At 29.8% G+C, this 61,462-nt stretch overlaps 4 protein-coding genes across 5 annotated transcripts; 2 read left to right on the plus strand and 2 right to left on the minus strand.

The window, feature by feature from the left end:
* The first annotated feature begins 5,284 nt into the window (after positions 1-5,284).
* LOC141528599 (uncharacterized) lies at positions 5,285-10,833 on the plus strand. Its single transcript, XM_074244739.1, has 3 exons — positions 5,285-5,484; positions 7,854-8,179; positions 10,486-10,833. The coding sequence occupies exons 1-3, from the start codon at positions 5,449-5,451 to the stop codon at positions 10,697-10,699; spliced, it is 576 nt and encodes a 191-aa protein (XP_074100840.1). The 5' UTR covers positions 5,285-5,448; the 3' UTR covers positions 10,700-10,833.
* LOC141528600 (5-hydroxyisourate hydrolase-like) lies at positions 10,598-11,422 on the minus strand. 2 transcript variants are annotated; one of them, XM_074244741.1, is made up of 3 exons: positions 11,161-11,422; positions 10,840-11,072; positions 10,598-10,737 (listed from the first exon to the last, which is right to left on the minus strand). In XM_074244741.1, the coding sequence occupies exons 1-2, from the start codon at positions 11,277-11,279 to the stop codon at positions 10,841-10,843; spliced, it is 351 nt and encodes a 116-aa protein (XP_074100842.1). In that variant the 5' UTR covers positions 11,280-11,422; the 3' UTR covers positions 10,598-10,737; position 10,840. The 2 variants fall into 2 exon arrangements, with proteins under 2 accessions (XP_074100842.1, XP_074100841.1); XM_074244740.1 differs by lacking the exon at positions 10,598-10,737 and having other exon boundaries at positions 10,791-11,072.
* Positions 11,423-11,457: 35 nt separating this feature from the next.
* On the minus strand, positions 11,458-16,159 carry LOC141528597 (uncharacterized). The gene is made up of 4 exons (XM_074244736.1): positions 15,898-16,159; positions 15,595-15,817; positions 12,631-13,864; positions 11,458-12,055 (listed from the first exon to the last, which is right to left on the minus strand). The coding sequence occupies exons 2-4, from the start codon at positions 15,773-15,775 to the stop codon at positions 11,794-11,796; spliced, it is 1,677 nt and encodes a 558-aa protein (XP_074100837.1). The 5' UTR covers positions 15,776-15,817; positions 15,898-16,159; the 3' UTR covers positions 11,458-11,793.
* Positions 16,160-16,943: 784 nt separating this feature from the next.
* Positions 16,944-50,516, plus strand: LOC141528598 (methylmalonic aciduria and homocystinuria type D homolog, mitochondrial). The gene is made up of 4 exons (XM_074244738.1): positions 16,944-17,198; positions 17,333-17,923; positions 35,641-35,857; positions 50,225-50,516. Exons 2-4 carry the CDS (start codon positions 17,333-17,335, stop codon positions 50,296-50,298), a joined length of 882 nt encoding a protein of 293 aa, XP_074100839.1. The 5' UTR covers positions 16,944-17,198; the 3' UTR covers positions 50,299-50,516.
* The last annotated feature ends 10,946 nt before the right edge of the window (positions 50,517-61,462 follow it).

Here is a 61,462-nt window from a genome sequence, read left to right on the forward strand (position 1 = left end):
ATATTTCATAATTAAATGAGCATGATGAGTCGTGCATTTTTGGATTTTCCAAATTTTTTTTTTCAATTACTTTTTGAAAAAATTGTCACATAAACTATTATTAAGCTTCCGAAATAGCTAGTCATATATTATTTTTCGGAAACTTCATTTTACTTAATTGAAAATTTATTTAAGGCGTAGTTAGAAAAATGAAATTCCTGAAAATACGTTTACTACGGCCTACCTTCAACCTTTCGTCAATAGTAAATGCTCTGACTTCACTATACACCACAATAGAACTACTTTAATTGGAAGAAAAATATTTAGTGTAATTGTATGGATAGTATCTGTTCAAATTGTACAATTGATTATATTCTTAATTGTGTTGATCCTGGTCAGCGTACTAGAATAATGTTATTAAATTATGGTATTATTCTCATCGGTTCTTGATATTTATGTCAATTTTCAAATTAATCGGACGCCTTGAAGTTTGTGAAAATTAAGTTAAAAGATTCCGTTTCATAGATACATAGTTATAGGTGAAGCTAATATAATAATAATAACACCGGCACACAAAAAAACAGTGGTATGTACTTTGGACCGGGTCACCCTCTAGTTTTGGGCAAAATGCAATGAACCCCAAAAATGGTAAAAAATTGCCAAAAACTGCAAATACAGCAATGAAAAAATTCTTGTGAACCCGGATCAAGTATGATTTTTATGTATTTCAATTTACTGAATCTAAATCTAAATTTTAATTAGCTCAGTGAACCGTCCAAATTTGAAAAAAAAAAAAAAAAAAAAAAAAAAACAAAAAAAGAAACCCAAAAAATTACAACAAATCATGAAAAATTGAAGTTATAGAGATAAAAATTTTTTTGAACTTAGATTGAGTATTTTCATGTATTTTGTTCCACTGAATTAGCATTTGAAGTTTCCTTGCCCCGTTAGCGTTTTAAAATTAGTAAAAATTTCAAAAAACCAAAAAAATCGGAAAAGTTGCAGTCACAACTATGAAAAAAAAAAAAAAAATTGTAAAACATGATTAAATACTTTTCTTGTATTTTTTCTCTCATAAAATACAAGGTAAGAATTTGAAAATCTAAAAAATTGTAATATCTATAAAAATGACGTATAACTAGAATAAAGAGAACGATTTTCTTCCAAAGTACAAACCACTTCTTTTTTTGTGTGCCGATGTAATAAAAGCGTGTAAAAAATAATCAATTTTTTTGCGTTACCCTATAATACATTATCTTGAAATTGAGAGGCCAATGATTGAATTGCCCGGTAATTAATGACTTTTGAATGATAAAATAGTTGTAGAATCGTGAGATGTTTTAAATGATGTCATCATTTATAACTAAACGGAGATTTCAATTAACGGAATGCAACATTATAAAATTACATGACTAATGAAAAACTATTGAGTAAGGTATTACATTATTATTACGAGAATGAAATTTATGTGAATTCAATTGGTATCTATCACCAACGACTCTTTACCTAGATGCTTTCCCTGATGTGAGAGACAACAAGTCATTGTTACTGATCAAACCGCTCCCGTGATCTCTTCAGCAGCCCTATAGGCTACCGTTGTAGATATCAAGGAATGTGGGTTTGGTGATGTACTTTTTATAACTACCTGTGCCAACTGAACGTGTACTGTATATACATTATGCATTATACATGTGAAATGTCAACTTAGTTCTCTCCCCCTTACCAATCCTATATTCTCTATCCCTTCAATAAAACTCAAAGAGCGCCAATAACGCATCCTATTACAGGTTCAGAGATCATATGTGTGCCCTCTAATGCATCCGATCCGATCACTCGTGACGACGATGGCCTTTGACGATCGAGAACTTGTACTGACTATAAATTTTAACTGTCTCAAGATCTTTTCACATAGGTGCTGCTTACTATCTTACTATCACAATAAGAGTATCATTTACTATTCTTCTTTAATGATTAGAATAATCTCAATTGTTATCAGTCAATTGGACAGTGACTACGGTCCATCTAAATTAATAAAAATTCACAAAAAGCATTTATGGGCTTTCAGCAATAAAGTTATAATGGTCATTATATCATTTTTGAGATAATGAATCTGACATACTGGATGACTTCACTAGATTATTTTCTAAAAAATCACAAATTTAAAACTGTTCTCATTGTTACAAAAATAACAACTTCGCTAAGGTCCATAAAGAAAAGGGTAATGATTTTTTCATGATTAAATCTAGTTTCAAAGAAAAAGAAATTAAAAAAAAACTACTTGGTGTAATTATCACTTGTACTTTTTCTCAAAACTATTTTCTGTAGCATTTGATTAGGCCGATTTTAATTATTTACCAAACTCATAAATTTAAATACCATGTTAAAGCTTACGCTTTCTACTTTGACAAAAAATATGCATAAAAGTGAGAAAAAATTTCTTGTTCAAAAGTTCTTGAAAAAAACTTTTGATAAAAAACGCAGTGCTGTCTGTTAACAATATATTTAATTTCGTAGAGAGGCTATAGAAGGTGTCACTTGTTAATAGTCTGTTTAATTATAACATGACAGCTTTTAGATTGCTTTGAATTTGTTGGCGCAACGAGTTAGTGAGTACTTCAACACACGAGTGCTGAAAGCTTTATCTACTTAGTTCATGCGTTGCCATCTCTGCAACTTCCCGGTAATTCCATACCTAGGCGCTTAAAATTGCACTTATGATGTTATTGAGCTCTTCGAGCTCAAGCATACAATTCTTGGGTTGTTTTGAGGTCTCCGAGCTCAAAGAGATAGCTGTTCTATGCTTTTGAGCTCTTCAAGCTCAAAAGTCTGATAGAAGTTTCATAGAAAAATATTTTTTGAATTTTCAAATCGTAATAACTTTCGAATGAATCAACCGATTTCCTCGTGGTTTATAGCATTCAACGCAGTTTTTGAGCTCTTTAATGGATTTTAGAGCGCGAACTATTTAGACCAAAAATTTCATAGAAATTTTGAAAAAAAAATTTTTTTCAATTTTTTTCGACAACGATATCGAACGAACGAATCAATCGATTTTGATCGGACTGGTGGCGATTGACACGGCTTTTCAGGGTTAAAAGTTGAATAGTTTTTGGAATCGATCGGTTGAGCCATTCAGAAGATATTAAAAAAAAAAAACCATTTTTTGAACATTTTATTATTGAGATTTCTTAAAATCTAGTGAACCGAATCGATTCAAATTTTCACGAAATTTAATTCCAACTAAAACCAACAACTTCCCAATTTTTGAAAATGTTCAATTCCCTTAGCGGGAGGTAAAAAAAATTTTTCTTTTTAAAAAACGCTCTTTTAAGTTTTTAAAAAATAAACAAAATCTATATTTTTTTTGGAGAGTGTTTGCAGGCTTATTATGGGACTTCAAAATAGCAAAATATAAAATGTTATTGCTTCGTAAGATTTTAATGAAATTTCAAGTTATAAATACAGTATAAAGTCTTAATAAAATAGTCATACGCATGATTCATCATAAGGTCCTCATAAAATCTTCAGGAATTTAATGTGTTTTTTATGTGATTTTGAAAGATTTGCATTAAATTCTTAAAAAAAAAAAAAAAAAAAAAATTATCAGATCTATAAATCTTTAAAAATTCAGCGTAAATTTTAAATACTTCTAGAATTTTGAATAATTTTATTACTTTATTAATAATAACTGCATGAAAATAATGATAAATTCTTAATGACAAAATTATTTTTTCTTACGATTTTCAACAATAATCGGCCATTACGAATATTATTTAATGAACAGAATAGTCTAAAATTATTTTGTTGGCATTGAAATGGCTTGATGTTTATTTCAGCAATAACGTAAGCAGTAATAATAAATTTTAGTAAGTATCTGGCTGGTAAAAAATTGACCACTGAATATTTATCATGCATGTAAAAATTTTTAGGCATATGTTGAAAAAAAGAGTTACATTAAGGCAACTTAAGCCCCAAATTTTATAAAATACATTTTCGCTTACTTATTTATATGATAATTTAACTTAACCCGTTGAATATTCCGTTACATCGAATATTTTATTTTTATGCTGAATGATACTTAAATAAAAAAAATTTTATTCTTTTTTTTTTTAAGTTTAAAAAACGATGTTTTATGAAAACTTTCATTTAAGACAGCAGTTTTAAAAATTAAATGCAGCCCTTTTTTCCTCGTATATACAATGAAATGAAGAGAAAAAAATATTAAACCTTAAAAATCATTTTGAAGTTGTCAAATTAAGTAAAATTATTCTGAAGAATTTATTTTTTTTGTGACAACCAAAAAATTTTTTTATTTAAATAAAAGACATTTGAAAAATACTTGTCTTGATTCAAGAAAATCAAAAAGTGTAATTTGTCAATTTTCTATTGAAATTTTTCAAGTATCAATTTTCAGAATATCATTTTGGTATTTTTTTTCTACAAATAATTTAATTTTTTAATTTTTTATATTTAAAAAACCAGGTGACCGTGAAAATAAACAATTTCCGTAACTAGTTTGAAACTAAATAAATCCATAGTCAATACTGCAACCGTCAACTTTTCTGTACAATTTTTCAGATCTACGCTGACGCAGGACAGGTCAAAGTAGAATGTGGGATTTAGGTCCGTTGATTTTTCTCAGATAAACTTTGAATTAATCATTTTTAGCTTCTTTTTGATATTCAAAAACATTTTTGTTACACATAAGTGACTAATTAAAAATTATAATTATAATAAACTATAAAAGTGTTATTAAAATTTTGTAAAACCATTTGACTACAAGAAAAAAAAAATGATTTGATTCTCAGAAAATTTATAGCTGCCAATACTTTAATTTTTTAAAAAATTAACACGATCAAATGAATAAATGTCATTAAATAAATGGAGTTGCTTTACGTTTTTAAGATCTTCAGAGCCTTGACAATAATTATTGGATTACGGCAAAGTATTGAATTATCTGAAGTTGTTATTAATGTAAGAGTTTGTGTATTTATTAATGGCATTGAGAAACTCCTTAAGTGTCTTCAAAAAATAAAAACCGTTAAATGTTATGATAAAATAAAAATAAAAGGAGATGATCCGGATCGAATAAAAGAATGGTGACACTTGTAAATCTCAACTCGAGTTGCTATATTGTAAAGAAAAATAAAAAGAACCTTTTATTGGCAAGATGCATCAAGGCTTTACTTGTATTGTACAAGTATCTAATCACCTAGAGTGGGATACTGCAGTCTGCAGTTTAATGTTTAGCATTATATCCACCGTACTAAGTAAAACTTTAGTAAATCTGCATCGGTGAATTCTATATAAAGACGCAGGATCATCATCAGTGCATGTTACTCTTATAATTCCACTCGCGAGGCTTGGTATAACAAAGCGTTCTCCCTAGTAGACGATGTCATTTCGTACAATAATTCTATAATAAAAGTATTATTTAAAATATTGTTCATTAAACTTGTTATCATTATCATGAAGAGTCTCGATATCGCTAAAGGAAGTACGTTGGTATGTGACTGTTGATTGTCATAAAAAATAATTAAGAGCACTAAGTAGTTTGTTTTTTATTTTTTTTGTTACTTTTAAGCATTTTATTATGTCGATGATTGATCAAGTGTAAATAGCTTATTTATATATTACATTATTTTACTCTTAGGAGCTTCAAATCATTTATATTGGCAAATATGCGGCATTATCGCGTTAGGCTATCAGTGAAAGTGCATGTATTGGAATCGATTAATTGGCTAAAAATTTTTTATTAAAATGATTTTATTATGAAGATAATTAGATTTTTACTGCGCATACTTATAAAAAATTTGAAGTTTATTTATAGTTTTATTGATTTACTGTCAATTAACCGTAAAAATTTTGATTTTATAACTTTAAAAATTATTTTTTGTATTTATTTATTTACTTATTTATTTTTTGTGTGATCAATTCATTTTCTGGCCTGTAAAGCGGTCAAATATGTCAATTGGAACTTAGATTTCAAAATCATTTTTTTCTCTGTGATCAAATTTTACAAATTAAAGAATAAATTGCAAACTTGTGATTGTTAAAATAATATATTCAAAACAGTAACTAAGAGATAAGAAAAATTCTAATTTTTATGGTGATTAAAGAAAAAATAATTGTTATTTAGAGAAGAATGGTTGTAAAAAACTTTTTTTGATGATTTTTAGTCGTGTCACTTCAAAAATTTGTTGTCTTGAACATTGTCTCCTTGGTCCAAGAGATCAATCAACATAATCAAATTCTTCTACTTTAACATATTCTGAAACGTACTTAAAACTTTTTTATTTTGGAAAAAGAAGCAAACTTTCAAGAATTTTTAATTTTAACGGCATTCTTGAGAAAGTCAGAAATATCTTGAACCAATTTTACCGCGTATCTAAATAAAAAAGGAATAAATGTTCGATAAAGTACATTTATATGTATAATTCTATTTCGAAGGGATGAAGTGCTTCGTCGAATTGATAAAATTCCTAAATCGAGAAAATTCCGCTTTTTATTTAAGACTTTTACGTTATTTATTCGCGAGTCTTTTCAACGTATGATCTCTGATCCGCGGACAATTGATTCGCTAAAAATAAATAAATTCGCTTAGAATAAATAATTGAAGTATATTTATTACCTATGACAATAACTTAGTAGTTGTCATGAATTTTCTCTATCCTCTGATAAAAAATTTTCTCTTTATTTCGGCAAATTAATCAATTTGTAACCAGAAATCAATTTATTCAGAGTTTTTTTTTTTTTTTTTTTTTTTTCCCTAAAAATGTTTTTTGTTTTACAATTTTAATTCTACAAAGTTTTTTATGATTTCTATAGACTTCGAAAAATGTAAAAATTTGAAAATTTAAGAGTTACCTCAAGTACACTGATAGCAGAATTTATTACCTGCTTATTAATTCATTCTTTGAACAAATATTTTTTTTAAACGAAAATTACATTTATTAAATGTTAAAAAGTATTTATTAACAGCTAACAAATATTTAATGGAAATAAATAAATTTCTTTTGATAGAATGTTTCTTGTCTAAGCTGTGATGTGAAAACCATTCATATATTAACAATGTTTTAACCTTTTATAGTAAAGATACAAAGATACAATACACTTATAATTTTTAACATAAATACAAATTCTGTAATTTCTGACTACCATTGTTTTATGATTTCTTTTATTTCCTCTATTTTTTAATAAGATGACTATGAATATGCCTGATCTAATGGGAATCTATTATCTATTAAAGTATCGGTCATAAAAAACGTCTAAGGAGAATTTTTCCACTCACTTTTTATTGAAGGGTCTAAGTAAATGCTCATTGATATTCGATAAATATTAATTTATAAATAACATTTAAAAAATATTTAATCGCTATAAATGAAAATTTATTAATTATTGATAAAGTTTATTAAATAAACAATTTGTTAGCTATTAATTAAAATTTTTTAACTGTTAATAAATAGTTATTGAGTCATCTATGGATAAAAAATCATTTATAAAAAATCGATAAAGCTTATTAACTAATCTCTGATTAAAAAAAAAGTATTGAAAAGAATTGGATTGACTAGAAAACCAATTCTTTTCAATACTTTTTTTTTAATCAGGGATAACAAAATCTTATATGAGTGAATGGAACTTTTTTCTCAAAATTATTGATAACATTCTGTACTGATATTTCTTTGATTTTATTTTCTTCGATTTTGTTTCTGTTAAAAGTCATCTTTTATCTTTTTAAGACGTTATGTTCCATTTATTATTACCCTTTTAATTCAAATTAATTCAATTTTTTAGTGAAAATCACTACTAATAAAAAAATATTCTCAATATTAGCTTAAAAAATAAATTTTTAACCAGGAAATATTGAATTAAAGGTACTGTGTTTGTTGATTGGAAGTCTTCTCTGCAATGCAGATAAGTTATCACCAGGTCAAAAAGCGCCTCCACATGCTACCAAATCTGGCGGAGGATCATTACAAGCTCCTCCTCCAGGTAGCCGTGCCGCTGACGTTGGTTCCAGGCCGGACGTCGGCAGAAGTGGTGGTTCACGGGTTCCAGCATCTTCACCACAAGCTCCTAAAGAAGATGGAGTAATCAGGGAAGAAACTGAAGATCTTAAAGAAGTTAATGGCCAACTAGTACGTGTAGTTAAGGGTAATTTTGGTTATGATAGTCCTGAAGGGCTTCCAATCGCTGTTAAGTAAGTAGTGATTCTTTTAATAATATTTATGACTCAAAAACGTGAGATTAAAATAATTACTTATCACAGGTTAAGAAATTTTATAACTCATTTCGTTGTATGTAAGAAACATTGTTTATATTATTTACTTGATAATTTTATAAATAATTCATCTACGATTTATTGAACACACTGATGTTAGGCATTCTAAAAGACTAGCAGTAATGAAACTAATACAAATTTTAAAATGTTATTGTTATATTAAGATTTCAATAGATGGGAGTTAAAAATAAAGGCACTATTATCATAGACTAGTGAGATTTAGTAAAATGTACATTATCTCATATTATTAAATTGAGTCATACTAATTTTTTTTTTAATTTATATATTTAAAATTGGAAATTATATTGTATACACAATTATTATTTATACAATTTTAAACTTTGTATTATTTACCAAGGGGCTATCTGAATTGGACAAAATTATTTAAGTAGTAAAAAAAAGTTATATTTTTTTAATTTAGGCCAATTTAAATTTAAGAACAAGTAAAAAATTAATGATAATTATATTTAATTTAACAATATCTTACAAAAAAAAAATTTGCGCCGCTTCAGTGATGTTATCTATCTATTTATCTATCTATCTAGCTATCTATCTATCATTTTGATAAATTTTGCTTTTCATCAACCCCTCTCTATCGACAACTCAATTCTTATTTGAAATTTGTAATCTAATTATCCTCTTAGTAATGATGTACTTGTCTTATTTTTATTTAGAGAATAAATTATTTTTAAAAATTTATTTTGACAATAATTATCCACAAAAGTTGAAGCATAAAAGCAGTATGGAGATAATATTATGTTTTGTATTCGGTAACATGATTAAATATCCACGAATATATAATATTACCGGTAATATATCATTTTCACGATCATAATTCCCAAGAGGCATAATATTTATTTGAGACTATTGTATATGATTACATAATGTTCACAATTCACAGGCTTACCGAAAATCTAATTAAAAATAAAAATGTTTAAAATTTTTGATTGAAAATATTACGATATTGAACTCTGAATTATCTGCATTTTTTTTTTATAGATAAATTATAAATTAAGTATTAACCGAAGTGGTATTTAATTGTGACTGTGTAATTATGAGTTCTAGTATTTGTTAAATACAGTCGATAAACATTTCATAGTTTGATAAAAGTTTGTATTTATTAGATGTTTTGCCACTTATTATTTATCTGATTATTAGATACTATAATTCATTAATATTTCGCTGTCCAACCTTAAATATATAAATAATTCTTGAGTTTCTATGTGATTTCACAATTGTAAATTGTAATAAGCGTGTAAAGAAACAGACCGTGCACAACGCTAAAAATATTTCTGTTAAGTTCATCATCAAGGATTTTCAAGTAGTAATTATTAAAATAGTGTTCACTACATTTCTTATGATGAACTTATGCTATCAGGAATCTTTTTAGCGTGAAGCACGTTTCTATTTTTTTGGTATTCACCAGTGATAAATATTAAACAATAGTTTATAATTTTTTTTCGTCTACTGAATCTAGGTGAGATTCGAATCAGCGATGGCAATTGTTTTTCATTTGTTCATTTGATCATTAATCAGCTATGAAAAATTTTTAGGAATATTCATGTCCATTATTTTTTTTTGTTTAATTTTTGACCAAGGCATATTCCAAATTTGTCTTTGCATATTCAATTCATTCTTTTTTTTTAATGTCTCTATTCTTACCCGACTAATAAACTAATTTTTACCTATAATATTATTGTATCAATAAAAGAAAATTTTTCATCAAATTTTTTTTATAGAAGTATCTTAAATAATCATTGTAACAAGTTGCAAAAATTAATTTTATACTAATTAAACGTTTTAATATTGTTCAAAGACGCATAATTGAATAATAATTATTGTCTATTAAAAAACTATTAATTTTATAACTTTAATCACTAATTATTACTTTTGATTTATAATTTACAATTTTTTAATTATTTAAAATTTATGTTAAAAAAACTATGAAAAATATTTTCTTATGAAATGTTCTAATATTGGTAACAAAATATAGTTGATGAGACGGATAAAATTTGAGGCAATAGACTGTTAAGTACTCCGTTTTTTTTTTTTTCAATTTTCATTTTTTAATCAAAGTATAGATTAAAACTTAAAAAACATATTTGAAAAGAACCAGATTTCCCATTAATAATAAAAAAAAAGTAACAACTGACCAAGTTCCCTTTGAAATTTTAGCTTCTTATTTGACACCTTTAAAATTGTTATTGTTGTTGTTATTTATTAAGATATGAAGCAGATGAAAATGGCAACAGAGCAAGTTTCACCATCGGGAAACCCGGAGGAGCAGGTGGAGGTGGTAGACCTGGTGGTGGCAGACCTAGCGGAAATGCTGGAGCTGGAGATGGTAGCAAAGGTCGCCCAAGCTCTGGTGGTGGCAAACCCCCAGCAGGCGGCCGAGGGTCATCCAGTTCCGACAAAACTTATCTTCCTCCAAGTTAATTTATTTAATAACGATAAATATTTTCAACAACTATTTACTGTAGAAATATCAAAAGTAGGATTAATGCAGTTTTTATCAGTTTAACTAATGCTTTGTTAGTAACTTGTATAATTTTATTTTTTAAATAATTTATACACACATCAAATTCCACGATATGTACTATATCCGAAAGGATTTACGAGAAGTGGCAAATGATAGTTTTGATTAGCATTTTTTATGTCAAATATCACTTCAATAATTGGATACAACGACAATCTTTCTGTTGTAGTAAAATAATTTTCTACGTTGAATACAAGTTTATAACGCCCTTCCATTAATGATTGACCAGCTATTTCTAATAAATCAGAGCATCTTCCATTCGATGTTGTTTTACTATTTAAAATAATAAATATTTGTATTTATTTTAATTACATTAGAATATTGAAAATTTGATATGTTAAAAAATAAACAAACAACTTACCTTTCACTTATCAAAACCCAGATAGTACTTTCGTTTTTGTAAAGACTCACCGGTAGATTCGGCACTGGGATTCCACAACTTGTATCTAGTACGTGAGTAGATATGTGTGATTTATCCATTATTTATCAGTTTAATAATATAATTTAATTATTTTCTTGTCTAAATGTTGTACTATTATACAGCATCAACTGAGCTCAGTAATTAATAAAAAAATTTATCTCTATCTGCTGAGTGATACTATAGGTCGAAGAATTTAAAAACAATATAAGATAACATGATAAGAAGTAAAACAACATGTTTATTTTTTCTGAATTTTACTTCTGAAGAAGTAAAACATGTAAGTTTATTTGTAACTTAATTTTTACCAAAATACAAAAATATTTTTTTGACGTAATTTTTATAAATTTAAAGTCAGATGACAAAAATTAATGATTTATGAAGGATTTGAAAACTCCAGAGCGTATTTAAATTTATTATTGCAATAGAATTAAATAATATTTTTTTTGCAATATTAATGAATGATATACATATTTTTTTATTTATATATTTTTTAGTTATTATATATTTGTAATAATGTGATTTCTAGTGGTTAAAAACAAATTTTTTTTGACAAACAATAATTTTTTTTATGTCTTAATGACTATCATCCCAACTCGGCCATCCGCCAGAATCACGATAAGTTGTGTAGCTATGTGGACTCAATAAAACTGGTATATGATAATTTCCTGTTGGATTCTTAACGTCAAATACTATTTCAATGAATGGATACATTGTTTCAATTTTTCGGACTGTGAAATATTTATCAACGTCGAAATGAATCTTATAGCGGCCGGCTGTTAAATTTATTTTTGAATCATCAACAAGATCTGTACAACGTCCGTCCGATAATGTTGAGCTGAAAGAAAAAATTAATATATTATCCACATAGATATATTTTTTTTTTTTAATTTTCGTAAACAAGTTATTATAAAAAGTAAAATTATTAAAATGTTTTTATTTTAATAATTGAAGAATTCAAATTGACAGATTATTTCAATCAATTTAGACTATAAAGTTAGAAAATTAATCATAACTGTGTCAATTATGAAATACAAGTAATTATTCTAATAAATTAAAGTGATCGATTTAAGTATTATATTGGTACTACTTGAGTTTTCCAAATTTTTCACTACTTTTGTTTTTTTTCGAACAACAAATTTCGAAACCAAATCAATTGAAATTTAACAAAAAAAAATATGTTCTAATAATGATCAATTAATTGACCAATAACGAAATCTTATAACATTTTGTTTCAATTTTTTAAGTACAATATTCGAGTCAAATTACAATATGAGGAGTCAAGCGTAAATATATTTTAGCCACTAAACTACGAACAGTGTTAAGTTAGAGACAAAACCTTAAATAATATTGTTTGATAAAGAAATGATAACAAATAAATAAAATTTATTGTAAAAAATTATTGTGAAATACCTTTCGTTCAAGAAGGTCCATCGTCCATCCATAAGTTTGTACAAACTTACTTGAAGTCCAGATACAGGAATTCCTTTGCTAGTATCCATGACATGAGTGGAAATAGGTGGTGGCTTAAATTTGATATTTCTAACTACATTACTTGGTTTTTTAGTTTTCTCACTCGGACCAGCGTTAACAGTAGATCTTTTTGAGTAATTTTGAGTATTAATGGTAGAATTACTATTATTATTAATATTAGTATCATTGTTATTAGATATTTTTGATACAGAAGAATGTTGAGTTAGTGTTTTTGGATCTGACAACACCAAAGATAAATTATTACTACCTTTGAGTTTATCAAGGACTAATTTAGAATTCAATTTTGATGGAGTGAATGTCAAAGTTTTACCAGGAAATAGCGTTGTTTTCGTTCCCTTTGATACAATAGCAACCAATTTTTTTATTTCATGGGGTGCAGCGTTCAAAAGACGTGATGAATTTAATTGACAAGTAGTGTAAGCCTTTGTTTCAATTTCATCAGTATCATTATTTGTATTTAAATCATCTATAATTTTCTTATTATGTAATTTAATAACAACGCCACTTTGCTGATTTTTCAAGATTTTAGTTATTGACACTTGATTAATTTCTCTCTCTTCTTCTGTAATATTGTCTTCATCATGCACAATATTTTCACTATCATCTTCCTCGTATTGATTGTCATTATCATCTGAATATTCTCCATGTACATGCGCCATTGCCTCAGCCAATGTATCTCTACGCTCACCAGGATCTAGCTTAATCTTTTTACCACACGGTTCATTTTTATCTATTTTTAAAGAAAAATCTTGTGAATCACAATCTTCCAGCTCAACAATCTGCTGGGTTTTTTCGTCAATTTGTTCCTCATGGTCCATATCTATACTCTGTTCTTCAATATATTCTATATCTTGATCATACTCGATTTCATGCTCATTATCATTATTACCTTCATCATTATCATTATCATTGCCATCGTTCTCTTCATCGTCATTCTGTTTTACAGTTTCGAAAGTTATTGTTTCAAATGGAGGTGAATACTTTATATCACCTTCTCCCGTTTTTTGCATATGTGTTTGATGCATCAGTGCTGCTCTTTGATGTTTCATTGTACAGGTATGTTTTAATAGTGACAACCGATGTGCATGAAGATTTTTCTTACAATATGTACAGTACGCACGTGTAGGTTGCCTTTCTACTGATGTCAGCCATCCTGAAAATTCGTTTAATTATTTTAATTACAATTTCATTGAATTATATATATATATATATATATATATATATATATATATATATATATATATATATATATATATATATATATATATATACACGCATTGGAATGTGCTAAAATTCAATTTAGGTGAAGAACCTTTTAAAATTTTAATTTTGAGTTCCGCTTTTAACAGGAGCTGTGTTCAGGCATTTCCTGAGATATTTTGGGTTGAGACATTTGTAGAATTTTTAACAGGAGCTTTTTTTGTACTTTTCAACTGTGGAGATATCTCACGGCTGGAAGTACTTCTTAATATTAATATTAAGAGGTACCTATTTGTAATATTTTATTTACCATTTAAATAATACCGGGAAAAAAATTAGTCAAACTGTTGACCCTACAGACCATTCCTGCAACTTCTCGCTAATTTCAAATGCAAAGCGTTCTAAATTTAACTTGTTACGACGTTTCTGAGCTCAAAGAGTTTTACCAAAATTCTCGGCAAGAAATCCGTTTTGATAAATAATTAAAAAATTATACTTAAAAAACACGTTTTGTTGACTTTTAAGAAATTAGATATTTCGTGAAAAAATCAATTGATTTCGATGCGGCTTGAAGCAATCCACGTTATTTTGTTATTAGAACAGCTGATTATATCATAGAATTGATTAAAACCGAAGTTTTGAAGTACAGTACAACTTGGTTGTAAGTTACATCAAATGATTTACTCACTCTCACGGTAGTTATATCTATATGTGAAATATATCATGCGAGTAGAAGAGAGAAAGAAATATAATTTATAACCAGGTTGTACTGTAATTAAAAAAAAAAAACCATTTTTTGAAAAGTTTAACAAAATTGAATTTTTGAGGTTTTCTCAGAATCTATCGTGCCAATTCGGTCTTAATTTACAGAAAATTTAAATTCAGTGAGATCTTTTCAGATGCCGCAAATCGCTTTTTGATCAGATATTCCGTTACAAAGTTATAAGATGTTCACACAAACAAACACACACACACACACACACATAAATCCATAAATAAATAAATACATACATACATACGGACATCATTACCAAACTAGCTAGAATAGCTTCCCAGGACCTCAAAACATCGAGATCTGATAAAAACTAGATTTTCGAAAATCCGGGTGAAAACAATAACTTCCTGATTTTATTTTAAATCGTTAATTTTCTTAGCGGGAAGATAAAAATGTTATTACATTTTAATGAATTGGCACATCGTAAAACTCACAACATATTTTTATAAGAAGTTTAATGATTTTTAAAAAAAATTTGAAATGATTTTTTGTCAAGTCGACTGGTTTAAATGTTATTTAACGTTAAAGTTCTTAAAAAATTTCTATGTTTTACCAAAGAACACAAGATAAACTTCGTGGAGTAGATGATTTTTCTTATTTTTAAATTATTATTCCGTAATAAGCTTAAAAAATTTTTTTTAATTGATCATATATTATTAGGGGTTGAACTTTGACGTAGATTAATTTTTAAACCAGTCGACTTGGCAAAAAATCGTCCAAGTCCTTTTCTGTAAATCGTTAAATTTTCTATAAAAATATGTATTGAGTTCTACGATACTCTTACTCGTTAAAACGTAATAACATTATGGAAAAAAAATATTTTTTTCCTATCTTATTTGAATGAGAAATAGAAAATTATATACTTTTATTAGTTGGTGATAAAAATAATAATAGAGTAAAAAAATCACCTTTGAAATCAGGCATGAGTTCCCACTCTTTGCGATAACGTTGTGTATAAACTCTCGTTTTCGCGTGACTTATTTTTCCAGTTGGTGTTAGACGTGGTGGCTGCTCTTGAGTGTATTCAGTAGCACATACTACTGTGTGACCATCAATAATGATTTTTGGAGATACTTTACTTTTTTCCATTCCTTATGGTATATATTCAAAATTGAATATTAGAAATAATATCTAGAGAGATATTTTAATTTTTCAATATCGAAAAAAAACCCTATATGTCTTTTAGAACAAAATCACTAAATACACTTTACCATTTTACGCTTTCAACAATTTAAAAAAATAGAGACCTAGAAAACTAGGTGCCTAGTTATTGATGATAACTCCTAGCAATGGCGACTAAAGTGGTCTAAAGAGCCTCTTCTCTTTCTATACGAACAATCACCACTGAATTTCATTCTACAGTAACGTCGTGCTGTAATATGGATCCACTTCTTTCCTGAAATTCAACAATTATATGATATTATATTGTTCATTTTAAAAACGTTGACAAGCCGATTATGACTGTTCAATCAGTTTGATACTATTATGTTAAGTAGATAAAATAATTATTTAGCTTCACCTAATTTATATTTGTCATAATATTGATGTTGTTATCTTAAAATAATTTTACTTTCATGGCAACAATAAATACGAGCCTGAGTTTCCCCAGAGTGTTAAAAAATAGCTGGTTATTGGTAAAGACATGCGTGCGCATCTCTCATAATCAAATTAAAATTAGCGGGAAATTAAAAGACTTAAAAAATAAAAAAACTAGTTTTTTTTTCTCCATTCAAAATAAACATAATTTTTTTTTCGTTAAGTATACTTTTTTGGATGTGTTACGAGTAGTTTTAAAGAATAGCAAAATTTCATGGGCTACAACTGCTGGTAGCGCATTTACGAATGTACGCTAAATCATCAGATCACTTTTGTGTCCTCAGCGTGGTTAAAACTTTTTCAAATAAAGGGAAACTGAAAAAAATAGATTATTAAAATTGTTTTATATTTTTTTCATGTTTTTAATTTAAAAAATTACTTAGGTAGTGTTTAGTTTTAATTTCTTGGTGGTCAGAAATTCGAATTTTAATAAAATACTTAAAGATTTTCAGTTCAACTGATTTATGAACGCCATCTGTAGTCTATTTGGAGAACATCGAAGTCGCATGTGTTTTGTGTCCGTTCGCAGCTTATGCTCTGTATTCTGTAATTGAAAAGCAACCTTTAACTACTTGTAAGTTCAGTAGTACACCTACTGAACTTACAAGTAGGTGTATTATATTCCAGTACTTTAGTACTATAAACTATAGAATAAATCTTGCATCAGATGATTGTGTAAAAGCCTGCGCCTACGTGCATTTTTACACGTGGAGAGTATAGTAAACATATGAGAGAGATAAAACTAGTCGAATGACATTTGCCAATTGGTATATGTAACAATAACAATAGTTTATAATAACTATAATAATAATGTCTACATAATAGAAGGATTTAAATAAACAATTACACTCGAACACTCGAAAGGGGTGTTTTGAAAACATTAATTTTAAATCAGCATGCTAAGTCGGATCTCGAGGTAAGTTTATTTTATTTGAATATGCTTCATAAATATAAGTTATTGGAAACATGGATATCTAACCTTGAAGTGTATTTTTATAAATTATGTTTTATTTATTAATTTTATGATGATTATATTTTTTATTCTTTTAGATGTATTGTGGTAAAATCATTCAAAAAAATTATTCTAAATCAATAAATTTAATATTTGCGGCTAAATATTCGCGTAGAAGTGCGAAAAATACGACAACATACAAATTAATTAAATCGAATGGTATTGACGCAGATATTGAAAATGGAGAACTGGTCAACAACCCGAATTGGGAATTATTTGGACCTAGAGGATTTAGATTTTATTTGCCAGGGAGTATAGGACCTGGCTGGTTAGATCAATCGACTACTGCTCAAGTTGAAACTCGGTCCATTTTGATACCGAGAAACAAAGAAGAGCTTGACGATGGAGATGATTTTAATAGTCTTGAAATTAACGATATGAAAAATGTTGGTAAATCTAAAGATAATAAACTCAAACGAGTGAGACGGAAAAGTCATCAAAATCAGCCTATTTTACACTGCATTGCACAAGAATGCCCCATGTTACTGAGAAAAGGTATTCAAGAACTTTTTCCAAGTTGCATTGAAGCTGCCTCACCACACCTTACTATTGTTACTATCACACAGAAGTTGAATCCTAGGATGATGCGATGGAGCAAAGAAATTGAGACTGAAAAATTAGCTAAATTCGTAAGTAATTTATTATTAATTATTATCATTATTAATTTGAAATATATTATTTATAGGTATCATCAATCGCTTTTGAGAATCATTTAGTAGTAACGTATAATTAAAATATGTTAGATCATTTAACATCTTTCAATTAAAACAATTGTTTCGAGTTTATAACAAGCTTTGACGCGTTTTGATATTATAGTAGAGTAAGTAAATTATTTTATGGTGATTAATATTTTTCAAAGATATAAATATGACGACAGAAGGAATATAATGGGTATTAATAAAATGCATAGTTTGAAAAATTCTTTAACATTAACGTAAAAATAATACGAAGAATGCGATGAAAGGAAACAAAATTGAGACACTGAAATCAAACGACATTGACAATTTTTAGAATTTTTTGCCATCACAAATGAATTGATGGGAAGAAACTGCTTTTTCTAAATTTCACTTGTAAAAATTAAAAAAATCTATGAATATTATTTTTAAAAAGGATCTTAGTAAAAAAGTTTGGAAAATTCAAATGTGCATGCCTCAAGCACTCATGTTATTTATAAATTTTTTAAATTCCCGGGGATAGAATGGAAACTTTGGTAACGCCATCTAGCATGCTCCGATAAAAGAAGCAGGTTTTCACTATAGTCCACTGATTTTACTCTTAACCGTTGTGGGAAGTAATTTGCTAGTGGAATTTTATTGTTTCATTTTATGCAAAAAAATTCGTAGATTAAATAAATGAAAAAATAACACTCGGGTCGCTGAGACACGGTATATTTTCTTCAAATATCTTATTTGTATTAATGTAAAGCCCTATTAATATTATAACTGAATTAAAGGGCGAAAAATTCTGAATCTGAATGAATAAAAATGAACCCCCTGCAGTTTATTATATTCGCGTAAAAAATTAATGAAATAAAAAAAAATTATTTGTTTACGTTTTATTACACGGTCGGTAAAAAAACTATGGAAACGGAGGTGGTGGCGCGCGCAAGCCCGGGCACAGTGATTTTTTATCCACTGCAATTTAGAATATTCTCAACATTGAGTAACATTGAAATTTAATTGATTATAAAATAATTTGTCATAATAATAATAATATTAATGATAATTATTATAATTATCATAATTATTATTTTAACAAATAAGGCATTAATGATGGCGATTGTACGGCAGCCTGAGATGTAAATATTTTAGCTTCGACAGTACACATTTTATTATTTCATAATCAAACGAATAGTAATAGAGTTGTGGTTTTCTAATCCGTTTGTCACAATGAATTTACGGACATATTGAAATAAAATTTAAAAGAATTAGTTTTGTTTTTCAAAAGTTATGGAGATTACAAAAAGAGTGTTACATGAATTTTACAGGATTTTTTCTGAAAAATTCATTTTTATCTGAATTGTGGGTTTGACCAGTTGTTTATTGTTCATAAAATCCGAACAAAAACAGTTTCACTGTTAAAAATTGCGCCAAGTCCACGTTCATAAAACTCATCTCAATAACATCTGCATTTTGCAAAAAAAAATAAGACTCGTTACAATAATTTTCATTCTATACAAAAAAAAGTTAAATACAAAAAAATACCAAGAAATATAAAAGGTTATTTGTTCGTTAATTTTGAAAATCAAATCCTAACAAAAAAATTAAAATTCTGTTTCTCTCATAGTAGCTAGTAGCATTAAAAAACTTAACGTGACTGACCCGTGTAAACTCTTCGGTTTCAATCAATTAACTAGCTTATCAATGGGGATTTTAAATTTTTTATTTATATATAGTTAAAGTTTAACATTTTTTTGAATTAAAAAAGTTGTTAATCTAGATTTAATGCTCTACTACACATTAATTTAACAATAACAATAATTATTTTGGTAATGATAAACAATGATAATGATACTTTTAACATCAATTTATCATTACCGATATAATAAATTTCATTTTTATAATGATTATTATTGTTATTGTTACAATGAAATTATTGTTAATAAAGGGGACAATGCATCATACGCATAATTGTAATACCTATGGCCTAAAAATTACAATTATTTGAAATCCGCTCGATTGAATAACAATGCCACCTACAGGCAACGACTACAAAGTCGTAGAATGTGTACACTATCCAATGAGAATTGCCTAAATCTTGAATTGCTGGCCTGAAGGAAGAAAGTAAAACTCAAACAATCTTTAGCCTGTTGTGTATTTAGTCTAGTTAATAAATGAATTTCAATAGAAAGAATAGGTTTGAAAACCATCCACATATGAAGTTGTTTGATAGTTTGTTCTAGAAATTTTGTATTTATAAAGTATTTTAACATTCTTAATTTCAAAATTAAATTTTTCCCGCGGAAAATTGAAAATTCATAAATGAATAAATTAATGCAGGCAAAGCTATTCTAATATGATAGGTTGTTTATTCGTTAATTTTGATAATCAAATCCTAATAAAAAAATTGAAATTCTGTTTCTCTCATAGTAGCTAGTAGCATTAAAAAACTTAACGTGACTGATTTGCGTAAACTCCGCGGTTAAAAGCGATTAACTATCTTATTAATAGGGATTTTACATTTTTATTTATATACAGTAAAAATTTTAACATTTTTTTGAATTAAAAAAGTTGTTGATTTGGATTTAATACACTAATACACATTATTTTAATTACTATAATATAAAATTCATGACTGAGTTGAAGTTGGTTAGTATCGAAATATCGAAAAAATATGGTCCCCGATTCCTTATTGGTCGAAATTAAGGCGCGCGTATGCGCGCAATTTGAATTTCTAGTAATAACAATAATTCATTCAGTAATAATAATGATAATGATATTTTTAACCTCAACTTGGTATTACCGATATAATTAATTTCAGTCTCACAATTTTTATTATTAGTGTTATTGTTATTATGACATTGTTGTAAATAAATGACACAATACACCATGCGCATAATTGTAAGACTTTTCACCTAAAGATTACAATTATTTGAAATCCACTTGATTGGATAACAATGCAACCTATCGGCAACGACCACAAAATCATAGAATGGTACACTATCCAATGGGAATAACCTCTGATTATGATTGTTCAAGTACAAAAACCTTTGTTCCAACTTCAAATTGTTTATTTCTTGTTTAATTAACATTTTTAATAAGCTGAATATTTGTATTCTAAATATTTGCACTGCGCATGCGTCAACTTTACGTTTAGACTTTCAGCGCGGACTTTTGAAAATTATATTGACCAGCACAGTGATTAGAGTAAGTGTATTTTTCTTGTAATTTCAATTATAGAGGTCACAGGAGAAAAGGGCAACGTGTAGTTTTTAATAATTTTATAATAAGTTTTATTTTAATAAAGTATTGAAATTTTTGTTAATTGTTATGGATTTTTTTTTTTTTTTTTTTTTTTTTAATAGTTCGTAGTATTCATGAAAATAGAATTGATGAAAATAAAAAAAAAATGTACATGCATTGATTAACAATTCTCTCGATATTTTTAAAAAATTTAGAATGAAATGAATATTTATTAGTTATTTATTTATTTACTTAATGACATTGATATTGGCTGACGTCTAACAATTTTTTTAATTATTTGAATTAATTAAATAGTAATTCCTAAAAAATTACACTCGTAAATTTTTTAATTTTTTACACATGAGATGTGCTTGTCACTATAATTTTCAAAAGACCGCGCTAAAAGTCTATATACGTAAAGTTGACGCATGCGCAGTGCAAATATTTAGAATGCATACATACAGCTAATTAAAAATGTTAATGAAACAGCAAATAAAAAATGTGAAGTAGGAACAAATGTTAAATATACATGAACAATCAAAAATAGAGGCTTAATGACCCAAATTGCTACCAAAATATTAAAGGATGCGACAGGGGGGCTAACTTAAAGGTACATTATTAATAAATTCTTTTTAAAATAAATAAATGGAGAACGATCAAATGTTGAGAGTGAATAATAAAGAACAAACGAAAAGCTGAAAACGTGATAGAAAAAAAAAATCAAAAATTAAAAGAAAAAATTTGGAGTTCTAACTTCAGTGAGCTATCCCGTTGAATCTACAGTTTATGTAGAAATAATTCCAGTGCACTCTGGTGGTTGTAGATGCAAGCTGTGAATTAACTTTTTTCAGTGTAGTTGCGTATCTATAGTAAGATTACTACATATTTTTATTTTATCTAGTCTGTGGCCGTGACTTTTCTCTATGAAAAAAAAGTCAGGATCGAAATTTCTGGGCTTACTATAGTTTGTGCTGATAAAATTTAATAATTTTATGTGAATTAAATGTTATAATTGATTATAATTAATTAATATCAGTAAAATAGAGTATGACTTACTTTTATGATATATCATTTTGGAAAAAGGAGTACCATATAATTAAATAAAATTTTGCAACCTCGAAATACCATTCTGCTTACAGTAAACACAGTCGGTAGTCTGGCGCTCCGCTTACAACGGAATTTTTGAACGGAACTTGGCGCCAGATTCTACCGAATCTGTGGATTGACCATCGATGTTTTTTTTATTGTGGTATGAAGGCCGCCCGACTTTAACCACTATATTATTATTTATTTAAATTAAACTCTGACGAAACCCATTTTTTTCATTTTTAGGCGAGAGTAGAGCATACCTACGCTCGCGCTTAACCCGTTAGCACTCACGTGAAATTTCCGGTAATCTTTACTCTTGTGATGAGAAATTTGCTCACGCTTAATCTGTACGGGAAGACTTCGATCATATGTATTTCAATGAGCTAGATTGCCAGTGACTTAGATCCCGATTACCTAGATTCTGATAACCCAGAATCCGATTACCCAAAGTATCAATGATATTGAATTCCTCTGAGGTGGAGTTCCGATTACCTAGAATCCCGATTACATGGAATTTTATTGCCTCGAAATTTTATTAGATATAATTCCGATTAAACTGAAATCCGATTGCCTATAATTCTGATAACTTATAATCCCTATAGCATATATTTCTTTTACCGTGATAAAAAAAATTTTTTTTGATAGATGGCGCGAAATGCAACACAACTTGCATTTTATTTTAAAATTTAAGATTGTTTTCATAAAGCGACAATATAACCAGATATATGTTCAATCAATTTATATTTATGATGATTAGTAGTGTAATGTTATGATAGGTTATAAACATCTGGTAAGGTTACAAATGTAATTAAAATAATTAAAAAATAAATAATTAACTCTGAGAAAATAATTTACTGTTGTAAATTGATGACTAATGAATGGGTAAGAGTTAATTTTAAATACGTAATTGAAAAAATTATTAATAAACAGTATTTGCAGAAGCTGGATTGTTCTCTGGTAAAGATTTACTCTTAACATAAAATCAACAGTAAATTATGTGTCTCTGAGATCTAACTTCAAGATTGAATTTCGTTGATGTGGATATTGGATCCCTGGATCAAGATGTTTCAGTTGCTACTTGTATAGTTATCATCATTGACAGTAAAAAGTCATCAGTAAATAGTAATACTTGACGGGTTTAATATTTAAAATTTAATCCTAAGGAGCTAAATTGTATGATATATCTGACGGGTACAATTTATAGGAGATATTTTCAAGGATTTAGTTATACGTAAATTGGAGTTGTGAATTTAAAAGTAAAATTGAAAATGATAGAGACATAATTTACTGTTGATTTTATGTTAAGAGTAAATCTTTACCAGAGAACAATCCAGCTTCTGCAAATACTGTTTATTAATAATTTATCAATTACGTATTTAAAATTAACTCTTACCCATTCATTAGTCATCAATTTACAACAGTAAATTATTTTCTCAGAGTTAATTATTTATTTTTTAATTATTTTAATTACATTTGTAACCTTACCAGATGTTTATAACCTGTCATAACATTACACTACTAATCATCATAAATATAAATTGATTGAACATATATCTGGTTATATTGTCGCTTTATGAAAACAATCTTAAATTTTAAAATAAAATGCAAGTTGTGTTGCATTTCGCGCCATCTATCAAAAAAAATTTTTTTTATCACGGTAAAAGAAATATATGCTATAGGGATTATAAGTTATCAGAATTATAGGCAATCGGATTTCAGTTTAATCGGAATTATATCTAATAAAATTTCGAGGCAATAAAATTCCATGTAATCGGGATTCTAGGTAATCGGAACTCCACCTCAGAGGAATTCAATATCATTGATACTTTGGGTAATCGGATTCTGGGTTATCAGAATCTGGGTAATCGGGATCTAAGTCACTGGCAATCAAGCTCATTGAAATACATATGATCGAAGTCTTCCCATCTGTACGCACCTGAACAGCTGTATACTTATAAAAACACACGAATTGGCCTGAACTTTACCGAAAGTAAATTTTTTTTGTTTATATATATATATATATATATATATATATATATATATATATATATATATATATATATATATATATATATATATATATATATATATATATTAGGTGGGTAAAAAAATCGAATAATTTATTTTTGTCTTTATACTCTGAAAAATAGGTTCGTAGACACCTAAAAAGAATTCTCTCCAAGTATAAGCTCTTAATTATAACGGGAAGGTCCTCCGCTTTGCGGGTTTCTAATTTTTTCGAATAATCAGATAAAAAAATTTATATCTCGCTTCCAACTGCTTGGAAAAATATTCCGTGGCATAGATTTTGTGAGAAATTGAATGCTTTACAAAAAGGTCTCTTATGACTTTTTCAAAAACTCAACCGATTAAAAGATATTCATAGTTGAAGTTTGGCTATTTTAAGGAAAATATTCGTTTTTATTATGAATTTTATAAGTCGATGAAAAAAATTATTTCGGATTGCGGAACTCATGATTTTGTAGGAAATTTACTGCTCTACAAAAATGGTCTCTTATGATTTTTTGATTAAGTGAAGCCGTTACGAGATATTCATCGTCAAACATTAACGAATATCAATATTTCCAGTTTTTGATCAATAATTCGATAAATTTTAATTTAAACTATGAGTTTCAGGAAAATTTACATAAATTTGAGTTTCGATCGATAAAGAAATGTTATAAACAATTTTTTTAATATTGTTTTCAGTCTTGAGCTTGTTTGATTGCATTAAAACAAGAAATTAGAGCATTTTTTTCGACATATAGCCAATGATTAGTTTAATTTGAAGTGAATGACATATTTCTTTGTCAAATTTAATATGAAAAGTATTGAATCAAGTAAGAAACAACCAGTATTTAACTTTTTTATAGATAAATTTTTTATTGAATTATCAATTGCAATATAATTGTCTATATTTTTAACATAACAGTACGCTATTACTATAAATAATTTCTTTTATTACAATTTGGGAATGTTTTTGATGTTCTTTGACAACTTGCAATAAGTACTGGAATTGTTCTTCATTTTTGTCAAGCATTGATTATATTCACTGACTAATGCAACAGCTCGCTCTGCTGAATCATTGACAACTTTTAGTTGTTGAAAGTATTCTTTATTTTCGAGATAACTCTCATTAGTAGGCCATAATTCAACATCGACATCAAGAAAGTCATACGGTAGATCGAAGATTTTGAAAAGATTTAATGACTTTTTAGACACAAAGTCACTCAGAGTTCTCTGCGCCAATGAATTCAAATCTTTTTAGCAATTACAAATCTTTTAGCTTTAGAATCTGTACCTTCACGAGTATTAACAGCTTCAACAATACTTTTTTACTTCTAATGGAACGCCATCGTCAAACAGTGATAAAATGGCAAGTTCATCGCTCAAATACCATAAGTGCGAAATCATTTTTTCACACGTAGCTGAAGAAATCAAAGGATTGATATGTTTGTACTCCAATAAATTTTTCATAAACTGCAAGTCATGATAAGCAGCAGTTGTTGCAGAAGTTGATGAAAACCAAGCTTTTAAATACAATGTGACTATAAAAATACAGAAATGACGAAGACCATGCAATTCTTTCTGAGAGAGTTTGAATTCATCTCTGAATAGATACATTTTCAAACTATAAATGGCCTTAGCCATCCATCTAGCATGATGAACAGCACCAGGACGTTTGAAAGAAATCTTTTCTTGAGGCATTTCTCCAAGGAAAATCAATGATAATTCCAATAATTCTTTATCTAACTTATTATAACATTTTTTTATCGATCGAAACTCAAATTTATGTAAATTTTCCTGAAACTCATAGTTTAAATTAAAATTTATCGAATTATTGATCAAAAACTGGAAATATTGATATTCGTTAATGTTTGACGATGAATATCTCGTAACGGCTTCACTTAATCAAAAAATCATAAGAGACCATTTTTGTAGAGCAGTAAATTTCCTACAAAATCATGAGTTCCGCAATCCGAAATAATTTTTTTCATCGACTTATAAAATTCATAATAAAAACGAATATTTTCCTTAAAATAGCCAAACTTCAACTATGAATATCTTTTAATCGGTTGAGTTTTTGAAAAAGTCATAAGAGACCTTTTTGTAAAGCATTCAATTTCTCACAAAATCTATGCCACGGAATATTTTTCCAAGCAGTTGGAAGCGAGATATAAATTTTTTTATCTGATTATTCGAAAAAATTAGAAACCCGCAAAGCGGAGGACCTTCCCGTTATAATTAAGAGCTTATACTTGGAGAGAATTCTTTTTAGGTGTCTACGAACCTATTTTTCAGAGTATAAAATCAAAAATAAATTATTCGATTTTTTTGACCCACCCTAATATATATATATATATATATATATATATATATATATATATATATATATATATATATATATGTATATACTAGCGACTCGGCAACGCGTTGCTGTGGCTGAGTGATTTAGAAAACGTGCACAACACTGAGAAAATTTGAATTAAAACGTACCGCCATCTATGATATATTTATGTCAGGCAGTACTGTTAACTGTAAGGCGTCATCTGTTTCAGGCTTATGAAACTTACAATTAATAACAATAATCAACATAAGTAATCATTTTATTGTTAATTAATAAATATTGCGACCATGAATTGATATGAAAACTATCCTATCTCTCAAGTTGGAACAAAACACACATTTAAAAGAAAAAATAACTAAAATCGGTTAATTAGTTTAGAAGTCCATCGCGGACAAACATCGAGCAACGCGTGGTCTTATCTTATATATAAAATTCTTGTGTTACAATTTTCGTTCCCATACTCCTTCAAAACGACTTGACCGATTCTCATGAAATTTTGTGAGCATATTGAGTAGGTCTGAGAATCGGCCAACATCTATTTTTCATCCCCCTAAATGTTAAGGGTAGTCCACCCCTAAATTTTTTTTTAATTTTTAGACAAAATTTTTAGTTTTTATTTTTTTATGATACAGTATACAAAAATACATACAATTCTAAATTTTCACCCCTCTACAATCAACTCTTATTTTTTATTAGTTAATTAAAAAATTTAATTTTTTTTGCAAGAATTTTTTTTTCATTTTTTCATGACTTAGAATAAATAATTTTCTATCACTCTTAATTTTTCACTCCTTTACAGTCGACCCCTATTTTTTATTTATTTATTATGAATTTTAATTTTGCTGGCAAGTAATTTATTTTTATTTTGTCATGACTTAGAATAAAAAAAATTCATATTACTCTCAATTTTCACCCTTCTACAATCAACCCCTATTTTTTAATATAATTTTATATTTTCTAACTCCGGTCAATAGCTGATCAATAGGGTTTCGTTTTGCCAATTCCGCTTGGGAGGAGCATAATAATAAGTAAACATTAAAACAAAATTATAAATTTGTTTAATAGTTATTTAAGAAAAAGAATAAAGTTTTTAAATATATAATTAATTTAATCAAATTTTTCATAAATATTAAAGGTACAGTATTACTGTGTCTTTGTTATGATCCAACATTAATAATACAGTAATACTGTATCTTTGTGATGATCGAACATTTATAATATTTAATATATTTATGATCCACATTTTTAAAATTAAAATTAAATAATTCCGTGAAGCAGGAAAGAACAGGAGTTACGGTAATTATTACGTGATGCGTTCCAACATTTACGTCGTATGATAATTGAGAGGAAGGGATTGTGAAAGAAATTGGAAAGGACCTTCTGATGAATAAGAGCCTGTAGAATATGCGATAAAAAATTCGGATAGCTTGGACTGGGACTCGAACCCAGAACCTTCCGAGATGCCCTCATTAACCTAATATTTTCCGATGTACACACACAATACATTTATCATAAGTAGTTGACAGAGAAGGCGATTTTAGCAGCAAAAAATGTGAACGTCAAGGAATTGAATCTTAAGATACAACAGTTATTGCCAGGTAACTTGGTGACATATAGATCCGTTGATGCAGTTTACGATGCCATTGAAACTGCACATTTTCCAACAGAGTTTTTAAACTCATTGGATTTACCAGGCATACCACCGTATAATTTAGGACTCATATTTGGAGCTTAGATTATTTTGCTTCGTAATTTGAACCCACTACGGCTGTGCAATGGCACGCGATTAGCCGTTAAAAAATTAGTGAACATCGAAACCATTATTTTAAATGGCAAATGCCGGGGTGAAGGTATATTACTTCGACGAATCCCTATTATACTCACAGATGTGTCAATTCAATTGAAACGCATTTAATTCCCCATTAGATTGGCATTTGCAATCACTATTAATAAGTCTCAAGGCCAAACAATGTCTGTTTGTGGCTTAGATTTGAGCACGTCATGTTTTTCACGAGGACAATCATACGTGGCATGCTCTCGAATGGGCAAACCATCCAGTTTGTTTGTTTGAGCTAAAGATGGAATGACAAAAAATATTGAATACTATATTGCATAAAAAGATTAATATTGTTGACTAATAGCTTCAGAATTCGTTGTATATACAATTTAAAAAAAAAGTTACAATAAATTAAAAAAAGACTATTCGGCAGCCAAAATGGGAGTAGATTTTTTAAATAACAAAGACAAATTTTTTACAGTATAATATTGGTCATAATATATAACTTCTGTTACAATAAAACAATGACATCAAAACAAATGCAAAAGTGAAATTTCAATAAATCTATCTGAGAGAGTAGGAAATTTTTGGTCTAGACTGATAGTGAGGTATGGAAATTAAAGTTTATTTAATGAGCTTTGAGGTGCAATTTACAAAAATTTTACAAATCATCACATTCAGAAGTCATTTCGCGATGAAACAGTGAAAGTTCCAAATTTTGAGGAATTAGAAGAATTCAAATTTCTGTCATTTATAAACTATTTAATCTAAAAAAATATGTAAATATGCAAAATAAGATTGCTTAATAAGCTTTCAGATGTAATTTACAGGAACTCGAGAGGATAACGTGTTCAATTGTTATTACACGAAAATACGGTAAGAGTGAAAATTTTTGCGATTTTCAAAAATGTCTTAATTGCTGTCATCCCTAAACTATTTAATTTAGAAAAATGAATAAGTATGCAAACTAAAGTTTATCACATAAGCTTTCAGATCCAATTTACACAAATTGAATAAATATATATATATATATATATATATATATATATATATATATATATATATATATGTATTGTAACATGGGGAATTTCATTCCCCTTGTTTAATTTTGATTAATTTTAATTTGGAAAATTTCGTTGTTGTTGTTGATTCGCCGCGACCGTGTCGCCCTCGCCGGATACTGAAACAGTATTCAGAAGTCCGCAGCTCGAGAGCGCGACAATTTGAATTTAGATTTAAGATTTAATTGTAAGTTAATTTTAAGTCTAAACTGTCCCTGACGCATGCCACGAGCTCGAGAAGATCATCGAGAGCATCGTCGAGCATCGTCACTGCCGCCATCTTTGGGCCCGAGACCGTCAATAGAGTAACGAAGAACGGGACAAAGAGAAGAAGAAGAAGCCGACCATTAGTTTGGGAAAACGGGCTTCGGGATACTGCCTTGGTCGGAATCGCACGCGTTTTGGAGCCTAGCTCAAAACACTTATTCGCTTATTGTATCGCTGATTTGTTTGTTAATTAATACGCCGAGTATTAACGCTGTTTATTGCTAATTGATTGTTTGATTGAATTTCGAATTGTTCGTTAAATTTGAAACTGTTGTGTAAACTGTGGACGCAATTATTTGTGGAAGAATTGTTATAATCGCTGACCGAGTGCTGGTCATAATTAAATTTATTCGACGCGATCTGACCAAGCCTTCGCCGAGGCACGACACGACCCGATACGACGACTGTTCGACTACCTGGACCTGGACCACCAGCCCTCGACGAGGATACCAGGGTAAGTGGCTTGCGTCAGGATAGATAACTCGTGGGACACGAGTATTGTTGATTGTGTTTGTAACTGAGAAGTTCAGTTGGTGAGTTGCTCGGTGAACAACCAGCACTACCCCGTAGACGACGTCCCACGAGGTACCTAGAGTACCGTTTTCCCTGTAAAATAGTGCAGTGTGAAAGTTTTGTTATTGAGTTTTATATTCCGTTTCGTTCTCGAGCTCGCGTTGCTATACTCGTATCGCTTGAGCGTCGCATTCTTAAGCGGATTATCGCTTCTTCTGTTTCGTCGTCGAAGATAGAATTGTTTGATCCGATTGTGAATTGTTTAATCGATGAGTCATGTCGCCGAGACATGTTTAGTTAGTTGGAATTGACGAAATATTATTTTAGAAATAATAATTCTGCTGAGCGATTATTTTAAGTACGTTTTGGTTGTTATTGATACGAATATTATTTTGATGTTGTCTACGAGTAATACGTTGATTTTGTTATTGATTATTATTTGAATTGTTAACTGATTGTTATTTGGATATTAAGTAAATATTTGATTTGATTATTATTTGAACATCATGTGAGTTGTTCACTGGATTATTATTTTTAGTATTATTTAAATAATTAACGCGATTATTATTTGAATATTGTTTGAATATTACTTGATTATTATTTGAAAGGGTTTGAATTACTAACTTGATTATTAATTGAGTATTAGTTGAATATTTCACTGGATTATTGTTGAATAGTATTTGAATTATTGATTTGATGGCTAAATTGAGTATTATTTGACTTATTCACCCGATTATTATTTTGATTGGTTTACGTTTAGTATTTTGATTTTGTTTTACGATTACTATTCGAATTGATCACGATTGTTATGTTTTTATGTCGACTTATTTTGAACTGATTATTTCGCCGATCCGATACTAATTTTTTTTAATAAATTGTTATTTGTTTCAGAATTTCTTTTTCATTTCTTTCTTTAGTAACCCGCCGCCCTGAGTAGAGCTAGTTTACCATTACGTTGTTCCTGATTTAGGTTGTCGAGGATTGGAACATCCTGAATTGTTCCTGGCGCCCAATAACCGACCACGACGAACAAATACGCCAATTATCTTGGACCTGTTGGCCCATCGACGTATCCCGAGCCAATCGGCCATTATAAATTTTGGCGCCCAACGTGGGGCACGTTAATTGAAGGAATTCCGACGCGTTCGCTGATTCGATTGTAGGATTATTTGAACGATTCGAGTAGATTCGTAGTTATTTCGTTAAAGTAGCGATAATGTCGACCGATGATTGGAGTTTGTCGTCGTCATTCGGATCGAGATTCGGATCCTCCACCGCGGAACGGGTGGAGCTGGATTCGAAGCTGCTATCACCGCGACTAGGTGTCAGTGAGAAGCACCATGCCCAAAAGCTGTGGGACGGTATCGCTGCGATCCCGCCGCTTCAAATGAAAAAGACACTTATCACGCTTAACGCCAATCCCGAGGGTACACCAGACGTCCTAAGTGACCGTCTACGCAGAGCAATCGGACGAATTGCTAATCCCTGGGTAGAATGGACCGAAGTCGACCAACTAGCGCCACGCTTGTCGTACGGAGGCGCTCCAGTTACGAGTCGCGACGTGACGCCCGTAATACCCGTGAAAATCGTGAATACAACCACGATGACGACCACGACGACCGTGACCACGATGGTAACCGGTCTGTTGACGATTAATGCCGCCCCGACGAGTACTACGACGTACTCCCCGACCGCAACGAGTCCACGAACCTCGACTGGTTTACCGCACGGACTCACGCGACCGATTCCGAGTCCATGGACACTCCGAAGTCCGCCGATTGTGCCGGCCATGCCAATTGCCGACCCGACTACGAACCACGTACCGCAAGTAACTGATGAACCGACGGCAGAGCCCGAGATACGAGAGCCTGCTGGACCGAAAGAGTTGCCGGTTAATGAAGCTCCTGAACCGACCGATCAGTACAAACGCGCACCCAGATGGAACGTGGAGTTCTCTGGACCCGATGCGCCGAAGCTAGATGCCTTGTTATGCCACCTGGATGAATGTAGGGTGACATATGGGCTCAGTGATGAAGATTTACTGGAAATATTTTCGGCATTGGCAAAGATTCGCCAATTACTACGAAAATCCGACCAAACCGAACCGCCACGTACGCCGAACCCGACCCGAAGAAGTAAGAAACGATCGCCGATGCCGAAATCACCGCCGATTGCCGTTCAAATACCGCCTGTGATCGTCACGAAGGACAAGATGATTAAAACGCCGCCCGTCATGGTTCCGGGAGCCGAAATGTTACAATATATATATATATATAAAAATACATACATATATAAACTTTTGAACCATATGCATTTTCTGAATCCGCTTGACGAGCTGAGTCGAAATATAGCAAAATTTTTCAAAAGTTCCGTCATGAGAACCAATGCAATAGTTAGATTTCTATGAAATCTACTAAAAATTTAGCTCAATCGGTCCAGCCGTTCTCAAGTGATGCGTGGACATACATGCGGCATTTTATTTTTATTTATATAGAAGATAGAAGATAGATAGGTTAAATGCATAATACATATGCTGTTAAAATTTAAAGATGATTTACCGTACCTAACTTGAGATAACTGCAATTGAAAATGACATTTTTTGTATATGTAACATAGGAGAAGCGTGGGAAAATGACAGTATTTTTAATTTTTTCATCGAAGGAATTTCACCACTCTGTCGAAAAACTAGTAGATTGAAGAATATGATATTTCGAACAATTAAAAAAAAATTAGGAATACGGTAGACCCTGAAGGCCATCCGTTCAACTTCCCGCTAATTTCATTCCTAGGTGCATAAAACTGCACTAATGATGTTTTTGAGCTCTTCGAGCTCAAAAATACAATTCATGTGTTATTTTGAGCTCTTCGAGCTTAAAAGTCTGATTGACCAATTTTGACCGGCTCGACGGCGATCGACGCAATATTTTCATGCTAATAGCTGATTAGTTTTTGAAATCGATCAGTGCAGCCGTTTAAAAGTTATTCCAAAAAATGTCGGAGTTATGTTAAAAAAACACTTGTTTTCAAATCTTTTATTGACGATGTCTTTCGAACTAATCAACCGATTTCTACGTTTTTAGCGGTGATTGACGCAATTTTTGAAGCTCTCAAAATTATTCTATATCATCAAAAACGATCCGAGAAGAAATAACGAAGTTATGTCAAAAAAACACTTTTTTCGATTTTCTTTCGTTCACGATATCTCTCGAACGAATGAACCGATTTTGACCGGATTAGTGACGATCGGCGTGGTTTTTCAAGCTTAAGGGCGGATTAGTTTTTGAAGTTGATCGATAGAGCCGTTTAAAAGATATTTCAAAAAAACCACTTTCAAAAATGATTTTTTTCTTATTTTTTTTGAGATTTTTCAAGATTTCTTAAAATCTATCGGTCCGAATCGGTTCAAATTCTCAGGAAATATAAGTTTGAGGGAACTCTTTAGAACACCGTTTAGTTCGTTCCGATCGATTCAGTCATTCAAAAGTTATAAACGAGTTGCATAGTCACACACACACACACACACACACGCGCGCGCGACATAGTGACAACATCGCGGAGGTAGTCAGGGAAGCTTCCTGTGACCTTCAAACGTCGAGATCTGATGAAAACTTGATTTTTGCAAAACGGGGTGAAAACAATAACTTCCCGATTTTTGAAAATCTGAGATTTTCAGCGGGAAGTTAAAAATGAAAATTATTTACCGCGTAATTTTCGAGATTCATTAAAATACATTTTACTTTTAGAGGATTATTTTTAGGAGGAGTACGAAAAACAGCCGCTAGTCATTGAAACCGTAGTGTGTGTGTATATGTATAGAGAATATAGTAGTTGACAAAGTTAAAAAAACTTTGTCGGGGTAAAAAAAAATATAGTAGTCGACAGTAACGTTAAAAAAACAACCTACAACTTTAGTTCCGTCAATACGTATAACATGGACAGTGAGCCAAAATTTTTTATCCGGACTGTCGCGAAGGTACTTTAATAGTCGAACCATATAAAAAACTTTAGTTTTTCTACTTAAATGAAACTGTTTGAAAAGTTATATTTCAATTAACCATAGTATTTTTTTGAACTTAAAAAATAATCTTTAAAAAATAAATCTGATAAGTTGATTTCCCAACAATATTTTTACATAGAGTAGATATATTTCTAATAATAATAAAGTAACCATATACATTTGATATTGAAATTTTTGCTTTAGTTTTGGCAGCCAAATTCGCTGATGTAGATGCTTGATAAAATTTCATCATAAGAATAGTAACAAAAATAAAAATAAATATTGGTTGTATTAGTAATACCAGTAATTTAAGCAAGTATTTGTTTTTTATTATTTTATTATTTTTTGTCATCTAATTATTTGTAAGAAAAAGCAAGAATCAATGGTTTCTTTTCTAAATTTTTTACCGATCCAAATCGAACAGATGAAAATTGCAATGTAGTTTGTCGCGTATTTATCGTTATTTATTTTGGGATATTTAATCAATCATTTAAAAATTTAGATGGCAAAATCATAACAATTTTAAAAAGTATAAATTATATATTTTTAACTATCCTGTAACAGTGGTGATAGCTGCACAATTGGCCCCTTAATCAATTATAATAAACTATAAAATGAAACAAAAACCAATTTAATCAATCAGGGCACCACCAGGGTTATTATCACGGTTTCTGGGACCGGTCCAGAGCAGAGAGCTTATCTTGGGGTTAGAGAGAGTGGAGGAAGGTGCTGTTGAATTAATAAATAATTAACTAACAAATTGGTTAATATTTATTAACAATAGCAAGTTAACAATATCGCGACTTAATATTAATAACAATATTTTCACTCACACACTCACACTGTAACAACTTAACAATAATCTCAATAGTCTCGATCTTACTGATAACTAACTCGACTGAACTAACTGAACTAACGTAACTAACTTTTACTAAACTATATACTCCCTCATACCTACTCTCTAGGCCCGAAGATCGAGACGAGCCAATGCTGCGTTGAATAATTATCGATATCCGGTGACTTATCTATTCAGGGTATATCTACCCTGATACAATCCATTTTAATATTTTTATTTTATTATCTTCCATTAAATACTACATTTTATACATTACAATAAATTGGAAGTATAAAAATAACTAATAGATTAATTAATAAAGTATATTTAACTACTTTATCAGCTTTCAATTTTCTTAATGAACATTGTAAGCCGTTATAAGCATACTTCTATTAACCATGTATCAACTTATTGATAAAAAATAAATTAAATAAAAAATAAAATTACAATAAGAATTATTTATTATGCGAATATGTTACAGATGAATTATTTAGAATGTTAATTGTTGACACCAAAATTGTTCTTCACTTTGATAATTACAATTGTTTCTATTACAGTTTCTCCTTGCTGCTTCTGATATTTGTACTAAACTGAAAATTTTTGGATACTGGGCTGATTTTATCAATCCATTCAGTGGTCAGCCTTACCTAAATCCTCATAAAACTGGTGTATTGTACAAAACAGATGAACGTTTTCGTTGCTTGGGCTTTAAGGTTCATCGGAATAATAATTGCAAAATAATTATGCATGAAAATAAAGGCTCAGAATTTATCGGTAAGTTTAATTTTATTCACAACTAGAACTTTTATTATTTAAAGTGTGCTACCCGTTTATTAATTTGCAAATTTCGTTTCAGTACTTTCTAATTTTAATCAATATACAGTTTGATGGTATTTCTTAAATAGTATTTTAGTCCAGTCGAAATAAAGATCTTACTTCGTAAAAATCGCTAAAAAGAAATTTCTTTCAGAAAATGATCCAAAATATGCTAAGACTACGACATCCAAAAAAATCCAACAAAAAAGTTCACTGCGAATATATTTTTAACTTTTCGCTAAGAAAATCAATGATTTTCGAAAAATCGGGAAGTTATTGTTTTTACCCCGTTTTGCAAAAAGCGCGCGCGTGCGTGCGTGCGTGCGTGTGTGTGTGTGTGTGTGTGTGTGTGTGTGTAAACCTCTCGTAACTTTTGAACGACTTGACCGATTTCATCGCGGTTGGTGGCATTCGAAAGAGCTTCGCTACACTTAGATTTCCTGAGAGATAGAACCAATTCGGACCGGTAGATTTTGAGAAACTGCGAAAAAAGTGAAAAAAAAAGTTGTTTTCTTTTTCATTTTTTTTTAAATATCTCCGAATTGGCTGAACCGATCGATCTCAAAAACTAATCAGTTTAACCTTGAAAACCCCCATCGATCGCCACCAAAAACGTCAGAATCGGTTGATGCGTTCGTGAGATATCGTTGTCGAAAAAAATCGAAAAAAGAGTTTTTTTGTAATAACTTCGAAATTTTTTATCAGATCAATTTTTTTGTTCTAAATTTTTTATAGAGCTTAAAAAACTACATCGATTGCCGCCAACCGCGTGAAAATCGGTTGATTCATTCGAAAATTATAACAGTTTAAAAATTCAAAAAATAGTGTTTTATTAAACTTCTATCAGACTTTTGAGCTTAGAGAGCTCAAAACTACATGAAAATTATATTCTTGAGCTCTTCGAGTTTAAAAACGTAATAAGCGCAATTTTGAGCGCTTAATTACGAAAGAAGTGGGAAGTTGCAGGTATGGCCTTCAGGATCAACCGTTTTCCTAATTTTTTTTGTAAAAAAACGGTCAAAATTGTAGTTTTAAGCAAATATATGATCAACTGCAATACACAGATGAGTAAATCCTTCGTAGTAGTATATAGTTAAGACCAATGGATAAAAAAAGTCAATCAGTAGATTCCTACGTGCTATAAATCTTTAATTATTTAAAAGTTAATTAACATTCTCCGCTAGGTAATGTTTTTATTGATCCGTCATATTGCTTGCCGTTAAAAGCTGTATTACGCATGCGCAGCACGCGCGCGCACCTACTCAAATTCAAACGCTGAGAAATAACTCTAGACTTTTTCAGTAAACTATATTTTTATTCAAAGAAAAAAATTAAATAGTTTAGAAATTTTTACATCAATAATTAAAAATTAATTAAGAAATTCTTATTTTTAATTTTATTAAGAAAAATTTCACTCAATAAAGTATATTTAAAGTAAATAATTATTTTTATAACAAAATGCTATATACTAGGGTGCTTTTTTTTAACTATTTTTTTTTTGTTTTTCGGTCTCATCGTGAAACTTTGTTGCATGTACCCAAAAAAAAATTTCCTGAAAGTTTGGGCCCTTAATATTAATTTTAAGTTGAAACGGAATGAGACTCTTTTGACAAAGTCCACTCGTTCTCTTTGGTCACCCCTTAATTTATTTAGGGCGCCACTGGATTTTTAGACACAGTATCCAGAAACTGGACCAGAGCATGGAGTATGTTCTGCAGGGTCGTGAGAGATTGCTGGGAAGGAAACAGAAATTATCAAAGAAATTCATTTTATAAGAAATTTTATTTAACCAACCCCATTACAATAATATTCCCCTTACAATTAATTAACACTTAATACTAAATCCTATTCCCGTTTGGACGACGGTTTCCTATCATAGTTATTTATTCCCGACGGTACCCTCTTATGGAGCGACCATACCGCGGTTTCTATCATAGTTACTTATTCCCGACGATACCCTCTTATGGAGCGACCATACCGCGGTTTCTAATTATTTTCCACCATTTTCCATATTTCCATAATTTTCCATATTTCACAATTTTCCATATTTCATAATTTTCCATATTTCACAGTTTGATAGTTCCTAATTTTCATAATTTTCTAATTTTCCACACGCACCCACAATGTAATTATTATCATTGAAACACACTAATTAAAATTTCCATACTTTGTTAATTACTTTTCTAAGATTATTATTTACTTTTATTTTTCAAATTAAATCTGATTAGTAAATTTTCTAAATCCAAATTAAATTTCAATTACCAAATTTTCTCTTGAATCAATTTTCCATTCATTCCCAATCCAAATTCCTAACGCGATTAATTTCCTTATTAAAATTCTTAACTAATTTACTGCCGTGGTCTTAATAATACGACAATAAATATTTAATACCAAGAAGTCTTCGTATCGTATTAATAGATTAAAATCTGACGACAGAGGTCTTTATAATCTGTCGACGAAATATTCGTTACGCCCTTGTATCTTACAAATTTATTTTCCCTTTGTCGATTTTATTTCGCCATATTTTATAATATGATTCTACTAAATTACTTTAATTAATTTCCTTAAAATTAGTTTAGCTTCATTTTATTAATTGTTTTCTTCGAATTTCATTTTGCCGAATTTTGTAATTTTATTTTATTTACTTTAATTGTTTTAATTTTGTCCAAATTATTTAGTCAGAGTTAACTAATTGATTTATTCAATTTTAATCTCCGAATTAAGAAATTGACAATTGATTTTATTTTATTTAATTTTAACGAAATTATTTTATTTGTCTCTGAATAACTGAGTTTATTTTATTTTTACTAAATTACTTTATTTTACTTTTGTGTTATTTGAATCTTAGAATTTATTTTATTTTAATTTTGGGGATTATATTTCACTTTATAACGCCTTGAGATTTTTAGTCTCGATCTTGTGTGTCCTTTACTCAGCGTTTTAGCTCGAGACAAGATGGCGGACCCTCTCCCAAACTTTTGTCGAATTTTTCTTTAAGTGAAATTTACAACTAATTTATTTTTTACTTTTATCTAAATGAATTTAACAATTAATTTTAAAATTATTTTCTGATTGTAATTTTACTTTTGTTTTATTCTACACAGTCAAAATTCGTTCCAAATTATTTATGTTGATTTTAACTAATTTTTACTTCTGATGATTTTACTAAAACATTTTACTGAAATTATTTCCATGATTTTAATTGACACAAAATTAACTGATTTTACTCAAACTCAATTACCAGAGATCAAACTTTTCACGTGACACCGAAATCATGAATTAACAAACTGAAATCATTCCTACACGGAAAGAAAACTGTATGAAAAATTACGGTAAAAACATCGTAATTTTTAGTACAGAATATTGTAATGCCGGACCTAAACTCAAACATCGTAATTTTTACGATGGAATATCGTAAATTTCTATCACTTAAATTAAAAAGAAGCTTAGGTTACCGAAAAAAAAAATTCTGCATCACCGAGGAATCGAACCCGGAGACCTCTCCGCCACAAGTCCAAGGTTTATCCCCTCACGCTATCAGAGGCATATCTAAATTTTATGTTCAGTCACATAATAAGACCCTCCATACTAGGGTGGGTCAAAAAAATCGAATAATTTATTTTTGACTTTATACTCTGAAAAATAGGTTCGTAGACACCTAAAAAGAATTCTCTCCAAGTATAAGCTCTTAATTATAACGGGAAGGTCCTCCGCTTTGCGGGTTTCTAATTTTTTCGAATAATCAGATAAAAAAATTTATATCTCGCTTCCAACTGCTTGGAAAAATATTCCGTGGCATAGATTTTGTGAGAAATTGAATGCTTTACAAAAAGGTCTCTTATGACTTTTTCAAAAACTCAACCGATTAAAAGATATTCATAGTTGAAGTTTGGCTATTTTAAGGAAAATATTCGTTTTTATTATGAATTTTATAAGTCGATGAAAAAAATTATTTCGGATTGCGGAACTCATGATTTTGTAGGAAATTTACTGCTCTACAAAAATGGTCTCTTATGATTTTTGATTAAGTGAAGCCGTTACGAGATATTCATCGTCAAACATTAACGAATATCAATATTTCCAGTTTTTGATCAATAATTCGATAAATTTTAATTTAAACTATGAGTTTCAGGAAAATTTACATAAATTTGAGTTTCGATCGATAAAAAAATGTTATAATAAGTTAGATAAAGAATTATTGGAATTATCATTGATTTTCCTTGGAGAAATGCCTCAAGAAAAGATTTCTTTCAAACGTCCTGGTGCTGTTCATCATGCTAGATGGATGGCTAAGGCCATTTATAGTTTGAAAATGTATCTATTCAGAGATGAATTCAAACTCTCTCAGAAAGAATTGCATGGTCTTCGTCATTTCTGTATTTTTATAGTCACATTGTATTTAAAAGCTTGGTTTTCATCAACTTCTGCAACAACTGCTGCTTATCATGACTTGCAGTTTATGAAAAATTTATTGGAGTACAAAAATATCAATCCTTTGATTTCTTCAGCTACGTGTGAAAAAATGATTTCGCACTTATGGTATTTGAGCGATGAACTTGCCATTTTATCACTGTTTGACGATGGCGTTCCATTAGAAGTAAAAAAAGTATTGTTGAAGCTGTTAATACTCGTGAAGGTACAGATTCTAAAGCTAAAAGATTTGTAATTGCTAAAAAGATTTGAATTCATTGGCGCAGAGAACTCTGAGTGACTTTGTGTCTAAAAAGTCATTAAATCTTTTCAAAATCTTCGATCTACCGTATGACTTTCTTGATGTCGATGTTGAATTATGGCCTACTAATGAGAGTTATCTCGAAAATAAAGAATACTTTCAACAACTAAAAGTTGTCAATGATTCAGCAGAGCGAGCTGTTGCATTAGTCAGTGAATATAATCAATGCTTGACAAAAATGAAGAACAATTCCAGTACTTATTGCAAGTTGTCAAAGAACATCAAAAACATTCCCAAATTGTAATAAAAGAAATTATTTATAGTAATAGCGTACTGTTATGTTAAAAATATAGACAATTATATTGCAATTGATAATTCAATAAAAAATTTATCTATAAAAAAGTTAAATACTGGTTGTTTCTCACTTGATTCAATACTTTTCATATTAAATTTGACAAAGAAATATGTCATTCACTTCAAATTAAACTAATCATTGGCTATATGTCGAAAAAAATGCTCTAATTTCTTGTTTTAATGCAATCAAACAAGCTCAAGACTGAAAACAATATTAAAAAAATTGTTTATAACATTTCTTTATCAATCGAAACTCAAATTTATGTAAATTTTCCTGAAACTCATAGTTTAAATTAAAATTTATCGAATTATTGATCAAAAACTGGAAATATTGATATTCGTTAATGTTTGACGATGAATATCTCGTAACGGCTTCACTTAATCAATAAACCATTTTTGTAGAGCAGTAAATTTCCTACAAAATCATGAGTTTCGCAATCCGAAATAATTTTTTTTCATCGACTTATAAAATTCATAATAAAAACGAATATTTTCCTTAAAATAGCCAAACTTCAACTATGAATATCTTTTAATCGGTTGAGTTTTTGAAAAAGTCATAAGAGACCTTTTTTGTAAAGCATTCAATTTCTCACAAAATCTATGCCACGGAATATTTTTCCAAGCAGTTGGAAGCGAGATATAAATTTTTTTATCTGATTATTCGAAAAAAATAGAAACCCGCAAAGCGGAGGACCTTCCCGTTATAATTAAGAGCTTATACTTGGAGAGAATTCTTTTTAGGTGTCTACGAACCTATTTTTCAGAGTATAAAGTCAAAAATAAATTATTCGATTTTTTTGACCCACCCTACTCCATACAGTAATTGGTCATCTTTTGGTGGTGGCGCCGCAAACTACTAGACTTTCTTTTATTAAAACATATAGTATGCGTCCTTATTCACTTGCTCTTACAGAAAAAAAAATGTACTAAATAAGATCGTAATTTTCAATAATTCAAATTGTATTCTGTAGATGGCAGCATCGTAAAAATCAAGATACTAAAAGTATAGTCCTGGATTACGATATTACTATTGTAATTTTTCATATAATTTTTTTTTCCGTGTAGTAAGATTAATCCAGATCCTGCCTACGTGTTTAATTAATAACCCGAAATAAGTCCTGGTATCATTATATAATAATTTGCATTTTATTTCTGACTTGTTCTTCAATTTGTTCTTAATTTTAACCTGACTTTTATTCGAACTTTATTCTAATTAGTTTATCAAATTTTGTTCTTAAACACTTTGTTCATTACTTCTTAATATTCGGTTAAATTAATTCTTAAACGGTTAAATAAATTACTTAAATTTTGGTTAAACTTTGGTTGAAACCTTTCTTAAATTTTGTTAAATGAATTCATCAATTTTGGTTAAACTAACGAGTACTTAAATTTTGCTTAGACCAATTACTTAAATTTTGGTAAAATTAATTAATTAAATTTTTATTATTTAATGATTGTGACCGAACGCGAAATGGCGATAACCTTCAGCATGTCATATAGATTTAAGAAGTAAAGCAATTGAAAGAAGAAAAAGCGCCATATAATTCGCCAGCTGAAATGGAAGTAGATTTCCGATCCAAATAAAATTACAGCACTGATTAAGTCAAATATTCCTATCATTTTCACCGATTCCCTTGCACCTAGATTAGTGCAATATCAAATTTTATAATAGGCTTAGTGAAATAGGGCGTAATTTTAAGTCTGCACAAACGTTATAGTACTCTAACTAAAGCTTATTTGAATAGCTTAGAGACGCAACTTACAGAAATTTGATAAATTATTGTATTTAAAAGTTATTCAGGGAAAAAACCGAAAAAATATGAAATTTCGTTAATTTAAAAATTAAAAATTGCTGTCATTTCGGAACTAATATAGACCAATTAAGCCTATCTTTGAACTTAACCTTTCTATCTATCTGCAAAAAAATTATGGTAAAGCATTGGTAAGGACCCGTTGTAGACACTATCGTCGTGACAAGCTGCGTGTATCATCCACACACATTTAACAGAAGCTTTGTTTAGACATTTCCGGCCGTGAGATATCTCCATATCAGAAATGAGTTGAGGTGAGTCAGAAAATAGCAAAATTTTTCGAAAGTTCTGTCATGAAGACAAATTTAAAAGTTAGATTTCTATGAAAGCTACCAAAAAGAAAGAAAAAGAAAAAAAAAAGAAAGCGTTAAGTTCTAAAAAGAGTGGGATTTTTGTGCTCTGTTACAGAGTGTATTTGTTTTTGAATAAAGTTGTACAAACAACTAAAATAAATTTTTTATTAAATACAAATTAGTGCCATTTATATCTTCTAAACAACATAATAAAATCAGAAATGACAAATCTTATTTATTGTTCAGGTTCGTCTACATCTCGATATGGCCAAATCAGCCCTGATCAGGCCATGTCAAGTCTGTTGTAGCCGATTTCCATATCAGGTCTAATATGAACGGTCCATATCAGGCCATATCAGGTCTAATCAGAATATTTTTCACAAGAAGTTCGTCAAAATTGATTGATTTGTTTCTGAGATATTTAATCTAAAAAAAAAAAAAAAAATCAAGAAAGCGTGGTTTTTTGATGTTTATAAATTTTTAACTCTTCTAGTCTACTCAACAAAAGCGAAAACTATGACTAAATCAAATACCGCATTCAAAATTACGATCGAAGTGTCATTGGATGCGAATTTTATGCAGATATGTTTTACGGTTTGTTTCATCTCTCGCAAACAGTTAGATAATAAGTTATAAACGAATTAGTTAAAAAAAAAAAAACGGAGTTTGTTTTTTGCAAATATCTCGGAAACATTTGCAATTATCAAAAATTTGAAAAAAAATCCAACGCGAACAGACAATTTCCGATGAAGTAGTCCTACCTCCTCAAAATGTAGTGCTAATATCAATCATTTTAATTCAGCGTGTAACGGATTGATTCCTGCTACATGGTCATCCCTTTTTTTAATTTTAAAATTTAAGTGCGCCACTGGAATTTTTATCACGGTTTCCAGAAGCGGTCCAAGTAAGAGAGATATCAAAAGGTTGAGAAAAATTATAATTAGGTTGACAAAAATAATTGCAATTCTTTTAAATATAAATTTTAAATTTATTCCACTAACTTTTAATATAATCAAATATTATCTCACACACACACTCTTATAAAATATCAAAATTTTCTTAATCCTGACAGTACCCACATATGGAGCGTCTATACTTCAGTTTCTAACAAAATCGCGCTGTCTACCGGACCCTCACGCTCTAAGACTCTAGATTTGACCTTGGGTGGTCGCCCGGACCCCCCCCCCTGCCCAAGGTTCAAACCGTCCTCTTTGAGCTCTTTCGCTGTTGCCCGAACCCTCACTACGGGACTAAGGAATCTTAACTAAGTCTTAACAATATTTTAATTTTGAAAATGGCTCTTAGGTTAATAATTGAATTTATTTTTCGTAACGGAATGGTTTGGAAATCAACGTATTTTTGAATGAAACTTGCAGAAATGTAAAAAAAAATTTTTCTTTAAACTAAAAATTTTTTTGGACTTGGAAAAAAAAACAGAATTTTTATTATACGCCCTTATGGCATCCGAGATGGGTCCCCGGAGCCATAAGGGCGTATAAAATTTTTTTTTGCATTTCTGCATATTTCGGACGAAAATACGTCGATTTCCGAAAAAAATTTTTTTATATGCCCTTATGGCATCCGGAACGCGATATGTATATAAGAGATTTTTTAAGTATATAGTGACTCATCACGATATCTGTGAAACTATAAGGTGTAGACTTGAAATTTGGTAAGAATATTATTTTTTGCCATGTAGAGGCCAGCTAAGAGCGGATTTTAAAAAATTCCTCCTCCAAACGGGTTTGCGGGGGCGTTAACAATAAGAAATTTCCGTTTTTAAACTATAACTCCTATAGACTCCAAATTTGGTATGAATCTTCTGTAAGAGATGTCGAAATAGTCTATGAACGAATTTGATGATAGATCACCCCCAGGGTATTGCGGGGGTGGGTATTAACGATGAAAATTTTTAATTTTCAAACTATAGCTTCTACAGACTCCAAATTTGGTAGGAATCTTCTACAAGTGATGGAAAAATAATTTATGAACAAATTTTATGATAACTCACGCCACAGAAGGTTGCCAGGGTGGGTGTTAACAATGAAAATTTGAAATTTCCGAGCTGTAGCTCCTTTAAGCTCCAAATTTGGTAAGAATCCTCTGCATGTGATGTAAGAATGATCTGAGAGCGGATTTTATGACAACCTACTCCCAATATAAATTGCGGGGGTAGGTGTTAACAATTCAGATTTTTAATTTTCAAGCTATAGCTTCTAAAAGCTGTAAATTTGGTAGAAACCTTTTAGTTGTCAAGTAGAGGTCATCTAAAAACGGATTTCAAAAAATCCTACTTCCGATAGGGATTGCGAAGGTAGGTGTTAGAATCTAAAAATTTAATTTCCAAACTGTAACTTCTACAGATTTCAAATTAGGTGGGAATCTTCGCGTATGGTGTCAAGTTCAGCTAAGAATGGATTTTTTAGAATTACAACCCCAAAAGGGATTGCGGGGGCGTTAATAATAAAAATTTTTCATTTTCAAACAATAGGTTCTATGGACATGAAATTATGTTGGAATCGTTTATTTATAATGTAGAAATCATCTCAAATAGGATCTTACGAAATTCCTCCTCCACATAAGAAAATGGGAGTGATAATTGTCAACAAATTCATGTTGTTCAAATACAGTTTCTACAGATAAAAAATTCAATAGAATCTCAAGAGAAACAGGAAATTACTGGGATGGCCTCCGGGGTCAACCGATTTAAATATTTTTCTTTCTTAATAATTATATTTTCTCACAACAATCGTCTCTTTGGCAGCGGAGAAAAAATTATTGTAAGGTTTTCAAAATTCAACTTTACATGCAGCTTTTCAGTCAACAGACTAAGGATTTTAAATACATTTTATTTTTGCTGATCGCATAACCGATGAATTGTTTTTATTACGGAATCGCGGGCTTGTAACAAATTGAAATAAATGCATTTTCTGAACACTTGAGACGTGGAAAAGAAATTTGGCTGCTTATTTTAAGAAAATGCGTAACAAAATGTACAACTAATTTTTTATGAAAAATTGATGTCACCGAGGAAATTTTAATTTACGGCAAAATTCGTCGCACTTTAAACTAGGCAGATTTCAACTTCACTTATTAGACCTGCAATTACTTTTACTGAAACTTTCAATGATTATTTCAAATTTTGTTATTTGTGTCAATTTTTTTAACTTTCCGCTCAGAAAATCAAAGATTTCCAAAAATCGGGAAGTTATAGTTTTCACCCCACTGTGTGTGTGTGTGTGTGTGTGTGTGTGTGTGTGTGTGTGTGTGTGTCAACTTCCAAAACTAATCCGCCCTTAAGCTTGTAAAACCACGTTGATCGCCGCTAATCCGGTCAAAATAGGTTGATTCGTTCGGGAGATATCGTAAACGAAAGAAAACCGAAAAAAGTGTTTTTCTTACATTATTTCGACATTTCTTTCCGGATCGTTTTTGATGAAATAGAATAATCATTAGAGCGTAAAAAACCGCGTAGAAAGCATTCTAAAGCTTTTTTTTGAGCTCGGAGAGTCAAAATAACACATAAATCGTATTTATTAGCTCGAAGAGCTCCAAAACGTCATAAGTGCAATTTCAAGCGTTTAGATATAGAATTGGCGGGAAGTTGCAGGGATGGCCTTCAGGGTCAACCGTTTTCCTAATTTTTTTTATTTTAAAATTAATAGAGATAAAGAGCTACAAATGTTATAACTAAGCATTTCAATATTATTGTTCACTCTATGAATCAATTTTCTTGGAAACTAGTAGTGATCCTATCCTTGATTATTACTAAGAGCAGGTGATTGTTGTCTTATAATATGAGGTTAAATTTTACGTTTTTTTATTTATAAAACATTGTTAATTACATAAATAATGAATATTGAATTCAAGATTTAGTAAATATAATATTGGTCAGTAACTAATGAATTAACTTTGTATGGTTAGTAATTAGTTTACGTTAGATATACGTACCCTGATTAAAAAAATCAATTGAAAAGAATTAAAACTATTTCAATTCTTTTTAATTCTGCTTAATTCCGATGGCCGCATTAAAAAGAATAGAAAATAATTCAAATACCGGTAATTTGAATTTTTTTTAATTTTTCGTGCAGTATTAAAATGAATTAAAAAAAATTCAAACTTCTCTCGTTTTAATTCATTCCAATTCTAACTATCATATTAAAAATAATTGAAAATAATTCAAACCCCGGTCATTTTAATTCTTTTCTATTCCTTATGTAGTATTGGAATGAATTCAAAAGAATTCAAATTTTTGAACTTATTTCAATTTCTTTTAATCATTCAGAATGTACCTGAAGTTCTGAACGTTTTTTTATGAACGAAAATAAAAAAAAAAATTTTTTTGCTTTTGAGACTGAAAATGATTTTTCAGTTGCAAAATGAGTCAAAGAGCCCGGGAAATAGTACATTGGATTCTCGAAATACCAAAACTAACCCTCCAGCCACCCCTAAAGACTTAGACATCTCAAAAAAAATAAAAAAAAATAGAAGGGTGTAAAAGGAGCGTTTAAAAAAATCGCAGCTTCAAACGACCCTTTGAACTATTTTTTTTGAATTTTTTTTCAAATTTCTATGTCTTTGGGGTGGCTCGAAAGGTAGTTCCGGGGGAGTTATTGGCTTGATTATTTTTTATAGTCTGTGGGGGTGTCAAAGAAGTTTTTAAAAAAAATCGTAGCTTCAAACGACCCTTTGAACTATTTTTTAAAAATTTTTTTTCAAATTTTTAAGTCTTTGGGGTGGCTCGAAGGGTAGTTCCGGGGGAGTTATCGGCTTGATTATTTTTTGTAGTCTGTGGGGGTGTAAAAAGAGTATTTGAAAAAAAGTACAGCTTCAAACGACCCTTTGAACTATTTTTTTTTGAATTTTTTTTTAGATGTCTAAGTCTTAGGGGTGGCTGGAGGAGTAGTTTTGGTATTTTGAGAATCCAGTATACTATTTTCCGGGCTCTTTGACTTATTTTGAAACTGAAAAATCATTCTCAGTCTCAAAAGCAAAAAAATTTTTTTTTTGATTTTCGTTCATAAAAAAACTTTCAGAACTTCAGGTACATCATTCAGACAAAAAATAATTATAGAGTATATATCGCAATGGAAATTAATTGATAAGAATTAAAAAATAAGAATTCCGTTTAATTTTTCACTATTACAGGTACGGAAAGAAATACGGATCATTCACCGATTGGAATAAATTTAAAAAAATCGAAAATTTTGAATTCACTTATATTTGTTTTAATCAATAAAAAAATATAAATTATGGAGTATTTACTGATAGAAATTTATTAGAAAGAATTGAAAAGTTTTAATTCAATTTTATTTCTTTCAATCAATAAAAAAGAGAGGAATTATGAAGTATTTACCGATAGAAATGAATTGATAAGAATTAAAAGATATGAATTCCTTTCAATTTTCCTCTATTACAGGTGCGGAAAGAAATAGAGATCATTTACCGATTAAAATGAATTTAAAAAAATTGAAAGTTTTTAATTCATTTTAATTTTTTTCAAGCATACAAACAGAACAAATTTGAGAATTATTTACCGATAGAAATGAATTGATAAGAATCAAAAGATATGAATTCCTTTTAATTTTTTTCTATTACAGGTGCGGAAAGAAATAGAAATCATTTGCCGATTAAAGTGAATTAAAAAAAATTGAAAGTTTTTAATTCATTTTAATTTTTTTCAATCGTACACACAAAACAAAATTAAGGATTATTTACCAATAGAAATGAATTGAAAAGAATTCGAATTTGTTAATTCTTTTCAATTCTCAGCAATGCTGAAAATTCAAAAGTATTTACCGATTGAAATGAATTCAGTAAAATTAAAACCCGTGAATTTATTTCTATTCTTTTTAATAATTCGGGAAGCCAGAAATTGAAAAAGTATTTATTGATTGAATAGAATTGATTTGAATTTATTTTCTAGATACGACGAAAAAATCCAGGAATTAAAAGTATAGAAATGAATTCATTTTTCGTCATTTTCAATTCTTTTCAATTGATTTTTTTAATCAGGGTATGTTTGATAATATTCTGGTTATATTATTGTAAGCAAGAAATTTTTCGGTCTGAATCCCTTGGGTACCTAGGTTATACTGTCGTTTTGTGCTAACTCTTTTGGGTCAGTACCTACGATACTTAACGCTTAAAGTAGGAGTAAAAAAATGCTTCAAGTAAGTAAAATGACGTCGTATACTTAAAGACTTATGTACAGATGCCCAAGTGTCGCACACACGCAGGCATAAATTAAGGGATTATAATTTAGTAAAAATTTCAAATGGAAAAAAACTAGTTGTAAATAAAGTGTCCTTGCGAAGGATTAAAAAAAATTAATCATATACTAGAAGTTTCAAGATAATTGTTAGAGGCTCACAAGAAGTGTCGTAAATGATATCTAGAAAACACGTGGGAAAACTTTAAACTAGTTGTTATCAAATATACGCATACCTATAATTTCATATATTATTTTTCCGTACGCAACAATTATCTATATATGCTCTAAAATTATCGAAACATCCAGATAGATTAATTTTACTATTTTCATCTAATTGTGACTTATACTTTTTAAATTATTAATAACTTAGAAAAAAAATCTGAAAAAAGATTGACCCTGCAAACCATTCTTGGAACTTCCCAGTGTTCGAATTCTCAACGCTCGAAAAATTTTCTATTAAAAAATTTCGAAAGTTGCGATATTTCCTGATTCAATTAATTGTGTTTGATAAAGTTAGCGGCGTTCAACGCGGCTTTTTAATACGAAACAATTATTTCTTACCTGCGAAATAATCGGTTTAGAAATTTTAAAGTTACGCGAAAAAAAAATACTTTTTCAAATTTTTCTACAACGAAATTTCTGACACAAATCTACCGAGTTTACTGCAGTAGATAGAACCCTACTTTTGATAGAACCCTTTTGAATGTCGTGAAGCTCGTTTCAATCGGTCAAGCAGTTTAAAAGTTATGAGATACACATATACGCTCACACAGTTTTGTGGACTCGATCGTTAATTTATTTGATATTTCTACTTTTCTTACAATATTATATAGATTCTAATATATTTTATTTTAAGACAATACGGGTAATTCTATAGCTAGCGTCAATATAAATTTATCATGTACTTTTATGTTCTGTATTGGTTAAAAATAATTCGATTTTAATAAATTTGATTAATGTATTGATATTTTCAATTTTCAGGAAGTCTTTACACATCTGCTCCAGCAAGTATGGATTTCTTCAAAGATATTATGAGTGGTATGTCCGACCATTAAAACTTTAACCTCGAGTGGAACGCTAGCTATTGGAAATTGTTATATGAATAAATAAAGTACATCTATAGAAAAAAAAAAAAATTATATTCTCTATTTTTTGAACCATAAACTATTTTTAATTTATAAACAATTGCATGATCTTATGAGATATGCATTGGACATAAGAATAATAACAGTAACTATTTAAAGAAAATAATAAAAATTTACTCATGACAAAATGTTCTTCCTAGATAAAAGATTTTTCTTCATTAATTAACTTTTTTTTCATTCGTTTCAATGTACTCGCATGCTTCTCAACAATATAAATGATTGCTGTTACCTTAATAATATATAAAACAATAACAATAATTATAGTAACAGCAATAAAGTATTGTATATATAAATAGAAGACATAAGTTTCAAACCAAGTGTACAGTGTTTTCCGCTTGAAAAAATATCAGAAAAGCTCAAAAGTATCGATTTTCTATTTGCTTTGAAGTTATCGTTCTTGTTTTTTTTTCTCTTTTTATTATGATGCCAGTGAATAGACCAATAGGCTTGTGTCAAAATAATATTAAATTATTTTTAGAATATATGTGAAAATAATGTATGATTATTTCGAGTAATAATTCTTGTAACATAAAAAATTTTTATCCCATTAAAATGTTTTCCTCCAGTCACTGGCTATATAAAAGACTTTTACAACTACGATAACTTGTATAGACAGGATAGGATAAGAAGAAATGGTGCACAAAATCCTGTCGTATTTATATTGTTCAGTGAGTGAACATAAATTCGATCACACTGTGAAGATTATTTAGTACTCTCTGGGTGGCATTGAGTTTGACTACATAATATTTGACATTGTCATATCAAATCGAATTGCCAGTTTTTGTTTCGATCCACTCATCTATACTTAGGTTTGTAGAAATTAATTATATGCCTCACAATACGTAACACAACTAAATTATCAAACTATAAGAAGACTTTAATAATATACAGGAGGACGATTTCGATCCCTCTCCCTTCTTGCGTAAAATTCTATCTAGTTTCTTTATATAATTACATGATTGTAAAACAATCAGATATACCTTAATGCATACCAACAATACATATAATTCAACCTTAATTAAAGATTTTCATTTTTTAAAAGATAATCATTTAAATGATACTGTTATTATTAAATTTAAATTACAAATATATCATCGTAACTAGCTGTTATCCGCCCACTTTGCTGGGCGCTATTGTAACAGGGTAAATGGTACCCTGAATCGATGTCACCGGGTATCGAGAGAGATTAGACTGGGGGTAGATTTGGGTTAACACGTGTGAGCCGAGCAGTGCACAAAAGATAAAAGGTGTAACCACCGGACCGTGTGCCGCGAAATGAAATTAGAAAAGTAATTATTGAGTCGCTCGCTCCTTTTTTCTGAAACGAAGCGATACACTTGTAATTTTTCCATTTATTTCATTATGTTTATATTTTTTACTAATGCCTTTTTGAATCATGTAGGTAGCGACAAATAATCATCAAGAAATGGTACAACTTTGGTCCCTGGAGTAACTACGGAGCAACGAGGTGGTCGAAAAACCAGCAGTATTTCGGCTTCAGGAATTTGTGACAATAATTTACTATTTTATAAATTACTCGACGGTGGATACGTCGAGCAAAATAGAAATTTGTCCAGATCGCCCAAAATAAAATAAACAAAAACAAATAGGAAACTTAAGAGATGCTCTCAAACTCCTAAGCAACACCGCGACAGCCACTCAGGCTGGGTTAGTGCACGTTTGGACGCCAGTTATTTTTTTTTTCCCAACGGGGAAAATAACAAACCCTTTATTTCCAGGGCCAATCTGCAGATATTCAGGGAAAAAGAAATGATATAATAATATTAAGAAAGAAAAGGAGAAACAATAATTTTATAATCTCGAAATATTCTTAACAAACATTAAAAAACTATTTATTCAAAATAAGTTACTTGAGGCTAAGTCCAGAGCCGAATTCCTTAGCCGGATGGACTATTATTATTATCCGAACAAAAACAGTTTCACTGTTAAAAATTGCGCCAAGTCCACGTTCATAAAACTCATCTTAATAACATCTGCACTTTGCAAAAAAAATAAGACTCGTTACAATAATTTTCATTCTATACAAAAAAAAGTTAAATACAAAAAAATACCAAGAAACCGTCATAATGTTGAAAAAATTGAAAAAAATTTGTTGAAAATTTAAAAATTAAGAAAAAATTTTTTTATCGTACTTGGCGCGCGTCATTGAGTACCCCAAATTTTTTCAGGATACATGAACATCCTTTTAATGTTTCAACATTGATAAGTAAGTCAACCTATAAAATGCATAAATGTAATTAATGAAATATTATTTTATGATACGTTTAACAAAAGTTAGGTAAAATCAACATGGCATACGTATTTTATTTGAAATTTTTAAATTCTCCGCACATCATTTATGATTTCAATAAAACGCCCTCTCCTGTTCGGTTATGCAATTTGCTTACAAGTGAATACGCCTGCATACGTTGACTCTGTAGTGGAATCACTGCGAAAATTGAGTTGACTAAAAAATAAAACATATGGCCGACTAAATTGAGAAAATGCGGTGTGATTGCCAATCAAAATGTGTTAATTACAATTCAACGAAGCACGATCAAGTTTCTTCATGAAAGCTTAATGACGGAACTGAAAAAAATTGAATTAAAAAATTTTGTGTTATTTCAGATATCTTCACCAGACTACCATATTGACAGTTATTTTCACTAAAAATCTGAAAAAAATTTTCGAAACGGATTTTTTTACTGAAACTGATATTAATCCAGTAAGCAGTGTTTTTAATTCGTTGAGTATACTTCACTGATGTGAATCTATAAACATAACAATGTATGAAATCATATATTATATAATTAGAGCTGATAAGATATATATATATATATATATATATATATATATATATATATATATATATATATATATATATATATATATATATATATATTAGGGTGTTTCAAAAAAAGACGAATTTTTTTTTCTTTTGGTGTCTAAAAATTGATAGTATACCTAAAAACAAAAATTTTGGCGCCCATGTGAGCTCTTAATATCAATAGTAAGATTTGCCTGTATCCATTTCTTTATTTTCCATTTAAATAACACGGGAAAAATTTTTTTTAATTTTTTAATTTTTATTACTTTGGAACGGTTCATCGTAACAACAATCTGAAAAATGATATTAGTAGGAAATTTTACGCTCTACAAAAAACGTCTGAAGACCAAAGTTTCTCAGATTAACGGCTTCAATGATATCCGCGGTCAAAGATAACACTAATAAAAAATTTATAATATTTTCCAATAAAACTACAAAAAAAATATCATATGCTATATTTTTATTATTTTTTATGTTAAATTACTTCAATTCCGTTAACCTGAGACTGTAAACTTTTTTTTTTTACTAATTAATTCAATACTTAACTCACGAAATGCACTAATATATAAATATAAACGTTAAAAATATCTTATAAATGATTTTTTGGTCTTTTTTATAACAAATTTATTTTTTTTTTTTACTAAATATTAAGAAATTTAATTGAACAGTTAATTCTTTATAACAAAAAACTATATTTACAACTTGTTACAACAATTTTTCAATTTGAAAATATTACAGTTTTATAAAATTACTTTTATTGTAATTAGGATATTGTTTTCTATGTTCTGTCACTACTTGCAACAAATATTGAAGCTGTTCTTCATCTTTCGTTAAGCATCGATTATACTGCTCTATCAATGCCACGCCGCGTTCTGCTACATCATTCACAACTTGAAGTTTCCCGAAATACTCCAAGTTTTCTAAGAAATTCGGATTCTGAGGCCACAAAGTAATATCCTCATCAATGAACTCATACGACAAATCAAACGATTCAAATATATTAATCGATCTCATAGACACAAATTGACTAAGATCTTTATTTAAAATGACTCTAAATTTTTCTTATCTATTATAAAGCGATTTTTTGTAGTTTCATTGGCTTTACAGTTTTTAAGAGCACGAACTATTCTTTTTTTTGTTCCAACTGAAACATTTTTATCAAAGAGAGATAAAACAGACAGCTCGTTGTTTAAATACCACAAGTGATCGGCTAATTTTTGTGAGCATGTCTGTGAAAGACTATTATTAAATCTTTCATATGAAATTAATTCTTTAATCAAAGTTAAATCATTATTAGGTGCTGTTATAGCACACGGCGCAGTGAACCAAGCTTTTAAATAGAATATTATGATAAATAAACAAAGTTCTCGTAATCCATCTATTTCCGATTTAGTAAGATGAAATTCATTTCTGAATAAAAAAATTTTTAAACTATATATTGCTCTAGCCATCCACCTTGCATGATGGACCGGTCCAGGATGCTTAAATGTAATATTTGTGGTAGTACTACCCAAAAATATTAATGATAATTCCAGAAGTTCACGGTAATCGTCTCGACAATGATCCATCTACAAAAAAAGTTATAAGTCAAAATGAAATTGATTATATCGCAATTTCAAAGTTGAGAAGACTAATTATTATTAACTGATGTGAGGTAAAAGTTGTAAAATATCTTACAAATGCAATTTTAATCGTTAAAGATGATTGAAAGTATAACAGTCATGTGAAACTGATTTTCAATATTTTTAATCACGACGGCAAGTTAATTAATCAGAGTAAAATTGATAATTGAGGAGCTTATTTTCAAAAGGGTATCTTTTGATTTTTGATTAATCGAGACAAAAACTAGTTATCTTCAATTATAAATATTTGTATTGAACTTTTTTAATTTAGCTATAAAGTGCAATCGGTTATGAAGCTGCAATTCGATTTTCATTTATAAATGTTCATAATTCTCAAAGTAATTAGTATTTAAAAGTTCAGAAAACTGGTATTTTAAAATATGAAAAGACACCCTTTTGAAAATCAGCTCCTCAATTATACTGAACTTTATACATTTTTCTTTTCCACTTTAACGTCAGTTAATAATTCTTCAGCGCTGGATTAAAAAATTTTACTTCTATTTGATTATTAACGAATTTCAAAATCTCATCTTTGATTGGTGTTATTACTTCCAAAACTTTTTGTCACAAATACCAGCCGTAAAGTTTGATTGGTCAATTTCATCCCACTTCTTTTTAAATCTCTGATAAATTTGAACGTTTGGGCCAGACGAAGCAGGCCAGTATACTTCAAATGCACTTCGAAGAACAATTTCAAAAATATGGTGTCGGCATGGCAAGTACAACAGTTTTCTACTAAGAGCCTTTTCTACTAATACACACGCACCATTTCTGATTCCTGAAAAAATAAAATCAGAATTGCTAGTGAAGTATCGATTTTTAGAGTAGTACGGAGAAATCTTTTCAATTTGAAAAAAAAATAACTCATAACTTGGAAATTAATGGTTAATACTAAAAATCTGATTTGATTTAGCATTTAAACATTACGGTAATCAACCATGTTATATTTTTTTATTAATAAATTATTTACCCGTATTTGACGCCGTAGTATCAGAACACAATGCTTTGATGTTGTCAGTATTAATATCCCATTGTTTTACTGTTTTAATAATAGCCGAAGCTTGGTTTTGTCCAGTCCCTGATTCTAGTTTAGGAACTAAAATAATCGGAAGCCGGTCAACTTGTTCTGTACCTGTAATATCTGATAACAGTTTTCCATCAAAATGTAGTACATAATTGTCAGTTTCAGATTAGTCTTCAGATTTAACGCCGCTTCTTTCCGGAATTTTTCCCTTGCTCGGTGAATAATCACATGACTAAAGTTTACGCTTGCACAATCAATGTTCAAGCTAGATAATAAAGCAGCAATAATGTAAGTCGCCATCCTACTAGTCACGTTAGCTCTATCCAAAGCCGCAGCAAGTTCTGGTGTCATTATATCAATTTTTGGAACTTGTTGTTTTGGCATTTCATCTTCATAATCAGAGATTATACGAGAAGTATTACTTTCCAAAGATTTCTGGGATAATTGAGATGGATGACTTGATATTTTATGATTAGCAACATCATCAGTCTCAACTGCACAATAATAGTTGACATTGTCGTTATCAAACTCTCCGACATTATTATTACTATCATTACCATTATTATTATAGTTTTTATCATTGCTATCAATGTTCTCTTCACTATTATTATCACTACTATTGTTATTATTATCATAATTGCTGATATCAACATCCATGTCTTCGACATCTTCTAAAATTGGTTGAGAATTATATGAAATAAAACCACGTCGACTGGAAGATTTTTGTCCCAAATAAAATAATCTTTTTTCTTTGTCCAGTATATTTAAAACATCCGCATGAGCTACATCAAATAGTTTATTTAATTCATCCTGAAAAACGGATTCCTTTTTTTTTTGAGACTTTGACTTTTTCATTTTACGGTTTTTTTGTAAATTCTTCCATCGATTGTGATTTGAGATTAGTTTCAAAAAAGCAGATCTTTTCTCTCTTGTCGGGATTTGTGCCGCACACCAAATTTCAAAAACTTTGTTGATAGTGATTGATATACTTTCTTTAACTGAAAAATTTTTCGTATCAAGATAATAAAATAAAAGCGACATAACCTCTTTCAGAGAGGGTAATTTTTTTCCAACTAATTCACTTAACACATCACCAATCAAGTACACTGTTTTCACCATTATGGTCACAAAATTTATAACTAATACATTTCAACTAATTAAATTAATAATATAACGGATTGAAAAAACAGTCAGTATCAATGAACAAAGACAATGACGAGAAGATATAGTAAAGCGTTGAGAGCAAATCAACTAAATGAAGTTAGTACCGAACAACCAGACTTACCAACACAGAGCTTATTAGCTACAACACTCAAATTAAATGAGTATAATACTCTGTACCGACAGAACTAAATGAAGCTCTGTTGATATTTTTCAAATAAAAAACATTTGATCAAGTTTTATAGTAGATTTAATTGATTTAACGTAATTACAGAATTTTCATATTATTTTGAATAATATGCAATGATGAGTGTTTGGTGAGTTTGTGTAATAAGAAACTTTACATTTTCCTCTTACAAAAATTTATAAATTTTATAAAATATAAAATAAATTTGTTATAAGAAAGACCAAAAATCATTTATGTGACATTTTTAACGTTTATATTTATATATTAGTGCATTTCGTGAGTTAAGTATTGAATTAATTAGTAAAAAAAAAGTTTACAGTCTCAGGTTAACGGAATTAAAGTAATTTAACATATAAAAAATAATAAAAATATAGCATGTGATATTTTTTTGTAATTTTATTGGAAAATATTTGAAATTTTTTATTAGTGTTATCTTTGACCGCGGATATCATTGAAGCCGTTAATCTGAGAAACTTTGGTCTTCAGACGTTTTTGTAGAGCGTAAAATTTCCTACTAATATCATTTTTCAGATTGTTGTTACGATGAACCGTTCCAAAGTAATAAAAATTAAAAAATTAAAAAAATTTTTTCCGTGTTATTTAAATGGAAAATAAAGAAATGGATACAGGCAAATCTTACTATTGATATTAAGAGCTCACATGGGCGCCAAAATTTTTGTTTTTAGGTATACTATCAATTTTTAGTCACCAAAAGAAAAAAAAATTCGTCTTTTTTTGAAACACCTAATATATATATATATATATATATATATATATATATATATATATATATATATATATATATATATATATATATATATATATATATATATATATATATATATATATATATAAAAGCCATATATAATAGCTAAATTTGTCATTAAAGACAAATTTTTGGGAACTGCGGGAAATAAAGGATAAAGGGGGAAGGGGAGGACCTTTACTCAGTAGGAATTTTCGGTAACTGAAAAAGTAATTCGGACAGCCCAGACCGGGAATCGAATCCGGATTGTTTGGTTACGCGCCAAAGGCTCTATAATTTGTTATACATTTATTATATAAATAAAACACATAAAACATATTAAAATGACCAACAAGTTTCATTTAATAACTTAATATCAACTTAACCGTCTACAATACGACCAGTGTTAATTGTTGACAAAAATAAATTAGAGTTTACAGATTAAAAATCACAAATCAAAATTTGTAAAAAAAAAAATTTTTGTAGGTGATACGAAGTTCACCGGGTCAGCTAGTATATATATATAATTATACATATTTACATTACATAAGTTCAAGCGAAATCGTTTTTTCTCGGGTTGAAATTCGTTCGAAAAAATTTGGGGTACTCAATGACGCGCGCCAAGTACGATAAAAAAATTTTTTCTTAATATTTAAAATTTTCAACAAATTTTTTTCAATTTTTTCAACATTATGACGGTTTCTTGGTATTTTTTGGTATTTAACTTTTTTTTGTATCGAATGAAAATTATTGTAACGAGTCTTATTTTTTTTTGCAATGTGCAGATGTTATTAAGATGAGTAGTTAAACAAGGGGGGTACATACTCAGTCGGTAAAACAGATTTGTGGGTTCGTGTCCACACTAAGCTGGGATATACAGTACCGACTGCGGGTTCGTGACAAGTATCATCTGTGGATATGCACGACCTGTTTTACCGACAGTAGGTGTTGTCGGTAGTAGATATGTATGTCATTTTGAGGTTATGGGTGAGGTTTTTATCGAGGTTATAGGTGGCGCTGGTGGGGAATTCTGCCGCCTTCTTACTATCCGCCATTTTTTAAATCTTACTATCCGCCATTTTGAATCCGCCATTTGGTGGCTGCTATCCGCCATTTTGAATTTGAGTTCAACATTTTGAGGTTAAAAAGCATCCTCAACTATTAACCTGCCTTCGGCTCAGCCATAACAGATCAATAGTTCAGGATTACGCATTTGTAGTATGGTATATCCATGTTCTATATATTTAAAATGAAGTTATGTCAACTACTTGCGAGAAGGATTTCACGCAACGCCATCTGGTGACAGCGTGCATTACTTCTAACCGTGCAGTAGATAACTCATTCTGTTCTAGAATTTTCTAACTGCGTAGTAGATGACGTCATCAGACAGGCTTGAACCTGTTCAAGGTCACGGTAACTGCGTAGTTCTCTTTGCTTTATTCCTAACTGCGTAGTAGATGACGTCATCATACAGGTCTGAGCCTGTTCAAGGTTGCGTAACTGCGCAGTTTTCTTTGTTCTATTTCTAACTGCGTAGCAGATGACGTCATCAAACCGTTTTTGAGGTAAAGGAGTGGGGGGTAACTGCGTAGTATCCGCTGGCTATAAAAGCAGCGCGCTCAAGCCGTACTTCACAAAAACGAAGTACATCTCTCGTGATTAAACAATATTCAGTGTTATAAAATATAGTGAAGTTCAATGTTGTGAAGTACGCGAGTATAGTCCAGTGTACAAAAACTATTGTGTAGTGTACATCATCTATAAACAGTGACATAACCTTTAAAAGTGTACATAACCTATAAACAGTGTATATAACCTATAAACAGTGTATATTCTCGTGTAAATTCAGTGTGTATATAACCTACAAACAGTGTATATAACCTATAAACTGTGTACATAACCTATAAACTGTGTACATAACCTATAAACTGTGTACATAACCTACAAAATTGTGTAAATAGACAATAGTGAAGTACGTGTCTTTCAACGATGGCTCAACCTAACCTCATTGAGGCTTTAAAAAACTTGATAGATACTATTGCAACCTCATATGCTGATCTGTTGGGAGCACAGCTTATTGATGATGAACATCGTCAAAGGTGTTCACGAGTGTGTGATGAGACCGCTGAGTACTTCAACACATTATTATTGGATCCTGGAACATCAATCCAAGTGAGGCGAAGTGTTCAAGCACACATCAACCAACTTAACTGGTTTGCCGATCAGTTCACCAGACTCGGTAACCAAGTAGTAGTAGATGTAGAAGAGCGAAAGTCTTTCATCACCAAAAGTCGTGAGATTCTCCCTGCTGCATCTCTCCAGGATTGGTACAGTGAACATGTATACGACAAATTACTTCAAAGAATTTAAGAATTTGAACATGAGGGTTCCGGATGGAGTCTGCTTGGACCGAACAGCTTGATGGTGACCATGTCAAGATTCGCACCAACCCAAGTTGGAAACTCCACCTTCGTCAAATTACCGAGGGATATTATCAGGAAGAGTGCGGTTACCAACATCCAAAACAATGACGAGTTCTGCTTCCTGTGGTGTGTCAACGCTGCCTTGCATCCACCAATATCGGCTCCAGAAAGCCCTACAAGATATTGCCACTTCAGCGTCAGATTGAACTATGAAGGTATTCAATTTCCAATTAAACTTAATGATGTACCAAAATTTGAAAAAATGAATAACCTTAGCATTAACGTATATGATATAGATTCTGAATTCACGGGTAAAAAGTCTGAAAAAAGTACGATTATTCCATTATATTTAAGTAACTTCGAGTCAGAAACACCAACAATACATTTATTAATGATTAAAAAAGTGTAAATTATACCAATAATTTAGATAATATTGAGTCTGTCTATCACTTTGCGTGGATACATAATCTATCCGGACTAATTAAAAGTCAAATAACTCTAGGAAGACATAAATTGTACTTTTGTGATCGTTGTTTGAATCATTTCAAATTAGAAAAATGTTATTTAGAACACCGAGCAGATTGTTTCAAATCTAATAAAGTTCGTATGGAGTTTCCTAGTAAAAAAATAAAATTTTAAAATTTAAAGATTTCAAATCTAAAGATACTGTACCGTTTGTAGTTTACGCGGATCTAGAATGCACACTCGAACCCCCAGAAGATGATGAAAAGACAGTTCATAAACATGTTCCACACAGTATTCCTTACTATGTACATTGCAGCTATGATAACACCCTCTCCAAATTCGAATTGAACCGTTCTCCTGATTGCATAAACTGGTTTGTTAAACAATTAGAGTCATTAGCTCTGGACTTTGAAAAAATTCTAAAGAATCCCATTAAAATGAAACCTTTAACGAAAGAGCAACAAGATAGACACAATCAGGCAACTGAGTGTCACATCTGTGAAAAACCAATCACTTCTACAACAGATAAAGTCTATGATCATTGTTACTTCACGGGTAACTATAGAAACGCAGCTCATAAATCATGTAACGTTAATTATCAGAAATCTACCATTATCCCA

Source organism: Cotesia typhae, unplaced genomic scaffold (assembly GCF_013202065.1).
Source record: "Cotesia typhae breed Kobodo isofemale line unplaced genomic scaffold, CoteBio_Ctyphae contig_44, whole genome shotgun sequence".
Taxonomy (NCBI): domain Eukaryota; kingdom Metazoa; phylum Arthropoda; class Insecta; order Hymenoptera; family Braconidae; genus Cotesia; species Cotesia typhae.

Excerpts from the sequence above, each read along its gene's own strand:
- LOC141528598 (XM_074244738.1), top strand. The coding sequence starts at position 17,333 with ATGTATTGTGGTAAAATCATTCAAAAAAATTATTCTAAATCAATAAAT. Across the intron at positions 17,924-35,640 it reads CTGAAAAATTAGCTAAATTC|TTTCTCCTTGCTGCTTCTGA; the intron begins GTAAGTAATTTA and ends TTTCTATTACAG. Across the intron at positions 35,858-50,224 it reads TAAAGGCTCAGAATTTATCG|GAAGTCTTTACACATCTGCT; the intron begins GTAAGTTTAATT and ends TTCAATTTTCAG.
- LOC141528600 (XM_074244741.1), bottom strand. The coding sequence starts at position 11,279 with ATGGATAAATCACACATATCTACTCACGTACTAGATACAAGTTGTGGA. Across the intron at positions 11,073-11,160 it reads TGGGTTTTGATAAGTGAAAG|TAAAACAACATCGAATGGAA; the intron begins GTAAGTTGTTTG and ends TATTTTAAATAG.
- LOC141528599 (XM_074244739.1), top strand. The coding sequence starts at position 5,449 with ATGAAGAGTCTCGATATCGCTAAAGGAAGTACGTTG. Across the intron at positions 5,485-7,853 it reads TCGCTAAAGGAAGTACGTTG|GTACTGTGTTTGTTGATTGG; the intron begins GTATGTGACTGT and ends ATTGAATTAAAG. Across the intron at positions 8,180-10,485 it reads GGGCTTCCAATCGCTGTTAA|ATATGAAGCAGATGAAAATG; the intron begins GTAAGTAGTGAT and ends TTATTTATTAAG.
- LOC141528597 (XM_074244736.1), bottom strand. The coding sequence starts at position 15,775 with ATGGAAAAAAGTAAAGTATCTCCAAAAATCATTATTGATGGTCACACA. Across the intron at positions 13,865-15,594 it reads ACTCATGCCTGATTTCAAAG|GATGGCTGACATCAGTAGAA; the intron begins GTGATTTTTTTA and ends ACGAATTTTCAG. Across the intron at positions 12,056-12,630 it reads TGGACCTTCTTGAACGAAAG|CTCAACATTATCGGACGGAC; the intron begins GTATTTCACAAT and ends TTTTTCTTTCAG.